Below are 72,089 nucleotides of genomic sequence, written 5' to 3'. Positions count from 1 at the left end.
GCTCCTCCGTACTAGCAGAAACCTTCTGCAATATATATACGTATGTATGTGTGTATGTGTCTCACCGATGCCATTGTGCAGCGTCAACTTAAAAAATGCACGATGTGAATGCACAATGCAAGTTAAGTTTTATTTGGGGGCAAAATGAGGACTATAAGCCCAGGAGACAGCATCTCAGATAACTCTAAGAAACTGCTCCAAAGAGGCAGAGGGGATGATTTTGGCAAAGGGAGTACATGCAATCAAGCATATATATATATATATATATATATATATATATATATATGATAAATATCATACATGATATATATCATATCAAATAGATATGATGTTCACCAAAATCACATATATACTGACCTACCCCTCTGCCTCGTTGGAGCGGTTTCTTAGAGTTATCTGAGATGCTGTCTCCTGGGTTTATAGTCCTCATTTTGCCCCCAAATAAAACTTAACTTGCACTGTGCATTCACATCGTGCATTTTTTAAGTTGACGCTGCACAATAGCATCTGTGAGTCTATACTGTCAACGCAGCCCATGACATACTAGTCAACTCTTTCCTGAACAAAGCTGAGCAGCAGGGTTGAGGCAAAATAATCTCTTTAGCTTGAAGTCAAGTGCATGAAAGGGACCTTAATAAACTATCTAAAAGGTTGACAGTTTGCTCTTTCCATTTTCTTTCTAATTTCCTCTTATTGCTCCAAAATAAATTATAACATCCTTCTGGCAGGGACCATATCTGAGGCATTTTTGTGTCTTCAACCTCCAGCTCTGTGCCTCATGCGAAAGAAAACATGTCAACTGGCTCATTCAGGATCTTTTTCTCGTCCTGCTTTGATTCATTGTCTCTGTCTCCTTCTAGATCCAATGCCTCCAAGTCTGATGTTAGGAAGTCCTTTTCTAAGCGTTTTTTCACAGATGTTTGCCACGTGTGTGGTGCTGATTGGCTGTGAAGTTAACCTTGGTTGATATTAGCTCATCAGTCATTTAAAATAAAATGGCAGCTGGGAAGTAGATCATTGAATGGGGAATAGGATCATAAAGAGAGCCAGGAATAGAAACTTTGGGGGCATCTGGGAGAGATGGGGCAGTATGAGAAGGGGAGAGACATAGATCTGGGTATATCTAGATTTAATGAATGAAGGTGACAAAGGACTGAAGTTAAGTTAAAGAGAGCTTAGTACCAGAATGGCTGAGCAGAGAGGAAGAGTGCAGGATGCCTGGGGCAGATAATGAGGTTGTGGGCATGTGGGGGGCACTCATTGATCAACAGTGTACGTGGGCAGGATCTAGACAGTTCTGTGCACAAACTTCAGGGAGGCACCCAGGGAGAACAGAACATGATCCAGCCACACTGGTCTTTCCCGAATACCACGTATTTTCTCCTCTAGACCTTTGTGCATGCTCTTCTCTCTGCCAACAATGGTTTTCTCCTCACTTCCCCCATTTTCTTGGCTGGTTCTAGTCTTCCTTTTCATCTTGCCTGATCTGTGACCTCCTTCTGGGAGCCTTTCCTACACATCACAGTGCCCCCTGGCTGCAATCTTATACCTTCACACCCTAGATGCTAGAGTGAAGCATTTACTCTGTGTCAGGGATCAGCTTCCCTAGGAGTATATTGAGCTTTTTCTTTTTAAAAAAATTACTTATTTATTTCTTTTTGGCTGCGCTGGGTCTTCATTGCTGCCGAGGCTTTTCTCGAATTGTGCTGAGCAGGGGCTCCTCTTTAGTTGCAGTGTACGGGCTTCTCACTGCAGTGGCTTCTCTTGTTGTGGCGCATGGGCTCTAAGGCATGTGGGCTTCCGTACTTGTGGCACATGGGCTCCGTAGTTGCAGCTCCTGGGCTCTAGAGCGCAGGCTCAGTAGTTGTGGCTCATGGCTTTGTTGTCCTGTGGCATGCGGGATCGTCCCAGACCAGGGATCGAACCCATGTCCCCCGCACTGGCAGGCAGATTCTTCACCACGGAGCCACCAGCAAAGCCCTTGAGCTTTAAAGTGTCTCCACTCAGTTGTCCCAACTTCCCAGCAGCCCTGAGAGATCAGTGGGTCATGTCTCATCCACCGCGTTCAACAAAAGATATAAATGGAAGCTCAAGAGAAGTTGAGAGATTCACACAAAGACCAGGGGGCATAATGATGATCATTATGACCAGGCATAATGATCCCTGGGGGCATAACTCTAATCCAAGTCACTTGGTACAAGTCCAAAGCCTTCCACCAACAGGCTGCCCATAGCATGAGCTGGAGGGAGATAGAGACTGCGGGGAGCTCTGTATGCACATGGGCATGGAATTCTGCGAGGTTCTCTGTCTTTTGAGAAGAAAATTGGGCTTCCTGTACCAAAGGTCATTCTGGATAGAAAAGTTACTATCTTTCTTTCACACGTGTGCCAACTTACAAAATGGACATAGCAGTGAAGGCAGAGAAAGACAAAGGTCTGCAGATAGGAGATCCTAGAATTGTTTCCTGCAGACCTCTTGTCAGGCCTACCTTGACTCACACTGAATAGAAAGAGGCAGGATCTAGATACATAACAGGTATTCTCAGCCATCCTCCTCCAAAGGCAGTGATGAGGAGACATCTGTTCATTCAGCAAATGTCCACAAAGTCTTACTGAGTCCTGGGTTCTGGGAGCACAGAGAGAATGAAATAAGATGAGACCTTTTTTCAAAGTGCTCCGATCTGGTGGGAAAAAAACAGAAAGTGTTGTTCATATATTATGATTCTCTTCTTTCTTGTTACTCCTTTATTTTTTCCTTGCTTATTACTTAAAACTTGTTTTACAGGGTTGGGCTTTTTTTTTTCATCTTATTCTATCATTTTTATCTCTTGGGGTACTCATTTTCGTCTGTTGTTTTAGCATTCTTCCCCTTAGTGGTTAGTTTCCTTGTGTGGCTTGTCTTTTTTATTATTGTTATTATTGTTATTGTTAGCTCATTTTCACGGAGAAGGCAATGGCACCCCACTCCAGTACTCTTGCCTGGAAAATCCCATGGATGGAGGAGCCTGGTAGGCTCCAGTCCATGGGGTCGCTAAGAGTCGAGCACGACTGAGCAACTTCATTTTCACTTTTCACTTTCATGTATTGGAGAAGGAAATGGCAACCCAGTCCAGTATCCTTGCCCGGGAAGTCCCATGGACAGAGGCGCCTGGCAGGCTCCAGTCCACAGGGTCACAAAGAGCTGGACCCGACTGAGCGACGGCACTTGCACTCTCACATTTTGTGTTACGGCACCTGGAGGCGCCCTTTCTTTTCTTTCAAGCACAGTCACTTTTTATCGTTTATTTTGTGCAGAATATCTGTCTTAGAGCAAACAAACTGGTACCATATTACTGGAAACTCCAAACAGAGACTGAGAAACCACAACAGATCATTTTGGATTTTTCTCAAAAGGAAAACAGGGAGCCTGGAAGTTTCCATGGGGCCTGTCTTCACTCAGAATGATGCTCAGTGGAAAATGTCTACTTTGAAACCAGCACCTGGAGCCCTGAAGACAGTCCTGGGTCTGTTCTGGAAAACACTTTGAAACCCTGAGGAGCTCACTGGAATTCTCTAGAGACCTATGTCCTCCATAATGAGTAAATCTCCTCCCCGCCAAGACATGAACAACAGGAAGGACTTGAGAGAAGTCTCTGGAAATAAGAAGAAAGGTCCAACAAAGACTTATGGACAGGGGCTGGACACTGGGTGCCAGAGAGTGGACCCCAACAGAATGAGGGGGTGAGCAGGGGAACTGTCCTGTCACAAGAGCTCCTGTCACAGGCTCTCAGAAGGTCATGCCCAGGACGTTTAATAGCCAGACAAAGCAGTGAGACTGCAAAGAAAAGAAAGAGCGGGAAAAGAAGGAGCAGGCATTTTCATGGGGCCTACTCCAAGAAGTGATGGACTTTATTTTTAGAGCAATTATAAGTTTACAGAAAAGTTGACCCCAAAGTACAGAGACTTCCCCCATACCCCATGTCTCACCCACCCCCTCAACAATTTCCTCCTTTATTAATATCTTGCTTTGATGTGCTACATTTGCACCGTTAATGGGCCAATATTGAGACATCAGTACTAACTAAAGCCCGTGGCTTACATGGGGCTTCCCAGGTGGCTCAGTGGTAAAGAATCCACCTGCCAGTGCAGGAAACAAGGGTTTGATCCCTGGGTTAAGAATAAACCCTGGGTGGGAAATTGCAACCCACTCCAGTATTCTTGCCTGTGAAATCCCATGGACAGAGGAGCCTGGTGGGCTACAGTCCATGGGGTCACAAAGAGTCAGGCAGGACTGAGCAACTGAGCACACACGCGGTTTGCATGAGGGTTCACTCTTCACAGCCCTTGTGTTGTACAGTTCTCTGGGTTTGAACCAAAATATAAAATCATATATCCACCATTATGGTATCATACAGAATAATTTCACTGCCCGCAATAGACTGTGTGTGTCCCCCTATCAAAATTCATATGTTGAAACCTAATCCCTAATGTGATGGTATTTGGAGATGAAGCCTCTGAGAAGTAATTAGGTCATGAGTGGGGCATCCTCATAAATGGGATTAGAGCCCTTATAAAAGAGACCCCAGAAAGGCTCCTTGCCCTTTCTACCATATGAGGACACAGCGCAAAGACAGCCACCTATGGAACCAGAAGCAAGCTCTCATCAGACACTGAACCTGGTGCCATCTTGACCTTGAACTTTCCAGCCTCCAGAACTTTGAAAAATAAACTTCTGTTTATAAGCCACCCAGCCTATGCTATTTTTGTTATAGCAGCCCAAACAACACACTGTCCTAACATCTCATTTTATAAACGTATGTATTTATTAAGCTGGAATCAAGATTGCCGGGAGAAATATCAATAACCTCAGATACGCAGATGACACCACCCTTATGGCAGAAAGTGAAGAGGAACTAAAAAGCCTCTTGATGAAAGTGAAAGTGGAGAGTGAAAAAGTTGGCTTAAAGCTCAACATTCAGAAAACAAAGATCATGGCATCCGGTCCCATCACTTCATGGCAAATAGATGGGGAAACAGTGGAAACAGTGTCAGACTTTATTTTTGGGGGCTCCAAATCACTGCAGATAGTGACTGCAGCCATGAAATTAAAAGACGCTTACTCCTTGGAAGGAAAGTTATGACCAACCTAGATAGCATATTCAAAAGCAGAGACATTACTTTGCCAACAAAGGTTCGTCTAGTCAAGGCTATGGTTTTTCCTGTGGTCATGTATGGATGTGAGAGTTGGACTGTGAAGAAGGCTGAGCGCCGAAGAATTGATGCTTTTGAACTGTGGTGTTGGAGAAGACTCTTGAGAGTCCCTTGGACTGCAAGGAGATCCAACCAGTCCATTCTGAAGGAGATCAGCCCTGGGATTTCTTTGGAAGGAATGATGCTAAAGCTGAAACTCCAGTATTTTGGCCACCTCATGCGAAGAGTTGACTCATTGGAAAAGACTGATGCTGGGAGGGATTGGGGGCAGGAGGAAAAGGGGACGACAGAGGATGAGATGGCTGGATGGCATCACTGACTCGATGGACATGAGTCTGGGTGAACTCTGGGAGTTGGTGATGGACAGGGAGGCCTGGCGTGCTGCAATTCACGGGGTCGCAAAGAGTCGGACATGACTGAGCAACTGGACTGAACTGAACTGAATTACCACATGGTTGAACCATTCTACTTCTTGGTATAAACCCCAAAGAATTGAGAATAGGAACTCAAAATAGAGATTTGTACACCCATGTTCGTAACAGCATTATTCACAGTAGCTAAAAGGTGGAAACGTCCATGTGTATATTGATGTATAAATGGAGAACAGAATGGGTATATATACATACAGTAGAATATTGTTCAGCCTTTAAAAAGGAAAGCGATTCTGATACACACTACAACATGGACAAACCTTGAAAACATCAAACTAAATGAAAGGAGCCGCGCAAAAGGACAAAGCTTATGTGATTTCATTTATGTGAAGTACATCAAGTAATCAAATACACAGAATATAAAATAAGAATTTTACCAGGGGCTGGGCAGTGTGGTAAGTGGGAGGGAATGGGGAACAGAGAGGGAATTAGCGTTTAATGGGTGCAGATTTCCAGTTTCGGATGATACAAAAAGTCCCGGGGATGGATGGTGGCAATGGCCGTATGACAATGTGAATGTACTGACCGCCACTGCGCTGCACACTTAGAAATGACTAAAGTGGTAAATCTTACATAGTGTATATTTTACTGCAATAAAAACAAACATAAAAAAATATAATGTATTTAGACCTTATTTCCAGAGGCTTTAAAGAAGCACAGTATCTTAACCTCACAGAGGCCGTATAGCGTGACCACCACCCTCAGCTCAAGAGACATTAGCTCACCTGCCCAGCCAGAGCCTCTAGAGGCACGCAGTCTGACCGACTGTAGCTGAGGCTCACACCACCAAAGCAAGGTCTAGCCGGACTGTCCCCACCCAGATTATGACATCGAACAGCAAGCACTCGCCACTCTCAACCAGAGAGCAGAGCACAGAAGGCCCAAGCTAAGTGTGTGACGTTCATGGCCTAGTCGTGTCCGACTCTTTGTGACACCATGGACTATAACCGGCCAGTCTCCTCTGTCCTTGGAATTTTTCAGACAAGAATACTGGAGTGGGTTGCCGTTTCCTCCTCCAGGGGATCTTTCCAACCCAGGGACTGAACTCTCATCTCCTACCTCTAATGCATTGGCAGGTGGATTCTTTACTGCTGAGCCATCTGGGAAGCCCTATTTTTTAGCCATTTGTTTTTGGTTGCGTCAGGTCTTTGTTCAGGCGTGCGGTCTTAGCTGCCCCACGGCATGTGGAATCTTAGTTCCCTGACCAGGGATTGAACCCACGTCCCCTATATTGGAAGGCTGATTCTTAACCACTAGGCCATCAGGGAAGTTCCAAATAGTCATTGCCAAAAAAAAAAGAAATTCCTTTTGTGAATCCTTGGGCCATCAGGGGATGGGAAGTCTGGTTTGGATGGCCCCTTTCCTCACTAAAAGCTCACAGTCCTACCCTTTTTTGGCTTAAATGCACCATCAGCTGCTGCTATGCTTCCCTGGTGGCAGAACCAAGGCAGTGCCAGGCTCCCACATGTTTAGTTTGGGTTTTCAGCTTCGACGATCAGAAGTGAGGGGAGGAATTGTCATCTCATGGCTCCTTCCTCCCTCCGCCACCGACCATATTCCCACTCTGTCCTGCCAGCTAGAATGACACTGCTGTCCCAGTCCTCCTGTTCTGCCCGCCTTTCCTCCCAGCCCTCCCCACCCACCCCCAAGGCACAGGTGGAAACAAAAAGTCAGATTAGGCAACGCTGGAAGTCATAAATTAAAGTTGGAAATAAACAGAAACCAGCAAGCTGCTGCACCAGGACAGGGCCCTGTGCCCAAGGCCTACAAGACGCCCACACCGGTTCTCTCTGCTCCTGACAATGTGTTATGATTGCATGGCTGAGCCACCTACACCAAATGATAGTGATTCAGCTCAATCATGGCCAAAAAAAAAATAAGCAGCCACCTGGGCGCAGGCTTACTCACTTATTAGGGCCACCATTGATATACTGTTGGCAGAAAGGTTATGGAAGGTGGGCGGGTCATGGGGCTTTAGACTATGTGTCTGTGACTTGGGCTATGTCCCATCTTTTTGAGATAAGCATGGAAGTCAAATGCAGATGGCCAGATAGAGATTCAGACAGAAACCCGTCGTTTTTTTCTATGTGCGTGAGTGCTAAGTTGCTTCAGTCATGTCAGACTCTATGAGCCCACCAGGCTCCTCTGTCCATGGGATTCTCCAGGCAAGGATACTGGAGTGGGTTTCTATGCCCTCCTCCAGGGGATCTTCCTGACTCAGGGATCGAACCCATGTCTCCTGTGGTTCCTGCATTACAGGCGGATTCTTTACCACTGAGCCACTAGGGAAGCCCCTTTTCTCTCTATGCATCATTGCAAATCTTTACATTGTGAAACGAACTTATTCTAATGCTACCATTTTCCTCCACTGCACCTGGAGAAAATAAAAATAAGATAAAAGGCAATATTCATTGGTGACAATTTTGCAGTGGAACCTACACTTTTGTATATTGCTTATTAGAGGCTTTGTTGTTGTTGTTCATTTGCTAAGTCATGTCAGACTCTGTGACCCCATGTCCTGCAGTACACCAGGCTCCTCTGTCCTCCACTTTATCCCAAGAGTTTGCTCAAACTCATGTCCATTGAGTCAGTCATGCTATCTAACCATCTCATCCTCTGTCACCTTCTTCTCCTCCTGCCCTCAATCTTTCCCAGCATCAGGGTCTTTTCCAATGAGTCAGCTCTTCACATCAGGTGACCAAAGTATTGGAACTTCAGCTTTAGCATCAGTCCTTCCAATGAATATTCAGCGCTGATTTCCCTTAGGATTGACTGGTTTGATCTCCTTCCAGTCCAAGGAACTCTCGAGAGTCTTAGAGGATAAATTAGCACAGTTTGGGTAAAGCCTTTTGGCATTAAAGTATTGAGATTTTTTTTAATTGCTCAAACCCTCTCCTAAATAATTCCTCTTCTAAGTTTGTATCCTAAGGAAATAATCAGAGATAAGCACAAAAATGAATATGGTTAAAAGAATGTTATATCAGTATTATTTATAATAGCAACAAAAAGAGAGAGAAGAAGGTGGGGAAGAGAAAAGAAGGAAGGAAGAGAAGGAAAGGAGTGAGGAAGGGAAGAGAAAAATTCAAGTATCCTACAATGAAATAAATGGTTAAAGAAAGTGTGGCCACACATCCAATTTACTAGAAGACAGCCATTAAAAACTATGCCTTCGAAGAAAATTTAATAACATGAGGAAATGTTTATGATATAACAGTATTTGCAGAATAGGCCATAAAATTTTATATACAATGTGTAATGTATTATGTTGAATTATATATGAGATTTCCTTTTTTACAGGTCAAAGCAGTTGACTGTCATCAATTTCACAACAGAAGTCAAAGGAGAAAAAAACACCATAAATGAAAAAACTACAATTTTAAGTTGTGGTTGACTTTGTTGACCTTTCTTTTTCTTGTTGTTCTTTTTTTATTTTCTTTCATTTCTCTTTATTTCAGTGTTCTTTCTGCCTCCCAAACATGACTCTTTAGCCCTCCTGAGAAATCTGGGTGCTACAGAACCTCTTTTAACACACTTTTAACTGTAAGAATCTGCCTGCAATGCAGGAGACTTGTGTTCGATCCCTGGGTTGGGAAGATCCCCTGGAGCAGGGCATGGCAACCCACTCCAGTATTCTGGCCTGGGAAATCCCATGGACAAAGGAGCCTGGAAGGCCATAGTCTACAGGGTCACAAAGAGTCCGACATGACTGAAACAACTTAGCAAGCACTCAGGCACCCTCTCCATCAGTAGTATCCCTTCTATTTACAGATACTTCCAAGCTTCTGAGAAGCTCAATCAATCATACTATCAAAGGTACACAAGCGGTGGGTGACTCGTGGAGACAGTATTCAATCCCAGGGCCACCCTCTCAGCCCATTCCTTTTTCCTTCAAGACCTGACTTAGAGCTTGACACCCATATTCTTTCAATCCCATGCCTCCCCAGCACTCAGCCGGACCAGTGCATCATATTCCTCCATGTGAGTGATGGCCTGGGCCTCCATCACCTCCTTCTTAAGCTTCTTCCCTGTCCCGGGATGCTCCCCTCCTGCCCACTTTTCATCCAAATTCTACCACCTTTTCAAGATCCACAAATGAAATGTCACTTCCTCCTCCCCGAGGGCTTTCCCACTGTGCCAACTGACATGGTGATCCAATTTCCTAAACTCCCATGTGTGCGAATTCTGTGTGACTCACCCACTGGAGGAAGTTACCCCACACTGCCCCGTATGCTCCTCATTTTGTCATCTTCCCTATCAGAAATGACAGCCCTTGGCAAGCAGAGTCACTTATTTAGCACCAAGCCCAGTGCTGTGCATACAGTAGGCACAGAAATATTGCTCAACAACTGAGTATGTTGGCAGTCAACTCACCCAGATCTGTGTTTTTCTCTTTTCTTTTAAAATTAATTTTTATTGGAGTATAGTTGCTTTACAATGCTGTGTTAGTTTCTACTGTAGAACAAAGTGAATCAGCCATACATATACATATATCCCCTCTTTTGGATTTCCTTCCCATTCAGGTCCCCGCAGAGCACCAAGCTGGGCTTCCCTTGTGGCTCAGCTGGTAAAGAATCTTCCTGCAATGCGGGAGACCTAGGTTGGGAACAGCCCCTGGAGAAGGGAAAGGCTACCCACTCCAGTATTCTGGCTTGGAGAATTCCATGGACTGTGTATAGTCCATGAGGTTGCAAAGAGTCAGACATGACTGAGCCTCTTTCACAGAGCACCGAGTGGAGTTCTCTGTGCTGTACAGCAGGTTCTCATTAGTTATCTATTTTATACATAGTAGTGTATATCTCTGGAGAAGGCAATGGCACCCCACTCCAGTACTCTTGCCTGGAAAATCCCATGGATGGAGGAGCCTGATGAGCTGCAGTCCATGGGGTCACGAAGAGTCGGACACGACTCAGTGACTTCCCTTTCACTTTTCCCTTTCCTGCATTGGAGAAGGAAATGGCAACCCACTCCAGTGTTCTTGCCTGGAGAATCCCAGGGACAGGGGAGCCTGGTGAGCTGCCGTCTATGGGGTCGCACAGAGTCGGACACGACTGAAGCGACTTAGCAGCAGCAGCAGCAGCAGTGTATATCTGTCAATCCCAATCTCCATACTCATCTCTCCCCTTCCTCACCCCCTTGGTGTCCATATGTTTGTTCTCTACATCTGTGTCTCTATTTTTGCTTTGCAAATAAGATCATCTGTACCATTTTTCTATATTCCACATATATGGGTTGCTGCTGCTGCTGCTAAGTTGCTTGTCGTGTCCAACTCTGTGCGACCCCATAGACAGCAGTCCAGCAGGCTCCCCCGTCCCTGGGATTCTCCAGGCAAGAATACTGGAGTGGGTTGCCACTTCCTTCTCCAATGCATGAAAGTGAAACGTGAAAGTGAAGTCGCTCAGTCGTGTCCGACTCCTAGCGACCCCATAGACTGCAGCCTACCAGGCTCCTCCATCCATAGGATTTTCCAGGCAAGAGTACTGGAGTGGGTTAATGTATGATATTTGTTTTTGTCTTTCTGACTTACTTCACTCTGTATGACAGACTCTAAGTCCATCCACATGTCTACAGATGACCCAATTTCTTTCCTTTTTATGGCTGTGTGAGTTATTCTCTTGATACTGTTCGTTTTGTTCTGCCCCATTTCTCTGGTAATAATGATATTTAAGATGCAAATTGGTGGGAGCTTTCTCTCTCTACAAGGTGTGATAATTGTGTGGAAATCCAGCTACCATGCACACAGGCTGGACAATCTCAGTCAATCTTTCCAGACAGATTTTAGACCACTGCCTGTGATCAAGTCAAGTCAGACCACGCCAGCACCCTCTGACCCAGCTCCATGGCCCATCTGCCCACATATCCCCTCCTGCCACTGAGAACACAGCAGAGAGCAGTCCCATTTCCTTTTCTAACCCAAAGGGCACTGCAGAGTCAGCTAGCTCCTGCTCTGCCATCTATTTCATCCCTAAGTCCGTCTACCGATCTCTTTTTAAACTATTCATCACATTTATTTCTATCTTCTCTTCTGCTCATCCGCCCCACCACCACACACACACACATCTGTCAGAATCTTTACCTGTACCATAACATCATTGTTTCCTCTGAGGTGCCTGGGCAGACGCCTCTGTTCCTCCCAGTCCTCGTCCATAGTCCTCCCCTCCTTGGATGCCTTCCAACTGAGGGTGGTCAATGACAGTTCCACCATGTTTGTGCCTTCAAAGGGCTGGTCAGTTAGACATAGTCACAAGTCTGCAGAGAAGGGCTTCTCTTCCAAAATTAAAAAGAAAAAAAAATTTAGAAGGAAAGGCCTTTTTCTCCTCTTTGCCCCTCCCATTTCCTTCCTATTGTTTAGAATGTGGACTTGAGGTCTGGAGACGCAGCAGCTATTTTGTGATCTTTAGCACAAAGGGTGGTTAAGTGGAAAAGGTAGAAAGAGCCAATGCCTGCCTGGACTGCCTACCCAAGACCTCTCGTGGCTTGAGATAACTCCAGCCTGTTCACTTAAGTCACCGTCATGGGGCTTGCTGGGTTTTGGAGCTAACAATCCCTGTTGAAAACAACTTTCAGGTCCGTCTGCCAGCCCTTTGCAAATGAGAGAATGGCAGAGTAGTGTTACTTACGCTTCTCCCTTATGACCTTATCATATGAGATGCAGTAACTGGTGCACCATTCTTATTCCACCTTCTAACAGCTTTCAAGTTTTCTGGGGACAGATCTATCTCCCTCAGCTTGGCCTCCCTCAGCACTCAGCCAAGGAGGTCAACCAAGTAGGACTTCTTCATGTACTGCTGACTTAAAGTGTATCTTTCTTTCTGGCTCAATCTTTCCACCAATGTCTCATAATTAATGGGAGGAACCTACCGACCCTTCAGCCTCCGTGTTCGGAAGGAAGCCACATATTCTGAGCAATCATCAGAATATCACATATATTTTTCCCTGCTGCAAATCAGTTTATTTACATATTAAAGTGGTTATTAGAGGAGAGAATTCACTGATGCAAATTTGACATTCAGATGTCAGCCACTCCATAAATAAGGTCAACCGTGATGAGGACACATGTGAGTCTCCAATTAGAATCTCTTAATGTCTAAATAATGCTAATGCGAGGCATCTGCCAGCCCCATCTAGACTCATAAACAAAGATACTGATGAGAGTCAACTTAGTCCAGCGTTTCTCCCATTGCCAGTTCACGGCTCTCAGCTCCCAGGAAACGAGCCCTCTCCATCTGGGAAAGGTTCTGGTCTGTTCATTGACACAATGGACAAGTCCTAGCAACCTAAATCCCCCAGCTCTGTGGACCTCCGGAGCCAACAGCTGCTAGGAGTCATTCTTCTGGCTCCCCCACCCCAACTCTTCCCATGAAATATAGAGTCACAAAGCTTCTGTGCATGCAGAGCATATTTATTCAATGATTTGTAAAGGAAAAAAAAAAAAAACAGCTTAGTTATATACCTTGTGTGCCCACGTGTGTTCAGTTGCTTCAGCCAGCCGTGTCCAGCTCTTTGTGACTTTGTGGACTGTAGCCCTCCCAGTCCATGGGATTCTCCAGGCAAGAATATGGGAGTGGGTTACCATGCCCTCCTCCAGGGGATCTTCCTGACCCAGGGATCAAACCCATGTCATCTGGGTCTCCTGCACTGCGGGAGAATTCTTTACTCACTGAGCCACTTGGGAAGCCCTCGTTATGTACCTTACCTGATGCAAATTTGAAGCATTACTTGATATCAAAAAAGACATGACTATAAAATGCAAAATTCAAGTAAAACAAAAGCATTCTAAGAAATTTTGCGCTTAGGGCAAACTGCATGGTGTTCTTCCCAGTAGATGGATGGTCCTTTTGATGGAAATGTCTGAGGAATGTTGATTTAGGGGAAATAATTCCAAGGCCAGGGCTGCCATCTTTCTGCCACAGTCCAGAAGAATTGTTTACAAATCAAGATAGGAGGATAGACTCTTTCTGGAGGAAATGCCCACTGCAGGTATAAGCAAGTCATTTCTAGGTTTATCCATGTTGCTGCAATGGCAGTATTTCATTCTTTTTTATGACTAGTACTCCATTGTCTGCATATGCCACATCTTCTTAATTCAACAAACCCACAAATATAGAATACAGGCTTGGGTTACCAAAGAGGAGAGGAAGGTGGGGAGGGACAAATTAGGGGTATGGGATTAACAGATACACACTACTATATATGAAATAGATAAGCAACAGGATTTACTGTATAGCATGAGAAATTATACCCATTATCTTATAATAACCTACAATGGAGTATAACCTGCAAAAATACTGAATCACTATTCTGTATACCTGAAACCAACTCATATTGTAAGCCAATCATATTGCAATTTAAAAGAAAAAAAAAGAAAGAAGAACTGCTCTGGGAGTCCAGTGATTAAGACTCTGTGCTTCTAATGGTATGCAGGTTTGATCCCTGGTCGGGGAACTAAGATTCTCCATGCCATGCAGTGTGGCTAAAAAAAAATTAATAAAATAATAAAAAAAGAAAGAAAGCCTGCTCCCCTCCCAGGGAATTGTGGGCCTTTCTTTCGCATAACCAGCACATGTTCCACAGACAATAGAGTTTTCCACTTGTCCCATGACCCACAGGAATAATCTGGTCTCCTCGTCACAGCAGATCTTGACTTTAGCTCCTATTAACTAAACTCTAGATGCCCTCTCCCTGGTTTGGAGGACCAGGACAAACTTGGGTGCCCTCCCTGGAGTGTGGCTTTCAGTGCTTGGGTTTTGGCCTGGGCACCATAAGCAGCATAACATTCCACCACACGTAGCCTGTCTCGTGGGAACCAGACGAGGTCTGGCCTCCTCTTTGCCCTGCTTTTTCCATCAAGAGAAGGCCATTGTGCAGGATCCATGAAAATGTCTTTTTAGAAAAGCAAAACTGTCCTTCCAATCAAGATTCATGCCGCATTTTTTGAATATTTATTTACTTGGCTGTGCCAGGTCTTAGTCGCGGTGCATGGGCTCTTTAGCTAAGGCAGGCAAACTCTTAGTTGTGGCATGTGGGTGCTAGTTCCCTGACCAGGGATCGAACCTGTGACCCCTGTGTTGGGAGCACAGAGTCTTAGCCACTAGACAACCAAGGAATCCCGTCATAACATATTTTTTAAACACTGGTAGCAGTTATCCCCATGCCTAAATGCTGTAAACCTATTCTTCCGGGTTTAATTTCCTTGCCCAAGTGGCTCTTTAGTGAATCAAGTTCTAACTCTTGAACCTGACATTAGAAGCTGAGGCTTAGAGAGCAATACGATGACCCCCTGTTTCAACGGTACTTTTCAAGCTCTGCTGCTGTATTTCAGCAGATTTGATCCTCCCTGTAAATTCTCTCTGTGTCTGTCCCTACTTACCATCCCCCTGACCCCTTCTTTCTGCTCTTAAATGCCCTCCCCATCCAACTCTCGGACTTAATACTATTTTTCCACTCAACAGGCATCTATTGAGAGCTGACCATGAGCTGGGACTGTCCTAAGTATGATGTATAAGACAAACCATGTGCTGCCCTCATGGGGCAGTGATTCCTAGCAGGAGATAGTGGGAGAAGATATCCACAGATACTAGGTGCTAGGAAGAAAACAAAACACGATCTAGACAACAGAGCATGACTGGGAAGCTCAGGTGGTCCCGATAGTCCTCTCTGAGAGGGGGCTTTCAGCTGAGACCTACAAGGAGACACCCCCTGCTCTTCAGAAGAAAAAGCATTTCAAGGAAAGACAAGCAACAAAGGCTTAGGAAATAGGTGAGTTTAGAGAGCCTGAGAAACTGGAAGGAAGTGAGGGTGGCTGGAGCATATCAAGCTAGAGACAGGGCAGGTGAGGCTTGAGAGGGGCCTGGCCACGTAGGACCTTGTAGACAGGGGGTGGGTGGGGGCATTTCAATTCTATTTTGAGTGTGTAGGGACACAACTGGAGGATTTTTGGAAGAGAAGGAACATGACCCTGGGCATGAATTCATCAGTACGGTACAAGTGATATGTGCTTGGGGCAAGTTCTTAAGCTCACTAAGCCTTAGTTTTAGGACCTATCTCCTTGGGCTACTGTGGTAAACAAAGGGATAATAAATGCAACAACAATTGCCCAACCTCTAGCCCAACAAGCCTATGGCAGGTATTAATATCAGACACAGCTACCTGATTATCTTTAGCTGCAGGGGATGGCTTTTGCCTCATGAATCCCTTAGCAACATATGTGTACATTTCAAAGCCTCCTATCTATCATCCATCAATCGGTCTATCATCACTTTCTTTCTGTGTATTTCTTATCTCCCCCCATTAATCAGTGAATACCTTGAGAGTCAAGATCATGCCTTACTTATTTTGGGGTCTTCACAAAACTAACTACAGTATATTTCACAGGGCAAAAATTCAGCATTTATTAAATGAATTGGGCTTCCCCAGGTGGTGCTAGTGGTAAAGAAACCACCTGCCAGTGAAGGAGTTGCAAGAGATGCCAGTTTGATCTCTGGGTCAGAAAGATCCCATTTGGAGTAGGAAATGGCACCCCACTCCAGTGTTCTTTCCTGAAAAATTCCATGTGCAGAGGAGCCTGGCAGGCTACGGTCCATTGGATCACAAAAAGTCAGACACTACTGAGTGACTGAACACATTAAATAAATACATGCATTTTAAAAAAAGAAAGAAAACTAAAATTGGTACCTGAGATCTTTAACATTCTGCATGGGAGAAAAAAAAAAAACATGCAATTTCACACGTCTCTTGTGAGGTTTATATTCTTAAAAGAGAGAGATGATGAGAAAATTGTTTGCCAGGATCTTCAAGGAATAAAAACTTTGGAGAAGATGATGATCAGTGTCATGATTTCAAAATGAAGAGCCAAAAATGAAGAGTCAATTCCAACTCTTCTCTCTGCTCTGTGGTGAGGCTCAATTAGGGTGCTTTCGGAGGAATGGGCCATTGTGAGACCCTGCTGACCCTTCCCCAAATCCTTCCTATGTGACCTGAACCTCAAATGCAGGCCTGAGTCAGCCCCAACCTGAATGAAGGATAAGGAGGCATCCTAGCCCACGGGTTGAGCTATAGAAACAGCTTTGTCACTAAGAAGTGGGCGGGGTGGGAGGGGTGGGGAGGAGGAAGAGGGAGGAGAGGAGGAGAAGAAACAAATACTGTTAATAAATGGATACCATTTGTTGAGTCCTTGCTGTGTATCTATAACTGCACTACAACTTTGATTTATTTATGTGTGCTAAGTTGCTTTAGTCATGTCTGACTCTTTGTGACCCCATGGACTGCAGCCCACCAGGCTCCTCTGTCCATGGGATTTCCCAGGCAAAAATACTGGAGTAGGTTGCCATGCCCTCCTCCAGGGGATCTTCCCAACAAAGGGATTGAACCTGCGTCTCCTGCATTGGAAGGCAGATTCTTTAGCACTGAGCCTCCAGGGAAGCCCCGAGACCCCCTTTGGGCCACAAAAGCACAAGACCACTAGCCACACCTGTGGTTCTGAGTGTTGCCTATGGACCTCATAGACTATTGTCAGTAGAATTTTAGGACATTCTAGTTCTCCTTTCTTGAGCATTAATTTTCTAGGATGGACAGGTGTTAAGACAGAAATATGGATAAAACACCATCTTTACCGTTGAGAACTTGCAAGCTTGTCAAGGAAACATGGAAAGTTAACAACCAATGGCTTAAAATAATCAATAGTGAAGTCGCTCAGTCGTGTCCAACTCTTAGCCTATCAGGCTCCTCCATCCATGGGATTTTCCAGGCAAGAGTGCTGGAGTGGATTGCCATTTCCAGGAATAGAAAATAGAAAATATCTGAGAAATGGTCTTTGGGCTGAATGCCTGGATCCATTAGCTTGGGGAATTTTTCTTTATCCTTGGAATTTATCTTTATCCGTGGAATTTATCTTTACCAGGAAATTCCCTAGATTATGCATAAGTCTGTTTCAGTTCCACAATCTTGTTTGGAGTTCAGTGAAACCTCTCAATTTGAAGAGTCAAAGAATTTGCTTTCACTTAAGATGTGTTTTTGTTTCTTTTCAGTCTGATGAGCTGCCCATGCTTTTTTTTTTCATGTTTTCATTTCTTTTTCTTCCATCCATGTAAGCAGTGCTTTATTTTTGTATTATTTATTCTCTTTCTAACTTTTTATCTTATATTGGAGTATAACCAGTTAAAAACGTTGTGATCGTTTCAGGTGGACAGCAAAGAGACTCAGCCATACATATACATGTATCAATTTTCCCCAAAACTCCCCTCCCATCCAGGCTGCCACCATCACATTAACCAGAGTTCCATGTGCTATACAGTAGGTCCTGTTGGTTATCCATTTTATTTTTTTTAATTTTATTTTTAAACTTTACAAAATTGTATTAGTTTTGCCAAATATCAAAATGAATCCGCCACAGGTATACATGTGTTCCCTATCCTGAACCCTCCTCCCTCCTCCCTCCCCATACCATCCCTCTGGGTCGTCCCAGTGCACTAGCCCCAAGCATCCAGTATCGTGCATCAAACTTGGACTGGGGTGGCTCAGATGGTAAAGCGTCTGCCTGCAATGCGGGAGACTCAGGTTCGTTCCTGGGTCAGGAAGATCCCCTGGAGAAGGAAATGGCAATCCACTCCAACACTCTTGCCTGGATAATCCCATGGACAGAGGAGCCTGATAGGTTACAGTCCATGGGGTCGCAAAGAGTTGGACACGAGTGAGCGACTTCACTTTCACTGTCACATGTCCATCCCAAATTTCCTAACTATCCTTCCCCTCACCCTTCCCTCCTGATAAGCATAAGTTCGTTCTCTAAGTCTGTGCGTCTGCTTCCGTATTGTAAATAAGTTCCTTTATATCATTTCCTTCTAGATTACAACACAAAGGATATCATATGATATTTCTCCTCCTAGAGTCGACAGACTCTAGGTCCATCCATGGAAGTAGTAGTTTGTTTTTGCACCATTTGTTCTCTTTCACATTCTCCTCCTTCTGTTGTTGTTCAGTTGCCAAGTCGTGTCTGGCTCTTTGTGACCCTATGGACTGCAGCACTCCAGGCTCCTCTGTCCTCCACCGTCTCCCAGAGTTTGCTCAAATTCATGTCCATTGAGTCAGTGATGCCATCCAACCAGCTCATCCTCTGTCACCCCACTTCTCCTGCCCTCAATCTTTCCCAGCATCAGAGTCTTTTCCAATGAGTTGGATTTTTGCATCAGGTGGCCAAAGTACTGGAGCTTCAGCTTCAGCATCAGTCCTTCCTATGAATATTCAGGGTTGATTTCCTTTAGGATTGACTGGTTGGACCTCCTTGCAGTCCAAGAGACTCTCAAGAGTCTTCTCCAGCACCACAGTTCAAAAACATCAATTCTTCACTGCTCAGTCTTCTTTGTGGTCCAACTCTCACATCCACACATGACAACTGGAAAAACCATAGCTTTGACTATGGGCTTCCCTGGTGGCTCGGATGGTAAAGCATCTGTCTGCAGTGCGGGAGACCCGGGTTCAATCCCTGGGTTGGGAAGATCCCCTGGAGAAGGAAATGGCAACCCACTCCAGTACTCTTGCCTGGAAAATTCCATAGACTGAGGAGCCTGGTAGGCTACAGTTTATGGGGTCGCAAAGAGTCGGACACGACTGAGCTACTTCACTTTCACTTTCACTTTGACTATACGGACCTTTGTTGGCAAAGTAATGTCTCTGCTTTTTAGTATACTGTCTAGGCTTGTCATAGCTTTTCTTTGTGGCTGCAGTCACCATCCACAGTGATTTTGGAGACCAGGAAAATAAAATCTGTCACTGTTTCCACTTTTGCCCCATCTATTTGCCTTGAAGTGATGGAACTGGATGCCATGATCTTAGTTTTTTGAATGTTGAGTTCTAAGCCAGCTTTTTCACTCTCCTCTTTCACCTTCATCAAGAGGCTCTTTAATTCCTCTTTGCTTTTTGCCATTAAAGCAATATCATCTGCTTATCTGAGGTTGTTGATATTTCTCCCAGCAAACTTGATCCCAGGTTGTGCTTCACCCAGTCCAGCATTTCACGTGATGTACTCTGCATATAAAGCTAAATAAGCAGGGTGACAATACACAGCCTTGATGTACTTCTTTCCCAATTTTGAACTAGTCTGTTGTTCCATGTCCAGTTCTAATTGCTGCTTCTTGACCTGCATATGTTTCTCAGGATGCAGGTAAGGTGGTCTGATATTCTCATCTCTTTAAGAATTTTCCACAGTTTGTTGTTATGCAAAATCCTAAAAGATGATGCTGTGGAAGTGCTGCACTCAATATGCCAGTAAATTTGGAAATCTCGGCAGTGGCCACAGGACTGGAAAAGGTCAGTTTTCATCCCAATCCCAAAGGAAGGCAATGCCAAAGAATGTTCAAACTACCATAAATTAGCACTCATTTCACATTCTAGCAAGTTAATGCTCAAAATCCTTCAAGCTAGGCTTCAACAGTACATGAACCAAGAACTTCCAGATGTTCAAGCTGGATTTAGAAAAGGCAGAGGAACCAGAGATCAAATTGCCGACATCCACTGGATCCAAAAAACAGCAAGGGAATTCCAGAAAAACACTTACTTCTGCTTCACTGACTATGCTAAATCCTCCTTCTGTTACTCTTTCACATTGTGGAACTAATACCATCCTGAGTCCATTCTCCAAGGCTTGTATCTTGTCCCATGAGAATGCCTTCTCTTTGCATTTTCACTCTGTTCAAGTTATTTCTTCCTCTCCGTCTCCCAGGCCACTAATCTTCTCATTCAGTTTATCTTTTCAATTTCTTCATTGGCAAACTCTACTTTTTTTAGTGCCAAGAAGTCTTTTCCTGCTATACCTAAATCTCCTTTAGTGGGTTGAACAGTGTTCCCCAAATTTATACCCTCCCAGAACCTCGGAATGTGACCTGATTGGGAAATAGGGTCTTTGCAGATATAATTAGTTTGGATGAGTCATGCTGGATTAGGATGGGCCCTACTCCAAGAACTAGTGTCCTCATTAAAAGAGAGAGAGGGGACACAGAACAGAAAGCCATGTGACCGTGAAGGGAGAGAGCAGAATTATACATCCCAAACCCCAAAAGCCCCAAGATTGCCCGGAGCCACCAGAAGCTGAAGGGGCAAAGATGAATCCTCCTATATGGTCCTTCATAGAGAACACAGCCCTGCTGACACCTTGATTTTATTTTTTAATTACTTTTCAGTGGAGTATAGTTGCTTTACAATGTTGTGCTACTTTCTGCTGTACAGCAAAGTGAATCAGTTATACGTATACATACATCCCCTCTTTTTTTTATTTCCTTCCCATTTAGGTCACCACAGAGCACTGAGTTCAGTTCCCTGTGCTATACAGTAGGTTCTCATTAGTTATCTATTTTATACACGGTATCAATAGTTTATATATGTCCATCTCAGTCTTCCAATTCATCCCACCCCTCCTTTCCCCCTTGGTAGCCATACATTTTATTCTCTACATTGGTGTCTCTACCTCTGTTTTGCAAATAAGATCATTTATACCATTTTTCTGGGCTTCCCAGGTGGTGCTAAAGAGCTTGCCTGCCAATGCGGGAGCAAAGATGCAGGTTCAATCCCTGGGTTGGGAAGATCCCCTGGAGGAGGGCGTGGCAACCCACTCCAGTATTCTTTCCTGGAGAATCCCATGGATAGAGGAACCTGGTGGGCTACAGTTCATAGGGATGCAGAGAGTCAGACATGAATGAAGAGACTTAACATGCATACACACCATTTTTCTAGATTCTGCATATATGCATTAACATACAGCATTTGTTTTTCTCTTTCTAATTTACTTTTTGCCATGAAATGATGGGACCAGATGCCATGATCTTAGTTTTCTGAATGTTGAGCTTTAAGCCAACTTTTACACTTCATGGCAAATAGATGGGGAAACAGTGGAAACAGTGGCTGACTTTATTTTTCTGGGCTCCAAAATCACTGCAGATGGTGACTGCAGCCGTGAAATTAAAAGACGCTTACTCCTTGGAAGGGTATGACCAACCTAGACAGCATATTCAAAAGCAGAGACATTACTTTGCCAACAAAGGTCCATCTAGTCATGGCTATGGTTTTTCCAGTGGTCATGTATGGATGTGAGAGTTGGACTATAAAGAAAGCTGAGCACCGAAGAATGGATGCTTTTGAACTGTGGTGTTGGAGAAGACTCTTGAGAGTCCCCTGGACTGCAAGGAGATCCAACCAGTCCATCCTAAAGGAGATCAGTCTTGAGTGTTCATTGGTAGGACTGATGTTGAAGCTGAAACTCCAATACTTTGGCCACCTGATGCAAAAAGCCGACTCATTTGAAAAGACCCTGATGTTGGGAAAGATTGAGGGCAGGAGGAGAAGGGGATGACCGAGGATGAGATGGTTGGATAGCATCACCAACTCAGTGGTCATGGGTTTGGGTGGACTCTGGGAGTTGGTGATAGACAGGGAGGCCTGGTGTGCTGTGGTTCATGGGGTCACAGAGAATCGGACACAACTGAGTGACTGAACTCAATTTACTTTACTGTGTATGACAGTCTCTAGGTCCATCCATATCTCTACAAAAGACCCAATTTCATTCCTTATTATGACTGAGTAATATTCTATTGTACATATGTACCACATCTTTATCCATTCCTCTGTTGATGGACAGTTAGGTTGCTTCCATGTCTTGAGTATTGTAAATAGTGCTGCAGTGAACATTGGGGTGCATGTGTCTTTTTGAATTATGGTTTTCTCTGGGTATATGCCCAGGAGTTGTGATGTGAGCATGCATGTGAGTGCTAAGTCACTTCAGTCATGTCCAGTTCTTTGCAACCACATGGACTGTAGCCCACCAGGCTTCTCTGTCCATGGGATTTCCCAGGCAATAATACTGGAGCCATGCACTTCTCCAGGGAATCTTTCCAACACAGGGATCGAACCTGCATGTCTTACATCTCCTGCAATGTCAGGTAGATTCTTTACCTCTACACCTTGATTTTAAACTTCTGGCTTCCAGAGCTCTGAGAACAAATTTCTATTATTTCAAGCCACCATATTTATGTTCATTTCTTAGTTCAGCCATCACAAACTACTACACTTGGTCGTCATTTTTGCTGAAATTGTCTTTCCCAGTCTCTTCTGTTTCAAAAGCCTCTACTGTTTGTTTTGCAGAGCCCTTCCTCCCAGTTCCTGGGTTCCTTTGCCTATGCTTTTATTTTCCTCCACTGCTCACAGGGTCTAAGTCAGAGCTGCGGCAGAGCCCTGAACAGAGGCACCCCTGAGAGATGGGTGCATATGTCGGCCAGTGTCTGACAAGGCAGGCCAGGTTGGCACTCATTCAACATCAAGGTCAGAGAGAACTCTGTGCCCATGACCTTACCAGGAACAGAAATATCAGAGGACTTCCCTGGTGGTTCAGTGGATAAGACTCTTCAGTCCCAGTGCAGTGGGCCCAGGTTCTATCCCTGATCAGGGAACTAAGATCCCACATGTTGCAACTAAGCCCACACACTGCAACTACTGAGACCCTGAGCTCTAGAACCCATGAACCTCAACATAGAGGGCTGAAACGAAGACCCAGTGCAGACTGTGTTCAGTCTCTGTGGACCTGCCTATTTTGGACATGTCATAGAAATGGAATCACAGAATGTGATCTTTTGTATCTGGCTGCTTTGACTTAGCATGATATGTTTGAGGTTCGTCCACACTGTGGCATGTATTAGTATTTCATTCCTTTTTGTGGCTGTGTAACATTCCCTGGCATAGACAGATCACGTGTTTAGCCATTCGTCCACTGATGGGCATTTGGGCTGCCTCCGCCTTTTGACTCTTGTGAGTAGTGCTGCTATGAACCTGGGGGTACATGTATGTGTTTGAGTTCCAGTTTCCTTGTTTTCCCAGGTGACACCAGTTGTGATGAACCCACCTGCCAGTGCAGGAGATCCATCTGAGTTGGGAAGATCCTGTGGAGGAGGGAACCCACTCCAGTATTCTTGCCTGGAGAACCCCATGGACAGAGGAGCCTGGACACCACTGAGTGGCTGAGCACACATCCCATGTTTTCAGGTGTAGACCCAGGAGTGGAACTGCAGGACTTTCCATTTTAAAACCAGAAAAGTGGGACTTCCCTGGTGGTTCAATGGTCAAGACTCCAAGCTCCCAATGCAGAGGTGGTGGTGGTTTAGTCGCTAAGTCCTGTCCGACTCTTGAGACCCCATGGGCTGCACCCTGCCACGCTCCTCTGTCCATGGGATTCTCCAGGCAAAAATACTGGTGTGGGTAGCCCTTTCCTTCTCCAGGGAAACTTCCAGACCCAGGGTTCAAATCCCAGTCTCCTGCATCACAGGTGGATTTTTTACCAACTGAGCTACCAGGGAAGCCCTCCAGTGCAGAAGGCCTGGGTTCAACCCCTGGTCAGGGAACTAGATCCCACACCCACATTGCAAGCAGATTCTTTACAGTCTGAGCCACCAGGGAAGTCCCATGCTAGAACTAAGACCCAGCAATGACAAATTAAAAAAAAAAAAGATTTAAATAAATAAAACCAGGAAAGTCTCAGGCAAACCAGGATAAGCCAGTCACCTAGCAGTGTTGAGCATCAGAATACTAGGTACTCAGATACAAAGGTGCTTCTCCGGTGGCTCAGACGGTAAAGAATCTGCCTGTAATGCAGGAGACCCAGATTCAGTCCCTGAGCTGGTAAGATCCCCTAAAGAAGGGCATGGCAACCCACTCCAGTATTCTTGCCTGGAGAATCCCCATGGACAGAGGAGCCTGGTGGGCTACAGTCCATGGGGTCACAAAGAGTTGGACATGAATGTGCAACTAACATTTTTGCTTTCAGATGCAAAGAGAAAAAAGGAAGTGCAGTCTGGAAGGAGACACCTGAACAGATTATCCCGATCCAGGGTCAGTAGAGTTGAGAGAAAACCCAGAGAAGAGGCATCTGGCCCAGCAAAGAGTGAGTGCAGAAGAGAAGGATCTGATCTGGAAAATCCTTCTCGAAAGAACAAGATCTAGCCCAGCCCTCAGGGACTAACAAGTAGGTTGGGGAGATGCTCAGACAGAGATTAACAAATGCTAAAATAGAGATCTGCCTGATTATTTTGCAACCCCATGGACTGTAGCCCACCAGGCTCCTCTGTCCATGGGATTTTCCAGGCAGGAATACTGGACTGGGTAGCCATGCCCTCCTCCAGGGGATCTTCCCAACCCAGGGATTGAACACTTGTCTCCTGCATTGGCAGACGGATTCTTTACCTCTGAGCCACCAGGGAAGCTCTCTAGAGGGGCACAGGGGTGAAAAGAGGGGAACATTGGAGGGTCAAGAAGCTTTACAGAGCAGAGGCACCTTGGCTGACTTTGGAAGCACAAACAGGAGTCAACCTGATGCAGAATGGAGGGAATTGTAGATGGCATGAAGGATGTGCTCAGAGACACAGAAGCAGGGCAGAAAAGGCCTTCCGTTACGCATTTCAGGGAAATGAATGTCCCACTCCCGAGGATTTAAGCAAAAGACCTTGCAGCTGTAATGTGATGCCAAAAACCACGATTTCTCCCACAAATTACACGGTGCCATCGAGACTCGAAGGTTCCATGGCAAGGAGCCGTGAAAACTGTGCTCATCAGAGGATGGGCTGCAAAGTTGGATTTTAGCCTAATTTAAACAGGTTCCAAAAGGACCACTGGCCTGAGCCAAGATATCGTTTTCTGCTAGCAAAGTCCTATCCGTTAATATTTCGTCTAATTGGTAAGATAAAAAAAAGCCCATTGCTGGACTCCCTGGTGGTCCAGTTGTTTAGACTCCATGCTTCCAGTGCAGGGGGCAGGGGTTCAATCCTTGGTTAGGGAACTAAGATCCCTCACAGAATGGCCAAAATTTAAAAAAAAAAAAAAAAAAACCATTGCTTTTTCTAATATTATAATTACTTTGGTCACTAATTTCTAAGATGGGGCCCTATAAGTATCATGAAGGACTCAAGGTAATAATGAAAATTGTCCTCGTGTGTGGGCTGCTCTTGAGCTGACTGGTTGGTCATGGGCTTGTCCCTCATAGAAACAAACCCGACGTTTATCTCCATCTGCGGCATCTTCAAAAACTGTGCCTCTGGCCTCTCAGGATGTAATCACCATTGGGGATCTGAGGGAACAAAATAAAACTTTTGATACTGAGCAGGACCCTGTGGGGCTCCCAGGCACAATGGCTTTCTGTGTCCCCCATCCCTTTGATTTCAGGAAACAACCTTCATTCAGCCTCCGTGACCTTCCCTGGGTTCCAACAGGCAGATTCAAGCAGTTGTTAATGAGGAAAGGGAGGGGATGTGAGACCAGGGAGAAACAGTCAAGAGGAGCCTTGGGGCAGGATCCTGGTTCCTCATCAATGGATACACATAACAATATCTTTGAGTTGTTCTTCAGATACTGAAACCCCCTCCAGGTGGGAGAAGTTGATGATTAATGATGATAGGCTGCCCACCAGCCTGTAGACCTCAGACCAATTGTATATGAAGGTTGATAATGATGACTCCTCACCACCAATTCATCAGAAGAATATCCATGAGCTGATCACATCCTCTTTAGACAATTGCTATAAATATTCTCATTATCGTCACAGTTTTGAGGATATTAGCCCGCCATGGCTCCCTTTTCCTGGCAAAGCAATAAAGCTATCCTCTTCTTCACCCAAAAGTCTGTCTCCAAGGTCCAATTCAGTACTGATTTATAAAGTAGCTGAGTATGCTAGCCAATATACCACTGGTTTAGTTTTTGCATGTTTGAGTTTATTGATACATTATAAATTTTATAAAGCATACACAAAAAGTAAAAATGTTAAAGTATGAAATGGGACAGAGATCTAATTCAAAGTTCTATGATTTCCTTCTTTCCCTCTAAAGACTTGTTTTACAAACATGGCTCTAGATGCATTCAAACCAGATGCTATCCTCCAAGATTCCATTTTCTCTCCCTTTAAAAGCTGGGGTGATCTCTGACATGCCAATAATCAGCTGAAATCAGGTGCCAGGATTTCAGAAGTTGGTTTCTTTTGCTTTCTTTCTCTGGTCCTGTCCTTTCCTCTTCCGAGGACCCCTCCTGAACTGAGTTCTGCCTCTCAACAAGCAGCCCAGTTTAGGGCCCCTCATTCTTTCTGCATTCCTGGGGGGATGCCTGCAGGCAACAACTTCCTCTGAAGTCAGACCACATCCTCCCGTTGCCGAAGAAATGCGAAAACCTGCAGCTGTTTCCTTCCACTGGCAACCCTGTAAAGAGTAATAGAACAGCCTTGCAGTCCCGAGGCTCACTGGTGAAGGGCACAGCGTCCCCTTGATAGACTGGCAGTGGGAATCAGCAGGCCATTCGTCGCTCTCATACCACATTAGCAAGGCCTGGATTAGGTCTGAAAACCCTGATGTCCTCACATAGCAGGTGGATTTGTTTATTATGAGTCCTGTCCTGCCCAAGAAGAAATTTGACACAGAGTAGCTTCCCACTGTCCTGGAGCCTGCACAAAATATGCCTGCCATGAACTGAGGAGCCACCAAATGGCCAGAATGGGGCCCTGGTTTCCAGTCACTTCACCCACTTCTGAGTCACGGAGTTCCAAAGGGCACAGCTGGGAGGAAGGTATTGACCTCCAAGTCCACTGACGTTTCATGAGCAGGAATCACCGAGTGACAGGCTTGAGTGAGCTTGGGGTTTGAATACAGACTGGCTTAGGTTGGATTCCTGGCTTGGCCACTTACTGTAATTGTTATTGTTGCTCAGTCACTAAGGCATGTCCGACTCTTTGTGACCCCGTGGACTGCAGCACACCAGGCTCCCCTGTCCTTCATTATTTCCCAGAGTTTGCTCAAACTCATGTCCACTGAGTTGGTAATGCCATCCAAACATCTCATTCTCTGTTGTCCACTTCTCCTCCTGCCCTCAATCTTTCCCAGCATCAGGGTCTTTTCCAATGAGTTGGCTTTTTGCATCAGGTGGCCAAAGTACTGGAGCTTCAGCTTCAGCATCAGTCCTTCCTATGAATATTCAGGGTCGATTTCCTTTAGGGTTGACTAGATTGATCTCCTTGCTGTCCAAGGGACTCTCAATAGTCTTCTCCAGAACCATAGTTCAAAAACATCAATTCTTTGGTGTTCAGTCTTCTTTATGGTCCAACTCTCACATCCACACATGAGTACCTACTATGATAGTTCTACTAGTTTTCTAGGGCAGTCACGACAAAGTCCCAGAAACAACAGAAATGGATTCTCTCACAGTTCTGGAGACTGGAGGTCTGCTATGAAGGTGCTGGTGGACAATGCTCCCTTCAAAACTCTGGGCCAGGGTGGACTCCTTCTACCCTCTTCAAGTTCCTGGTAGCTCAGGAGGCCTTTGGCCCAGGGAGGCAAAAGTCCAGACTGTCTCCATCTGCACACGAATGTCTTCTCTCTGTGTCTGTGTCCAGGACAACTATGACCTTGAATTTAGAGCTCACTCTACTTCAGGACTTCCCCAATGGCTCAAGTAGTAGAGAATCTGCCTGCAATGCAGGAGACGCAGAAGATGTGTGTTCGATCCCTGAATTGGGAAGATCTCCTGGAGGAAGAAATAGCAACCCACTCCAGTATTCTTACCTGGAGAATCCCATGGATAGAGGAGCCTGAGGGGCTACAGTCCACAGGGTCACAAGAGAGATAAACACAACTGAGCACGCACACCTCACACCTTCTACTTCAGGGGAGCCCCGTCTTAACTAATTATATCTGCATGACCCTATTTCCAAACAGTGTAACACTTGAGGTACTGGGGGAGGTAGGGGCGCATATCTAGGGCGTCAGCATGTGCTTTTGAGGGGGTGAAATTCAACCCCCAATGCTGAGTGACTTCAATTAACTTGATTAACCTCTCTGAGCCTCAGTTTTCTTAGCTTAAGGAAACGGTGCTGTGACCCACTTCCCACAGCTGCTGTAACGCTCTGCTAGGATTCATGGGGAAGCTTCTGGTGGACACTCAGTGAGCCTAGTTCCTCTTTCCTCTTCCTTCATGCCTGGCAACCTCCCCCTCTTGACTCATCTCTTCCCCATATTGGGGAAATGTTTGTCCTCTATTCAGAGATCACCTGTCTGCCTGCTGAGCCATGGAATCAGCTATAGGCATAATGTAATCACAGCCAAAAAAGAGGCAGGGGATTTCCATGGTGGTCCAGTGGTTAAGAATCTGCCTTCCAGCGCAGGGAACATGGGTTCAATCCCTGATTGCGGAACTAATCAGTGCCCCATGTGGCACTGGGCAACTAAGCCCATGAACAGCCGCTACTGAGCCCGCACACAGAGAGAAACCTGCACGCTGCAACCAAGATCCGACGTAGCCAAATACATAAATAAGTATTTAAAAGGAAAAAGAAAAGACACAATGAAATGACTTGCATGTCAATCTAGTCTGGGAATGGGTGGGCTTGGTGTGCTCAGCATTGAAAAATCGTAAGGTTCAGAGGACAATTTGGCAATATTCTAATTAAAAGTTAAAATGCCTATGCTCTTTGGACAGTCATTCTATTTCTTGATATTCACCCTAAACAGCTGGTCTATGTGAAAAGGGTATTCATGACAGCATTGTTTATCAAAGCAATAGACTGAAAGCAGCCTATATTTTATGGTCCTTCCATGCCATAAAATACTATGTAGTCATTAAAAACAAACGAGGCAACTCTCTGTATGCTGATATAGAATGACCCCCAAGATAAAATTTTAAGTGAAAAGCATGGTTTGAGGAAAGAAGAATGAATAAGCAGAACACAGAGGGTTTTAAAGGCACTGAAATACTTTGTATGATACTATAATGATGGATATATGTCATTTATACATTTGTGCAGACCCACTGTTGTGTTGTAAGAACTTATGGAAAAACCTGAATGAACTTTTTGGCCAACACAATACTTAGGTAGTTGAGACGAGAGCAGAAGGAGGGATGGGGGACAGGTGAGAGAAGGGACCACAGACCCGGCTCACAGCCAGGGCACAGAGGGCAGACACGGCAGGGACAGCTGAGGCTCCTGGGCATGGTGGCATCGTCAGCCTCCACGGGCGCATATACCTTAGTGCCTACTGGAGAGGGCAAGGCTATAGAGAGAGTGTATTCCCCCAAAAGGCCAGGAAGAAAAGAAAGCCAAGGAGCTGACAACTAAAACACCCTCCAGTCCATGCACATGGAATGTCCCATTCCCTCAGGTTCTTGCCAGGTGACTGGTTAATTTGATAAACTAATTGAGACGCACAATTGGACATTATTTCATGAACACCTCATGGGGACACAGAGAAGGTTTCCTCTTGAATCGACTTGACATTGCAGTATTAATAGCTCTTAATTGTTTAATTTATTCATCCTTCCCAGGGGTGACTGCCTGTTAACCGGCACTTCAGACACTCAAAGGAATGCGTGTCTATGGGAAGTTATTTCAGGACTGTGACAGGATGAGAGAGGAGAGCTATTTGGGACGGAAGACCTTCTCCATACCCTTCAAATCCCATGACAAAAGGGATTATGCATTTCACCCATCTTTCATCTCAGGTCGTCCCCGGAATAAGACTGAGGACCATTTCAAGGAAATAAAAGCAACTTGGAATGGAATCTGCCAGTGTCTGTTCTCTGCCTACTCAAGCTCAGTCTCTTCAGTCTTGTCCAGCCCTTCACAACCCCATGGACTATAGCCCTCCAGGTTCCTCTGGCCATGGGATTATCCTGGCAAGAATACTGGAGTGGGTTGACATTTTCTACTGCAGAGGATCTTCCAGACCCAGAGATCAAACTCATGTCTCCTGCTTTGGCAGGCAGATTCTTTACCACTGAGCCACACTAGGGTTAAACAAAACCCCAGTGTCACCAAAAAGGCTCAACAGAGCACCGTCGACTTGGGATCTGTCCATCAGACATATCCCACTGGCATCATTCACCAGCCGTAACATGTCAGGTCTGTAAAGAAATAGTTGCTGAGTCCTGAGAGAATCAACATTTAACACATGGCATTGCAAGGACCCAGGAGCACCTCTTTTTCTCCCTTGAGTATGAATTTGTAAGAACTTCTCCAACCCAAGACACAAAAAGAACTATTAGCCGCTTTTCAAGGACAAAGAACATTCCTCGATGTTGCCCCAGACAATGAAGATCTCAGCCAGTCTAGTGTTATTTTCCATGATCACCCACCATTCAGTAAAGCTTACCAACCCTCTTAGTGACTGGCTTCTTTTAGTATTCAAGGTACAGAAACTCTGCGTGCCTCTCAATTGCCCTGGTGCAATTATTGTATTGATTTGATGCAACATTAGTTCCACATTGAAAGTGGTGTATGTTTTTAAATTTGCAATTAAATCAAATGACGCCTCTTTGCTAAGAATGGTTGACACTTGTTCATATGCTGCTGCGAGCAGTGAAGGTAACTTTTATTTAGCATCAGAAAGCATGCGGGGAGGGAGAGCTTGAAATTTTCAAGCAACTCCATTTCTTGCCTGGCTCTTCAGCCTAGTTAAAACAAAAAAAATCAAGCTACTTACCCATTTGTTGTAAAAATGGTACATGTGAGAACTACTGTGTTATAGGGATAATCTGCAGAAGTCACTGAGCAAGCAACATTGAAAGGATAATGTCAGGGGATGAATGTTTGTGCCTTCCCCCCAAATTCACATGGTGAAGCCCTAACTCTTTGGAGTATTTGGAGGTGACGCCTTTGGGAGATAATCAAGAATAGACGAGGTCATGAGAATGGGCCGCTCATGATGGGCTTGATGTTCATGTAAAGCAAGAAAGAGAGAGCGATCTCTCCACATCCACAGTACAAGAACGCAGCTGTCTTCAAGACAGGAAGAGAGTCCTCACCAAGGATGGAATCTGCCAGCACCTTGGTCTTGGGCTTCCCAGCCTCCATGACTGTGAGAAAATGTCTTTTATTTAAGCCATCCAATCCACAGTATTTTGCTGTATCATCCCAAGCTGTTGAAGAAAGATTAAAAACTGGGAGCCTCAAGAACAATTGGTGATTTTTGTCTCATCTTCCTTTCTGGATGATCTCTACGTACTTGACCCACTCAATTTCTTTCCAATCTCTAATATGGCTCTGATATGTGTACAGTTAATTATTAATTATTCAGGCCATAGGGGACCAGGAAAAGTCAGGGCAATTAAATTTGTTTAAATTTTAAAATGATATTAACACCCAACAGTCTCTTCCTACCAAGTGACCACTAGGAAAATGGTCAAGAAAAGAGCAAGAAAACATGAAAGGGAAAGGGAACAGTATGCTATGACTTAAACTGTTAAATGTTAGGGCTTCCCTGGTGCCTCAGGTGGTAAAGAATCTGCCTGCAATGCAGGAGACCCAGGTTTTATCCCTGGGTTGAGCAGATCCCCTGAAGAAGGAAATGGCTACCCACTCCAGTTGTGCTCCCTCAAAAAAAGATACGTAGAAGTTCTAATCCTCAGCAACTCAGAACATGACCTTATTTGGAAACTGGGTCTTTACAGCAGTAATCAAAATGAGATCATGGCAATAGATCATCATAATACAAAATGACTGATGTGCCTATAAAAAGGGGAAACTGGACTCACATGGGGGAGACAATTGAAGACACAGGGAGAACAGCCATATGACTGAAGAGATACATCTCTCAGCCAAAAATGCTAAGGATTTCCAGAAAATGCCAGAAGCACCTAGGAAGGATTCTTCTTCTAGAGCCATCAGAGAGAATGGCCCTGCCAGCACCTTGATTTTGGACTTCTAACCTCCAGAACTGTGAGACAATACATTTCTGTCTTTTTTAAAAGTTTATTTATTTATGGCTAGCTGGGTCTTCGTTGCTGTGCAAGAGCCTTCTCTAGCTGTAGTGTGTCGGGGACACTCTCCAGTTGTGGCATGCAGGCTTCTCATTGTGGGAACTTCTCTTGTTGCGGAGCATGGGCTCTAGAGCTCAAGGGCTTCAGGACTTGCAGCTCAGGGGCTTAGTTGCCCCACGGCATGTGGAATCTTAGTTCCGGGACCAAGGATTGAACCCATGTCCCCTGCACTGGCAGGTGGATTCTTAACCTCTAGACTACCAGAGAAGTCTCAATTTCTGTCTTTTCAAGTCACCTAGTTTTGGGTACTTTCTATTGGCAGCCCTGGGAAATGAATATACTATCATATAAAATATGTGCATTAATTGTAGGGCCTACCCTAATTTCTGAAAAGCAAAAATGCAAAAGGAAGCTCCATTTAATGAGTGAACAAACGCAGACTATAGATTATATATATATAAACAAAAGTGCAAAAGGAAGCTCCATTTAGTGAGTGAACAAATACAGACTATATATATACAGTGAGGCAACATGGGGATTTTAAGAAAGAAAGAAAAACACAGGGGGAAAAAAGAATCCAGAAGTAAAGTTAGAAATAAAACATATAAAATTCTTTATGGTTTGCTAAAGGGATGTAAATTTTGTTCTGGGATTCCTAGTGACCAATTTAAAGAAAGAAGCTCCATCAGTTACACAGCACAATTTCCACATGCACAGAAGGAAGAATAGTTATCAGGAGAAGCAATGCTATTTCTGATACTAAAGCCTAAGAGAAAGTTAATTAAGAGACTTGTCTGATTACTGAATTTATGTCCTTAGCAAAATCCTTCATCCCATAAACACACTGTCTAGTTCTAAATTATACAGGGCTGTAGTTTACAACGTCTTTGATTTTTAACCAATGACTATGTAGGATGGTAAAAGCTGTGATTTTCAAAGCTAAATAGATGTCAATTGGTTTACAGCTTCCAATGATGAAACGTAATCCAGAGATAAAATCTGCAATATTTTATCTCTTGTAGATTTATTAAATCTACAATGCTAACCCACAGATTAGATACATCAGAATCACCTGGGAATCACCTTCAAAAAGATACACCTGGGGGACTTCCCTGGTGGTCCAGTAGTTAGAACTCCACGCCCCGCAGCAGGGGACAAAGATTCTATCCCTGCTGGGGGAACTAAGATCCCACATGCCGTGCAGTGTGGCAAAAAAAAGACAGATGACTGGGCCCCACCCCTGGGAATCTGAGTCACTGGACATTTCTGGTGTTGAGCCAGTTTTAAAAACCACTCTCATCTAGATGATGATAACAGGCATATCCTCAGGCAAGCCTCCTGACATGTTTCCCTTAATACAGATTTTGATAACTCTTGGATGGAAGAGTAACCAAGGTGAAACTCCCAGCCTTTTCTGGGCTCCTTCAGTGTGCAAATATAGGGGACCACTTAACCCATCACCCCAAAAAGATGGTGCTCCGGAGCTAAACTGACTCATCACCCACCCCTGCATATGTGCCCAGTGGACTGGAATAGTACTGGACTCAGGGTTTGGACTGCAAGGGGATCAAACCAGTCAATCCTAAAGGAAATAAACCCTGAATATTCATCAAAGGACTGTTGCTGAAGCGGAAGCTCCAATGCTTTGGCGACCTGATTCGAAGAGTCGACTCATTGGAAAAGACCCTGATGCTGGGAAAGATTGAAAGCAAAAGGAGAAGAGGGTAGCAGAGGATGAAATGGTTAGATAGCATCACCAACTCAATGGACATTAATTTGAGGAAACTCCGGGGGATAGTGGAGGGCAGGGGAGCCGGGCGTGCTACAGTCCATGGGGTCACAAAGACTTGGACACAACTTAGCAACTGAACAACAACCACAGGGTTTGGTCTGCATCCCTACCCTCCCTTTCTTAGCCATGAGGCTCCTAATTGAGTCAGGGGACCGCTCTAGGTTTCAGGTGGCCTAGAGAAATGGGGATGACAAGGCCAGCCTCATAAATGCACTGTGATGATTAAACAAGAAAGTTTGTTGAAAGTCTTAGCAAATGCCTGTGCGGTAGAGAAAAAAAAAAAAAACAATAAAGGAAGCTTTCCATTGCTTATTTTTATCTTAGGAAATACTCTTTTTCTGTGACTGTACCCCAGAGCATTACCATCCCTGATAGCAAGATAAACCATTGAGATGCTACACCACACATCAGAATTGTCCGCCAAGGTGCCATGGACAGTCAGCTCCTGGGGACCACTAGCCCTTAGTAATGGCGTCTTCCACATAGTCCAGTTGGGAGACAGAAGGGCAAGTATGCAGAACACCACAGGTAACCAAGCAGACAGGGTTGTTACATGAATGAGAAGGGTTATGGGAGCAAATGACTCAAAATCTATAAAAATAAACCTGACCTCACTTGCAGCATGTAAATGCAATGAGGACTCAGGAGGTCTCCTGGAGAATGGTTTGTTATTTTTACTTAGGGAGGGTTTTTTAAATCTTTATCGGTTAATCCTCCTATTGGCTGGATAGTTCTGTCTTGTAGGATCATAAATCTAGATGCAATCTCAGATGAGCTGTTTGGCGGCCTGATTCTCTGCCTCCAACCACTTGTTTGTTTACACTTGAGAGCCCGAGGTATCCAAAGTGTGGAGGCAGGGTCACTGATTGCTATGCCTTCCAAAATCGTAGGTTCATGGCACGGTGCAGGGCTTCCCTGGTGGCTCAGAGGTTAAAGCGTCTGCCTGCAATGTGGGAGACCTGGGTTCGATCTCTGGGTTGGGAAGATCCCCTGGAGAAGGAAATGGCAACCCACTCCAGTATTCTTGCCTGGAGAATCCCATGTACGGAGGAGCCTGGTGGGCTACAGTCCACGGGGTTGCAGAGAGTCGGACACGACTGAGCGACTTCACTCATGGAGTGCAGGTAGCCAGTGCAATTAGCAAGAAGCTCATTAAGAGACCCTGGGCAGGCACCGCAGCTGGCAACAGCAGTTTTGTTTCTGCCACGTCTATTTGATGGTCTATGATGCAGTCATTTCCAAACGTCTATGGAATGTTCACAGTAACACGGGAATTGCTTATCCCGCACTGCCCTGCATATTCCCTGAGAAATAAGAGCTGCACTTCACTGAGCACGAACTCCCACTTCTTATTTTATGCATATACCATCTCAGCAAACCAATACCCTGCAGTGTAAGTTTTATCATCACAACCTCAAAGACAGGGAAAGTGAGACTTAGAAAGCTTAAGTCACCTGCTCATTGAACGAGTGGTACCACCAGAATGTACTGACCCCATGGACTGACCCCATGGACTGACCCCAAAGCTTGTACTTTCATTCTCCCCACTGTGCAGCACCACCAGCTATGACCAACACAGAGGCCCCGGAAGTGCACATTGGATTTATATCTTCTGATGTCATTGGTCCCAAGTTTCAGCACCAAGTGTTGAATCGCCCACCTCAAATGAAGAAAATTCTGCTGCCAATTAGAAACGGGTAGAATTTTAAGCACCCTTCCCTCCATCTCCTTTCTAATCAAGCAACATCTCTTGTACAGCAGACAATGATTGATTTTAAGTGATTCAGTGTCTCTTTAAGTTCCTGGGACCCCAGAATCTCTGTTTAATTGTATGGTAACCATTAGGAGCTTTGTCAGCAAGGATGACAGGAGTAATCACCCAAGAACAGATTTCTAGGTAATTTATACTTAGTCAATCCAAACCTAATTCCTGAGTGACCTATACTGTGCCTAAGGAGCCTGAAATAATCATGTATTTACCCTTTACCCTGAAATTAGATGGTACTTACCATGCAATTACCCAGCCACTAAGTGACAATTACCATGTAATTAAATGGTCAGCGGTTACCATGTTATTAAATAGCATTGACATGATATTCGTTCCGCAGAACCTTGCTCTGTCACCATACAATTCAACTACCCACCAAGAAATTACAGCCATTCCTGGGAAGTTCTGCCCTTTGCTTCAGTGGATTATGAGTTGGCAGAAACTCCCGGCACCATGTGCTTCCAAGGAAGCCGAGAAACAGCCAAAGTTGTGCACGGATGTAACATGGCCTCCTGGGCCTGGGCTTCTAGCCAGACTAGGCTGGTGCCTCGGCAGCCCAGCCTCAGTGCAGCCCTAGGGAATCAGGGTGAATTCCTCCACCCTTCTGTGATAGTGTACTTCAGAGGAAAAGTGGACATCACGCTTTTTCTCTCCCGGATGTGGTACCTACCCCAGGGCAGAGCATGCTGGGAGAATTTGAAGCCCTAAGTAAGGCATGAGTTCTGTTTCAGCCTGGGAGAGACCATCCCCAAATCATCAAGATAAGCCTCGTAAGTTCCATGAGGACAGGATCTTCTTCTATCTGGCTTATTTATTGCCTTATCACCAACACCATTCCAGGCCTGTTGTAGATGCTCAGTAAATATTATTTGGATTGTATTTATTCATTCAATCATTATTTATTCATTTATTGGTTATGGATCTACTGCATGCCAGCCACTATGCACTGAAACTTTTTATGGACACTGTGAAGTTCAATGACGTCTCAGGCTGAGTCACTTGCTCAAGGTCATTATACAAGTATTTGGTGGCAGATGCAAGACTGAACTCAGGTCTATCTGAGGCTCAAAAAGCTGTGCTTTTGCTATAGCACCATGTCTTGGCCAGCATCCAGGTGGCCTGAGAGACTTGGAAAAGCTAATGACTTCCTGGGATGGGTCACTTTTGAATCTAAGCCTTCTACACCAGCCATAATAGTTTCTATAAACTGTTATTCAGGCTTCTCTGGTGGCTCAGCAGTAAAGAATGTGCCTGCAATGCAGGAGATGCAGGTTTGATCCCTGAGTGGGGAAGATCCCCTGGAAGAGGGCATGGCAACCCCTCCAGTATTCATGCATGGAGAATCCCATGAACAGAGGAGCCTGTTGGGCTACAGTCCATAGAGTCACAAAGAGTTGGATATGACGTAGCACAACACAGAAACTGTCATTCACATTTAGTAGATGAAGAAAGTGGAGCTCAGAGAGATGGAGTGACTCATCCAAAGTCACCCTGCTGGTGAGTTGCATTGAACTTGGACTCAGAGGCCATACGTCTGCCTGATGTAACTGGAGAGAGAACATCTGTCTCAGGACTTCACACTTCTACCACTAAAATGCTATATCTTTGGGTCAGCATTGTTTCCAAATATTGCTGCTAAAATGTAACGTCTCACTAGAACTTTTCTAACACGTTAAATTACCTAGCATCCAAAGACAAATCCAGGGTGAAACACAAGACCAGACACTAATGGATTGTGTTTGAAATCAAAGAAAGGAAAAGATTCACGCAATGAATAACAAGTAGGTCTCATCTTCAAAGTCAGCTCCAATCAGTTGATAGCAGCCGCCTAGAGCAACATATCGCAAAGGCTTCTGAGGCTGTATCAGGGCTCAACAGGATAAAGTATCGTGATTGATTAATGATGTCTGCTTTGGACCCTGCTGAGGAAATGACTGCACATGATGGTTATCATCTCTGATCTAGACTGCAGGATTCTACACAGTAAGGTCAAGTTTGGAAATTGGCGGGGCTGTGAGTGAGGACAGAAAGACAGAAAACTGTGAGTGAGGACAAAAGACACCTAAACAAGTAAGCAGTCAAAGATCATGGTTTCTCTCACTGCAGGTGCTCAACAGAGAAAGTGAAAAATACAATGTCAGTAAAATGAAAACTTGTTGCTGTTGTTGCTTAGTCGCTAAGTCATAAAACAAGCCAGAAAACCTTGTTTCCAGTCTCAGCTCTTAAATTAACTGTAGGACGTTGACCCCATCAGTGCCCCTCTCTGGGTCTCAGTTTCCTCATCTGTAAAATAAAGGCATTAAAGTAGCAAATCTCTATGTCACTTCCAGGATTCTGAAGTTTAGAGTGCACAGCCCTCGACTGAATGAGCAAAAGGGGGTCTTCCCTGGAGGTCCAGTGGTTAGGGCTCTGTGCTTCCAGTGCTGGGGCACAAGTTCAATTCCAGGTTGGGGAAGTTATGCATACTGCACACAGTGTGGGGGAAAATAGACAGTGTGAGCAGCAGGGAAGAAGATAAGCAGGAAAGAAGTGGTGAAAGCTGATCAAACACTTTCCTTACTCCCTGTTGGAGGGGTATCAGAAACAATGTGGAAACCAATACTTTGTTCTGGCCATGTTGAGTTTTAGACATCAATTCAACGTCCAGGAAGAAATGTCAAGTAGCAATTGAATATGTAAGTCTATATCTCAAGGGAGATGCCTGGGTAGAAGAAATAAACTTAGCAGTCATCAATAAACAGATGGGGCTGGATAAGATCCCTTGGGGAGAGAATGATACTGGAGAGGGTGTTTCCAATATTTAGAATTTAGGGACAAAGGGAGGAGCCAGCAAAGGCTGAGAAGAAATGTCCAGTGAGATAGTGAGAAGCATACGAAGAAGGGATTTCAAAAAGGAAGTTGTTGCCTGGGTCCAATGCAGCTGAGAAATGGAGTTACATAAAGCAGGGGCATTAGCTTGCTAAGTTTCATCATTGGTGACTTTAATAAAAACTGAATAAGAAAGCCATGGAGGGCAAAACCTGATTAGAAGGAGCAAAGGAAATACTAGGAGGTGAGAAAGTGGGGACAGTAAGTATGGACAAAATGCCTGAGGTTAGGAGCTGGTCGCACAGCTCATAGCTTATTGCTGGCTTATAACGTTTTTGTGAGAATGTATGTGAAGAGTCTGTCATAGCACTCAAGATGACAGGTGCTCAAAAATCCAAATTCTTGTCCCTTTAATTCACCTATATTTAATCAGTTTGCCATTTTCCACAGAGATGACTTTCTGACAACCGCATCAGGGCCCCGTGTCAGATTCTAATATTAAAAGTCTTCTATCCTGACCTTGGCCCTGGGGGAAACTGATAGACCCATTAAACTCGCCTGCTCATCCTCTCACCCTCTATGGTCCTGTGGGATCGATGTCTCTTCAGGTAGGCCAGCGCTAAGGCCAGATGATGCCTTATTCAAGGAGAGGAAATTAATCATGTACATATGACTTCTATGGAAACCCAGCCAGGGAGGGTATGTGAGAGTCCCATAAATACTGCAATGAGGGCTGTCATCTCAGCCACAAATTCTACCAACCCTTCTGTAGGAACCTGATAGTCAATATCCTAGTGCTACCAAGGAAGTGTGGTTCCTGATCCACCTTATCTTCCTGCAGCAGAGACACCAGTCTATCCATGGTAACTGGTGATGTTCATACTGAACAGTTCATCCATCCATCCATCCATCCATTACTTTGTTAGACACACATGTTCTAAGCACCCATCTGCCAAGCATTATGCTTCTTGCTGTGAGACATGCAATGAACTGTATGACATTTATGCAAAACTCATAAATATTTATTGAGTATGTACTATGTGCTGGTGTTCTTGGGTTCTGAGGTTCAGCAGTGAATAAGATAAACAATTCCACCCTTAATAGAACTTCTATATTCTAATAGCCTGCCAGGATCCTCTGTCCATGGGATTCTCCAGTAAAGAATACTGGAGTGGGTTGCCATTCCCTTCTCCAGGGAATCTTCCTGACCCAGGGATCAAACTCAGGTCTCCCACATTGCAGGTGGATTCTTTACCATATGAGCCATCAGGGAAGCCCAAAATCTTCAAAGACCAACGCAAATAGTTAAATGTCTGTCAAAAGGTTCAAGTGGTCAGAGTATTAGAACCCACTCAGGGTGTGATTGGGGCTTCCCTGATAGCTCAGTTGGTAAAGAATCCTCCTACAATGCAGGAGACCCTGGTTTGATTCCTGGGTCGGAAAGATCCACTGGAGAACAGATAGGCTGCCTACTCCAGTATTCTTGGGTTTTCCCGGTGGCTCAGCTGGTAAAGAATCTGTGTGCAATGCAGGAGAGAGACCTGGGTTTGATCCCTGGGTTGGGAAGGTCTCCTGGAGAAGGGAAAGGCTACCCACTCCAGTATTCTGGCCTAGAGAATTCCATGGACTGTATAGGCCATTGGGTCACAAAGAATCAGACATGACTGAGCAACTTTCACTTCCAGGGTGTGATTATCCAGATCTGAAAGTCATCCCTGAGGAGGTGACCCTGGAACACAACCTTAGAGGATAGAAGCTTTTGACCAATGAGGATGAGTGGCGAGGGCTTCCCAGGAGGGCAGGGTTAGGAGCAGAAATAGAGAGATGGATGGGACTTCCCTGGTGGTCCAGTGGCTAAGATTCTGTGCTTCCAATGCAGGAGGCTTGGGTTCTATCCCTGGTTGGGGATCTAAGACCCCACATGAGGCCAAAAAAAAAAAAAATAGCAAGATGGAGATGAGCAAGGATGTCCAAGATACATGGGGGAAAAAAGACTGGAAAAATAGATTGAGGAATGATGATGCAGAACTGTCAAAGTCAGACTAGGGAATGTGGGCTTTGTTTGCTGGGATGAGAGTGTAAATAAGGAAGGGAAATGAGGAAGTTGTGCATGAGGACGTGCTAAGGCGCTACAGTCCTGTCCAACTCTGTGCAACCCCACGGACTGCAGCCTGCCAGGCTCCTCTGTCCATGGGATTCTCCAGGCAAGAATACTGGAGTGGGTGGTCGTGGCCTCCTCCAGGGGATCTTTCCAACCCGCATCTCTTATATCTAACCTGCATTGGCAGGCAGGTTCTTTAACACTAGTACCAACTGGGAAGCCCCAAAGTACAGACGGATGAAACTGAAGTGACTGTGTGTCTGCAGTTCTAACTCAGTGTCAGATGTCTTATATACAGGGCCTCATGCTTTCTTCTTTGTAATTTTTTTTTTGTAAATTTTTTAAATAATGTTTTATCTGGAAAAAAATCACAGACTTACAGAAAAGTTGCAAGTACAGTTTTTTCCTAAACCATTCAAGGATAAGTTGCTGATCAAAAGCCCCATCCTCTCCAAATTCTTTTGTGTTGAGTTTCCTAGACAAAAGTACACTCTCCCACATAGCCATAATAGAATTTTCAAAATCAGGAAGTTAAGATCGCTCATTACCGTTACTTGATCTTCAGACCAAATTCAAGTTTCATCAATTATCCTTATAATATCCTTTAAAGTAAAACCATCCAGTTCAGAATCCCCCACTGCATTTAGTAGTCAAGAGACACAAATTATTTTTTTCAAATAATTATAGTTTTTATTAATATTCCCAGAATAAGGCAAGTGGATTTTTTTACCACAGCACCACCTGACTTGGGGGGAGGTGTCCTGATCAGACAGTAAATCAGAGACAAGGCAGAGCTTTCAAGAGGCTTTCTTGAATCTTTGCTATTTTCTGGGATTGGTAAAATTCAATATTGTCACTACAATGAAAGCATGTCTAAGCTCTGTGAGCCTCAGTTTCCTCCACTGTAAAATGGGATTAATAACAATTACTTCCAAAGACCACTGAGCAGATTAGAGACAAGTGATGCCATATGCCATGGCAACCACAAGTCCTGCTATGTGGTGAGCACTAAATATGGTCCTTTTTTCCTCTAACATTGCAGAATCACTGGGCGATCCTGTGCTCAGCACCTTAGTAATGAAAACTGTCAGATTCTGAGGCACTGAGGCAGAAAAGGGTGGAAATCGTTGAGCATCTAAGATTAGCTCCCAAGAAGTCATCATCAAGATGGGAATCAACGTCAGGGTCTTCCCTCCTTGATGGTGTCAGACCAACACATTAACTGAAAACTTGTCATCCTCACCAAACCCAGTCAAAGGAGCCGTCCCTGGGGGCCCTTATTCCACTGCCCCCATCCCCAGATGAAGATATCTCTGCAGCACTTGCAGACTGAGAACACAGAGAACTGCACCTTCTTTGTTGCCCTTTTCCTAGGCAGTAAGAGAAGACAAATTTGAACACCTCCTTCATCCCTGGGCTGTGCCATTCTAAGTCACACACTGTCTGAATTTAACATAGCATTGCATTCAGGAAGATCCCAACAGTGTCATCAGCTTTCTTAAACCCAGAATATTGGCACTGCATTGATTTCCATTCTTGAACCTGCAGGCTGGACACAGGCTCCGTGTCCCTCTTTCCTGCAGATGGTTGATGCTAAGCAGAAGGCACAAGCGCTCCTTCCTGTGAACCCAGCTAAGGACCAGTGACCTCAGACACCCCCCACAGTTTGTCCTGTGGCACTGCAGAGCTTGCCTGATGGAGGCTGGTGTAAATATAGTTCCCTCGAGGCAGCCAGCCAGAGCCTGGCCAGCCAACATCCCATTACCAGCCTGCTCTTCACACGCTACTTGGTTTCACCACTTGGAGCTGATCCACACTCTGGGCTCAGTACTTAAGGGCTCTGGAAGCAGGACCAGCTTGTATTTTTATGGTTTTCTTCCTGCTGCCTTGGCACTGTGGACACCACCTCTAAGTATCTCCTTCTTTGTGAGGAGTGTTACAAAATGCTACAGAAATGTGAACCCTTCGACAGCAAGAAGATCAAACCAGTAAATCTTAAAGGAAGTCAACCCTGAATATTCATTGGAAGAATTGGTGCTCAAGCTGAAGCTCCAACACTTTAACCACCTGATGCAAAGAGCCAACTTACTGGAAAAGACCCTGATGCTGGGAAAGAATGAATGCAGGAGGAGAAGGGGGCAACAGAGGATGAGATGGTTGGATGGCATCAACAACTCAATGGACATGAGTTTGAGCAAACTCCGGGAAATAGTGAAGGACAGGGAGGCCTGGTTTGCTACAGTCCATGGGGTCACAAAGAGTCAGACACGACTTAGCAACTGAACAACAACAACAGGAACATATCTGGACGTGACCTGAGCCTGGCAGCGGCTGCTCAGGGCAGAGACACATAAGCCTGCCGCTGAAATCATAAGAAAATGCATTTTTTGAATGCTTCTTTGGTGTCTTTTGCCTTGAAAATGGGGCTTAAAGTAGAAAAAAGGCAAAAAAAAAAAAAAAACCCACAAATAATACAAAAAGATCCATTTTTCTTGTGGGTGGTCTCTGACCCAGATATGATCTTGGCTTCTCTCAATCCTGATCAAGGCTCCCCACCCCAAGTTGGTGTGGGGACTCCTATTCTTACCTCTCTTGCTGGTGCTTTAGTTGCAGAGGTATCTCTGCAGAGCCTGGAAATAGTCTGCAAGCTACATCTGGCCTCCAGATAAATTTCTTTGTCCCATCCCCTCTGTATGGCTTGCGTATTTTAATTTTGTCAATATTTTTTAACCTGGAGATTTCACCTAAGAAAGAAAAATCAAGATCTCTGGCTTTTCTTGGAGGAAAAAAAAAAATCAGAAAATCTGCTAACACTGGGCCCACATTCCTACCTTACAAAATGGACTGGAGCTGAGTTGCAGTTGATCCCTTTAAACAGGGCACTTGCTCTCCAGTTCACCACCATCCAACACTTGGTCATTTATCAGTCAAAGTTACTGAGTGCCTCCGATAAGCTAGCCTGCCCTGGATCCTGCTGATCGAGTGAAGAAATGAACTTCTGACTTTTCAGAAGCTGCGAGTCAGCACCCTCATTGTCTCCTAACACGGAGGAGGGCAGGCAGCTGGCATTCATCACCATACTCATACTGTTGTTTTCCTTCTCAGTTAAGAGAACAGTATTGCTAACACTGGCCCCAGCTCCTTCTCCTGTTATTAATAGGCCCCTGTGGACACTGAAGGGCTTCCCTGGCGTGCTGCAGTCCATGGGGTCGCAAGGAGTCGGACACAACTGGGCGACCAAACAACAACTGATGGCTCAGATGGTAAAGAATCTGCCTGCGCCCTTTTGAACCTCGCTCCCATCTCCCTCCCCACCCCAGCCCTCTAGGTTGATACAGAGCCCCTTTTTGAGTTTCCTGAGCTAAACAGCAAATTCCTGTTAGCTATCTATATTACATATGGTAATGTAAGTTTCCATGTTACTCTTTCCATACATCTCACCCTCTCCTCCCCTCTCCTACCTATGGCTGATTCATGTTGAGTTATTTTTTTTAATTAATTTATTTATTTTAGTTGGAGGCTAATTACTTTACAATATCGTAGTGGTTTTTGCCATACATTGACATGAATCAGCCATGGGTGTACATGTGTCCCCCAAAACAGCAAAATTCTGTAAACCAATTATCCTTCAATTAAAAATTAAAAAAAAAAAAAAGAATCTGCCTGCAATTCAGTAGACCCAGGTTTGATCCCTGGGTGGAGAAGATCCCCTGGAGAAGGGAATGGCTTCCCACTCCAGTATTCTTGCCTGGAGAATTCCATGGACAGAGGAGAGCCTGGCAGACTATGGTCCATGGGGTCGAAAAGAGCTGGACACAACTGAAGCGACTTAGCAGCACACACGTAGATATTTGAATAGGAACACCTACTCCAAACTTCCTTCATCTGCTCATCCCACTAGAGTAAGAACACTGGAAGAGCAGGAATGTGACATACATTTTTGTATTTTCAGTGATTACACTGACATCTGTCGAGTTTCATGTATTTGTTTATTTTGGGCTGTGCTAGGTCTTCCTTGCTGTGCTTTGCTGTCCACGGGTTTTCTCTAGTTGTGGCGAGCAGGGGCTATTCTCAAGTTGCAGTGCGCGGGCTTCTCATTGCAGCGGCTTCTCTTGCTGCTGAGCACTGGTTCTAGGGCACGCGGTAGCTAGTTGCAGCACACGGGCTGAGTAGTTGCAGATCAGTTGCTCCATGGCATGTGTAATCTTCCCAGACCAGGGATCAAACCCAAGTCCCCTGCACTGGAAGGCATATTCTTACCCATAAGACCACCAGGGAATTCCCTATAAGGTGTATTCTTAGCAAGGAGAAATAGAGACATAGAAAGATGTATAGTAGGAGTTGGTACAATCAAAAATTTAAAGGATAACTTGGAGATGGTATAGGGGATCATGGTTCAACTGTGGGGAATGTGATCCCAGGTGAACTTGAATTTCAGTTACCTTCACACCCTCCACTGTCTGACCAAACATGGCTACTCAGCCAGTGCTTCCTTGATGTTTTCTCAATGATCAGTCCACCCCTTCATATGCCAGCCAGGATCAGGGCAACCACAGGACTTAGGTCTTGGAAATAGAGTGCAAGAACGTACCTGTTGCAGAACAATGACCAGCAGGAAATGCAGAGTAAAAGACTTTGAATCAGACACACCCTAAAATGCACAGCTGGTGATCCCAAGGTGCCAGGACAAAAGACCACTGTGGCACCAAGAATTTAACTGGTACAGGTCTCTCCAACCCCTGCTGAACAGAAGTCTAGTTACCCTCTGTGGCAAAGTTTTAGTGGTAATGACTCAGAGCGGAGGACTACATGCTGAGTATGAGGCAGGCCTCAGTAGCACAGTTCTAACAATGGGCAGGAGCCAGGACTTAAAGGGTCTGCATCAGCCTGCCAACTCTGCAAAACAGAGCAAGGTAGGGAGCAGCAGGGGCTGTCTCACCTTATCTGTTGTGTCCCTGGAAAGCAATGCAGCTCTTCAGGATAGTGTGTGTGTATGTGTGTGTGTGTGTGTGTGTGTGTGTGTGAGTTGCTCAGTTGTGTCTGACTCTTTGCGACCCCCTGAGACTCCTGTCATGGAATTCTCCAGGCAAGACTACTGGAGTGGGTTGCCATTCCCTTCTCTAGGGGATCTTCGCAACTCAAGGGTTGAACCCAGGTCTCCCACATTGCAGGCAGATTCTTTTACGGTCTGAGCCACCAGGGAAAACCTTCAGGACACTAGGGGCTCCCAGATGTTCTAGATGGAAGAACCTCATTTGGCTCCAGAGAGATCTGGTTTTCTTCTTCAATAAGTCATTTAGAGGTGAGTCTGGGAACTCTTGGCTGAAGGAATGATGAGGAAGATTCAAGACCAATAAAAGCAGCCACTAATAAAGCCATCTGATCACCTGCATGAGTTACTGCTTCCTGTCTTCAGTCCATCTTGATGCTTGACATCAAGTCCACCAGAGAGAGGGGCAAGGACAGAGTCAAGGGGGGAAACAAACGGATGTTAGTCACCCATCTGCTGTGTGCTAAATCCTTTGAATGTATTGTCTCAATAGTCCCCCATCCAAACCAATGAAGAACGTGCTTTTTTTTAGCTCTCCATTTTTTTTTTTTTTTTTTTTTGGTATTCTTTCTTTTAATTATTACTCTCCATTTCGGACTTGAAGAAATTAGAACTTAGAAGATGTTAACAATATGCCCCAGCACACACAACCAGGAAGAGAAGAAGCAGGGATTTAAATCCAGGTTGATGGAATTAACTTCTTGACCACCAGACTAGCCTCAGACATGACAACTTCTAAACTCTGGACAGTCCAGCAAATATTTTGGTGGGTGGAGTTTACAAACATTCATCATAATTAGCCTTAGGGATTTGCCCAGTGGTCCAGTGGTTAGGAATCCTCCTCTCCTGCCAATGCAGGGGACATGAGTTCAAACCCTGGTCTGGGAACTAAGATCCCACAGGTCAAGGGGCAACTAAGCCCTCACATCCCAACTTCTGAGTTCACATGCCGCAGAGCCTGTGCTCGGCAACAAGAGAAGCCACTGAAATGAGGAGCCCATGCAACGCAACGAAGAGTAGCCTCCACTCACCACAACTAGAGAAAGCCTGGGCGCAGCCATAAATAAACAACTAAACCCTAAAAAAAAATTAGGCTTAAAGAGTCTTTGTGAATTTACACTTTCTTGTGATCCCTGCCCCTCCTGATAACTCCCAGCATCACAGATGGAGAGAGGGTGAGGTCATCCTAGAGCTTTTCAAGGAAATCCAGAAGCTCCCTTCTTCTCCTCTGCCTTCCTAATGCCCCCTAATCCCAGGAGATAATCACAGCACCAAAGGATAAGGATGAATTGCAAGAAGGCAGTGCCAAGAGTCCAGAGCAGAGGAGGCCGTAGGCAGGCTCTGAGTTGATGGGATTTAGCCCTTCAGTTGCCTGGAAAATCCCATGGACAAGGAGCCTGGTGGGCTGCAGTCCACGGGGTCGCTGGGAGTCGGACACGACTGAGCGACTCCACTTTCACTTTTCACTTTCATGCATTGGAGAAGGAAATGGCAACCCATTCCAGTGTTCTTGCCTGGAGAATCCCAGGGACGGGGGAGCTTGGTGGGCTGCCGTCTATGGGGTCGCACAGAGTTGGACATGACTGAAGCGACTTAGCAGCAGCAGCAGCCCTTCAGTGCCAAATTTATCCCAATCAGTGCATTGAAGGAGGCTGCTCAACTGGGTTTTCCCCTCTCCCCACACTCTCGCCCTGTAGGCCAGTGCCCTGCCTTTAAAAAAAAACTACATGCTGGCGATTTCATGCTTCAGATCCACAAATCTAAAGTGAATATTTCACTGGCATCTCAAATGTTATATGTCCTAAACAGAACTCTCAAATTACCCCATCCGAACTTGTCCTTGTTCCCTGAGTCTTCCTCATTAATAAACAGCCTTACTGTCCACTCAGATGCTATAAGAAGAGTCCTAGGATTCAATCATTTTCATCTCAGCTTCTCATCATGGAAAAGTTCACATGAATACAAAAGCAGGCAGATTAGCATAATGAACCTTTGTATACCCATGACCCAACTTTCACACTGATCAGCTCAAGGTCACTCGTATTTCATCATCCCTTTCCTTCCTCCTGTATTATTATTTTGAAGCATGGACCAGACCTCAACGTGTGTTCTATGGACTCTTGGGGATCCTTAAGACCCTTTCAGGAAATCTGAGGGTACAAACCTATTTTTATTATAATACTGAAACATTATTTGCCATTTCTACTGTATTGACATTCATGCTAATGGTACAAATCAATGGTGGGTCAACTGCTGGTGCCTTAGCAGGAACCAAGTCAGTATGACAATATCATATTCTTCACTTTATTCACCCACATTAAGACAAACACCAGTGGCCCTTAAGATGTCCTCGATGGAATAGTAATAATTATTACTTTTATTAAGCCTCAGCTTCTGAGTTCACATCTTTTTAATACTGCAGGCAGCAAAATGGAAGCATCCATCAACTGCTTATGCTGAACACTAGAGTATAATAGTGGCCTCAGAAAAAGCACTTGGGCAAATATTCAAGTGCGTAGCTAAACTGGCCACTTTTTCAAGGAACACCATTTTTACTTGAAAGTTTGACTAACAGACAAATTCTGGTGATTCAGATTCAGGTATTTGACACACATTCTCTAAAAATTAAAATGAGCCTGTCTTTTCAAGGCGAAATAACTGACAGCATTTGTTGCCAAAGTTGAATTCAAACCTTAATGTGAAGATTAGAATTTTGGAAAAAATTATTATCTGCTGCCAATATTCACTAAATACTGAATTTTTTAGGTTTTAATTTTCAATATAGTGAATGTCAACAGCCATAACCCACATTTTTAAAAGGCCCTTTGGTTTCTTCAGTAGCTTTTTTAAAACATTTTTATTTATTTCTGTGCTGGGTCTTGGTTGAGGCATGCAGGGTCTTGTTTCCTGACAATGGGTCAAATCCAAGCCCCCTGTGTTGGGAGCACAGATCCTGAGCCACTGGACCACCAGGGACGTCCTCCTCAGTAACTTCTCAGTATATAGATATTCTGAGAACAAAACATTTGAGAACTGCTAATTTTCACTGTCAATATTTCCCTTTGTAGATCTCTTAAGGATCAGGAGTCTCTTTTTTAAAACATAATCACAATTTCACTCTGAAAATGAACAGCTGGCCACGAAGCTGTTGAGGAGCATTTGGAACTGAAACAGAAATCACAACTTGCCAAATGTACCCTGACTTACAAATCAGAATCTGTGCTAGACCCAGCCATGATGTGCATCTCAGACTGTGTGAACCACAAGCCCTTCTAACACCAGCCCATTCAGATCCATATGCTCCAAGACCAGATACTGACCTTAGAGACAAACTAACACTTTCTGTGTACAGATTCATGAGTTCTAAAGATAAAAACACTCACTGCTGCAGCAACTTCCAAGATAATAAAATTCTGGTCAATTCCTGCCAAGACCATCTACAACTAATCCTAGCCCCCAAAACCTTCTAAGTACCTTTGTTGTTGTTCAGTCGTAAGTCATATCCAACTCTTTGTTACCCCACGGACCATAGCACGCCAAGCTCCTCTGTTCTCCACTATCTCCTGGAGTTTGTTCAAATTCATGTCTGTTGAGCTGGTGATGCTATCTAACCATCTCATCTTCTGCTATCCACTTCTCCTTTTGCCCTCAATCTTTCCCAGTATCAGGGGCTTTTCCCATGAATCAGTTCTTCATACCAGGTGACCAAAGTATTGGAATTTCAGCTTCGGCAACAATCCTTCCAATGAGTATTCAGGGTTGATTTACTTTGGGATTGACTGTTCTGACCTCCTTGCAGCCCAAGGTACCTTCAGTCCAGTTCAGTCACTCAGTCATGTCCAACTCTTTGTGACCCCATGAATCGCAGCATGCCAGGCCTCCCTGTCCATCACCATCTCCTGGAGTTCACTCAAACTCACGTCCATCGAGTCAGTGATGCCATCCAGCCATCTCATCCTCTGTTGTCCCCTTCTCCTCCTGCCCCTAATCCCTCCCAGCATCAGGGTCTTTTCCAATGAGTCAACTCTTCCCATGAGGTGGCCAAGGTACTGGAATTTCAGCTTTAGCATCACTCCTTCCAAAGAACACCCAGGGCTGATCTCCTTTAGAATGGACTGGTTGGATCTCCTTGCAGTCCAGGGGACTCTCAAGAGTCTTCTCCAACACCACAGTTCAAAAGCATCCATTCTTCAGCGCTCAGCTTTCTTCACAGTCCAACTCTCACATCCATACATGACCACTGGAAAAACCATAGCCTTGACTAGACGGACCTTTGGCAAGGTACCTTACCTGCTCTATTTCGAGATTGTTCATGATTCTCCATGGTGGGCAAACTCCCATGCTGCAGCAAGTAATAAATCTACATTTTTAAGTCAACAGCTGTGTTCCTGCGGTGAGCTGCAGCTGATGGGAATTGACAATCCTTGATTCAAGACAGCATCTTCCCCCCGCCCAGGCCACTACAACAGCCTCCTCCCTACGTCCCCTGTTCCGCTTACTACTGCTATATAACAAATTATCCCAACACTAATCAGCTTAAAGCAACCACTTTCACTTCCTCATGATTTTCTTGATCAGGAATTTGGAAAGGGCACAGCAAGGACACTTATCTCTGCTCCCTGATGTCAGGGGCTCAGCTGGGAGGATGCAACGGCCAATGATATCTTGGCAGCAGGAAGCAAAATCATCTAAAACCTTGTTCATTCATATGTCTGGCACTTGGACTGAGAGAAGAAGACTGGGGCTGCCAAGTGGAGCACCTACATGGAGCTTCTCACGTGTGTTGGCTTCCTCACAGTATGGCTGCCTGGGAGGGAAGAGGAGTCGGACTTCTGCTGATGCCGTCTATTGAACACAAACAAGTCAAACCCTGCTTAGGTTCTTGGGAGAAGACAATTAGACTTCATCTCCTGATGGAACTTGTGAAGATTCTAGGAGAGTATGTAAGATTGAAGTTACTGTTTGCAGCCAGATTTGAAAAACATGATCGGTCCCACTCCCTTTCAGTTTTGTTTCTCTATAAACCATCTTCGGTGGAATAGACAAAATTGTATTTCTAAAACGGACCAAGCCATGTCAGATTCTTGCTGGAAATCCTTCAGTGGTTTCTCATCACGCGAGCAGGGGTGGAGAGGGAATTCAGACATTTGACTAGAGCCCAGAAGGCCCTGCATATTCCAGTTTCTGCCTGCATATCTGCCATTCTCCTGCTCACTCCATTCCTCCAGCTGCAGGGCTCCTCCACAGCTCTTTATCAGGCTGTTCTCATTCTTCAAGGTTCAGCTTAAGTGCAACCTCCTCAGAAAATGAAGTCACCTCCCTTAATGATGACCTCTAAAGGAGCCCCAGAACCCAGAATTAACTTAAGTGATTGATGGTTGATTGACCGAACACAATATAAGTTGCAGGCATTGCTTGTTTTAGGATTCTCTAAGCAGCTCCCAAAAATTGTTCCATAAAACACTAGTTTAGCCAGATGTTCAATAGACATTATTTTAAAATATGAATCCATAGCACACATCCTCATAAAGATTTGAGTAAAACAAAGCTGCAGAGTTTTCTTTATACCGTGACCACTGCAAGTCTGTAATATGCTAATTGCTTGCTAGGTCTCCATGAAAAGGATGTAATAGGTGACAGTCTTCAACTTCTGCCACCGCAAAATACTTTGTCCAAGTAGTATTGCCTGGCTCTACTTTGCAGAGCCCTTTTCCAAACAGTTATGGGCCTGGATTTATAATGCAAAAGAAACTGGAGTCCCCAGCAGGTGGTTCTACCTATGTCCCTGACCCATGTCCTCTGAGTGAGTTACAAATAACAGGAAACCTGTGGAAGGGCCAGGTCTTTGGGGAGCAGCCTGATTGGCTGGAATTGAGGTCATACTTTTGACTAATGATCCTGATTGGTTCTCAGTAACACTCCACTCATTGCAACAGTGTCCAGCAAATATATGAGCCTCTCATCTAGATATATGAGTTATACTCTTTAGAGCAGTGAGTCATTGAGGCCGGGCTCTGCTGAGGATTGAGTTCTCTTTATTGGGCCAAGAACCTCAAGGCTGGCTCCTGGCCTGCTCCCATATAGTAGAAGCATGTCTGCAGCTTCCCAGAAGCTGGCTGGCCCTGGGGATGGGGAAATGGGTTCACCAGGGGGCTGTAACCTGAAGAACCCACAGGAAGTGATTTGTCTCTGATGTCCTAATACCCAGGTCCCAGAACATCTCTGAAACTAGCAAAGAAAAATAAAAAAGGTTACATCTTATTCACTGCCAGTCTCGGATAATTAAAATAACTGCCAGCTGGAAATCCAGAAATGATCATAAAATCAAAACAAAATATTACTATAGCTTAATTAAAGTGGACCCTCTCTCCCATCCACTCACTGTATAATTCCCCAAGAAACTTAAGTTTGATAATAAAAAAAATATCCTCAGTTCTAAAAAATCAGCACATCTTCATAGTAACAATGACAGCTAGTAAAGATACAGCGCTTGCTCTGTGCCAGGCAGTGTGGAAAGCACCTTATGGGTAGCTTCTCGTCACAGCCATCCCAGGTGATGGGTGTACAAGTTGTCCCCATTTTACAGGTGAGGAGACTGAGGTACCAAGTGATCATTGACTTGCCCAATAGCTCACAGCTACTAAACAGAAGAATCCAAGTGTGTGAGTGTTCAGTTGCTTAGTTGTGTCTGACTTATTGTGACCCCAGGGACTGTAGCCCTCGGGGCTTCTCTATCCATAGAATTTTCCAGGCAAGAATACTAGAGTGCATTTCCATTTCCTACTCCAGGGGATCTTCCCAATGCAGGGACTGAACTTGCCTCTTCTGCATCAGCAGACGGATTCTTTACCACTGAGCAAACTAGGAAGCCTGGTATGTGAAGTGAAGTTGCTCAGTCATGTCCGACTCTTTGCAACCCCATAGACTGTAGCCTACCAGGCTCCTCTGTCCGTCCATGGGATTTTCCAGGCAAGAGTACTAGAGTGGGTTGCCATTTCTTTCTCCAAGGGGATCTTCCCGACCCAGAGATCGAACCTGGGTCTCCCACATTGTAGGCAGACGCTTTTACCATCTGAGCCACCAGGGAAGTCCATAAGCAAACTAGGAAGCCTGGTATAGCTGACCTCAAAAACCTTGCTTTTAACCATTCTATAGCTTGTAAATAACATCTCAGCAAACCTGTTGGCCAGTCCCACCTGCCTAGAGACCCAGAATCCCACACATTCCCCCACATTTACTGGGCACAAGTATCACCTGGAGATTGTATTAAAATGCAGATTTTAATTCAGTCTGGGGTGGGACCTGGGACCTTCCATTTCTAACTAGTTCCCAGGTGATGCTGGATCCTGGCTGAGGAGCCACACTTTGAGACTCTAAGACAAGAGTTCTCAAATTCTGCTGCACATTACAGCCACCTGGGGAGCTTTTAAGAATTCTGATGCTCTGCCCTCACCCCACACCAAATAAATCAGAACCTTCAGGGATGGACCCCAGGCATCAGTAGTTATTTAAGCTCCCAGGTGATTCCAAGCAGGCAGCCAAGGCTGAGAACAATGCTCTGAGGGTCAGGAGAGGCCCTGAGAACAGTGAGGAGGAGAAAATCAGATTTCCATTTGCTGCTGAGATGGGTGAGTCTCATAACGACGTTATCCTTGTTGCAGTTTTCCCCCAAATCATTACCCTCCCTCACCACCTATTCCCGCCTACAGAATCGCGGTGGCCTGGCCTCCTTTGAAGGTAGCCAACTGGCATGGTGTCAGGAATCAAATTATTTCACTCATCTGCTATCCCCATGTCCTCCTCCCAATTTTTTCCTTTCAGATGAGTTCTGTGCTCTTTGTAAAGCATAATTCAATGCAAAGACATTGGCTACTCCTTGCTTTTACTATATGAACAAACACATAGAAAACAACTGCAAAGATTTTATTTAGTGGCTTTCTGTGCTTGGCACTTAGAGGTCTGGTGTGGTTTAGTTGCCAACTACGTCATATCCAACTCTTTTGCCACCCCATAAAATGTAGCCCGCCTGGCCCTTCTGGGATTTTCCAGGCAAGAATCCTGGAGTGGGTCGCCATTTCTTTCTTCAGGGGATCTTCCGGATCCAGGGACTGAATCCAAGTCTCCTGCGTCTCCTACACTGGCAGGCAGATTCTTTACCACTGAGCCTCCAGGGAAGTTCTGTGTATAAGGGCACATTTTTTATACCTTTTCTTCATACTTCTTTTACATACCTTTTTCAATGCTCCTTTTTTTATATGTATTCATAATATTGGATTCCCCATTAGCAACATAAATACATTTATCTACAACACACTCTTTTCACCACTGGCACGCAGGGCTCACCAATTTGAGGACTCACCAATTTGACCTTGAACTCAGAGAAGTTCATTTCCACCATGGCCCAGGCCCCAAAGCACAAAGACTGAGAACATGAAGCTGCTTTCCTAAACACCAACTCCCCTCGCCGGAGGGAAAGTGTGAACATAAACAGCCTGGTGTTATTGAAGCAATGAGGGCTCCACCAGCTGTCTGTTTCTCTTGAGTCAAACCAAAATACTCACAGCTGACAAATGAAGGGAAAAGGAAGGGAGAGGAAGTTAAAGGCTCTTAAAAAAAAGAAAAAGGAAAAGAAACTTTTAGGGCAGAAAAACGATGCCTGAACAGCCTTCTGATATCTCCTTCCATGTGGATTTGACCCTCCAGGCTCCCTGTGCATGCTCATCTCTCATCAGAAAAACTTGACCTCGCTTTTCTCTCTCCCCTCCCTTCCCCCAGCTGTTTTTCTCTCAATACCCCCTTTTCATCTGGAAGACAAGGAAAATAAATTAAGGACATTCTTTTTATCTGCAGGGCTTCCCAGGTGACGCCAGTGGTAAAGAACCCGCCTGCCAATGCAGGAGACATAAGGGATGTGCGTTCCTTCCCTGGGTCGGGAAGATCCCCTGGAGGAGGAAATGGCAACCCACTCCAGTGTTCTCGGCTGGAGAATCCCGTGGACAGAGGAGCCTGGCGGGCTATGGTCCATGGGGGTCACAAAGAATTGAACATGACTGAAGCAACTTAGCACAGCACAGCAAGGCTTAAATAGATGTTCTTCTCCGTAAAGGCCTGGAGATCAGGGGAGATAATGTCAGAAATATTCTGCCTGAAAGAGAGCAACACCACGGGGAGCGACAGTCTGTCCAGATAGGGAGAGACGATGGGGATTCTTGTTTAGGGATGCCCGACCAGGCATCATCAGCTGAACCCATCCTACCAGAGGAAGAAATCCAAAAACAACGCATTTCATAAGCCGATAAGAACCATTTCAAGGATGAGACATAAACTACTTTCTCTGGAAAATGGGGCTGAATCCACCGTGCTCTGCAGCCAACCAATTCCCACATCCACAAAGGAAGGCCTCCCCGTTTGGCCAAGGGTCATGTCCCTCCACCTAGGCTCTATGCGTCCCTGAGGGTGACAACTTGTATCAGTTGGCCTGGGACTCCCCTGGTGTAACCCAGAAAGTCCTGCCCACTGAGAACCCCGTCAGTCCCAGACAAACCAGGACAGTTAATCAGCCTGGTCCCTTCCTCAGCCTAGGTTCTGGCCAACCACCTCTCATCCTAGAACTGGACTCCTCAATCCTCATTCCCAGCCTCAGCCCTTACAGATAAAAGCATGAGAAGGCCAAACTTTCCCTGAGCTCTCTTAGCACCAAGACTGACCCTTTTAAAATGAATGACTTGGGAACTTCCCTGGTGTCCCAGTGGTTATTGTGTTCCAATGAAGAGGGTGTGGGCTCGATCCCTGGTGGGGGAACTAAGATCCCACATACCTCTTGGCCAAAGAACCAAAACATTAAACAGAAGTAACGTTGTAAAAAATTCAATAAAGACTTTAAAAAGATCCATATCAAAAATAAATAAATAAATAAAATGAATATCTTGCATGCGGAGTTCATCAATAAAAGACAAGACCACATTTTCTCCTGGTGCTGGTTGAATAGTTACCTCTGTCCCCATTTCAAATATTTAGCTTGGCTTCCCAGGTGGCAATGTTCACAGCAGCACTATTTACAATAGCCAAGACATGGTAACAACTCAAATGTCTATCGACAGAGGAATGGATAAAGAAAATGTGTTACATATATACAATGGCATACTTTGGCCACAAAAAGAATGAAATCATGCCATTTGCAGCAACATGGATGGACCTGGAGATGATAATACTAAGTGAAGTCAGACAGAGAAAGACAAATATCATGATATCACTTATATGTGAAATCAAAAAAAATTGTTCAAATTAACTTCACTTATATTTGGAATCTTAAAAAAAAAATTGTTCAAATGAACTTATTTACAAAACAGAAATAGACTCACAAACATGGAAAACAAAACTTAAAGTTACCAGAGGGATAAAGGAGAGGGAGGGATGGATTAGGAGTTTGGGGATAGCAGATACACACTACTATATATAAAATAAACAACAACCTACTGTATAGCACAGGAAACTATATTCAATATTTTATAATAACCTAAATGGAAAAGAATCTGAAATAAATAGATGATAGATAGATGAAAGGAAGAACTGAATCACTCTGCTGTACACCTGAAACTAATCCTACGTTGTAAATTAAGTAAACTTCAATTTAAAGAAATGAATAAGATCAAAAGCTACTTTCAAGGACTTTACGACTGGAGGATAACACAAGACACGTAACTAATAACTCTGACATGAAAATAGGTTCATTGGCAGGAGGACAGAGCGTTATGGAGGGGACAGAGAAGCATGACAGACAACTCTGGGGCACAGACGCACTTTGGTGACAGAAGCTGTTGCACGGGGCCGCCTGCTGAATGAGGAGGACTTTGACAGACAGCGGGGGGAAGGCATTCGTTCCACCAGGGAAGAACAGCAGGGTAATGATACAGGGAAGGGGGCGGGGGCGCGGGACTCGTTTGCAGATACTGTGTGTGCAGAGGGCGGGTGAGCCAAGCCTTGCAGAACGGGAGGCCGGGCTGGAGAGTGGATCCCCCCATGGACCGTAGCCTGCCAGGTTCCTCTGTCCATAGAATTCTCCAGACAAGAATACTGGAATGGACTGCCATTCCCTTCTCCAGGGGATCTTTCTGACCCAGGGATAGAACCCACATCTCCCACATTGGCAGGCAGATTCTTCACCACTGAGCCACCAGGAAAGCCAACAAAGTCGGGAAATATCTTACCTTTTTCCTGCTGTGAGTCACCAAGCTCAGTGACACCCCTGAGATAAGCAAGGCTCTCTTGTCACTTCCCCGGGTTCCTGTGTGCCTGGCCTGGAGGACCGACGGAATTCAAGACTGTGCTACTCAGCAGTGAGCACGCAGAGTGGACTTGAAGTGCCTGAAAGCCTTTTAAATTTTATGTAAAAACCCTTTTTTCCTTTCTCCACTTTCCTTCTTGCTCTTTGTGGTCTTCCCAACCCAACACTCAAGCATCACTGAAGAGGAAACACTATGTTCGATCCTGACCTCGTTTGCCCTTCAGATCAGCTCCAAAGTTGGCCCGAGAACATATAAGCTCCAGTTCAGGTGACCACGGCTGCTGTCTGCCCATTCAATCCCTGCATTATGGCTCTTTGCTCAGTAAAGCTTTTGAGGACGCTTAGAAAGAATGAAATGGAAAAACAAATGTTACTGTGAGGGGGTCCTGAACTTGAACAGAAGCGGTGTTTACTTGGGCTTCAAATGAACTCAAGAGTTCCAAAGAACCATGGAGGAAGCATCTCCAGGGTTTATAAGGAGCTGGGGAACCTCCTAGGATGACGTCATACTCAGAGAAGAGCTTGAGCATGAACACAGGCTTGAAAGAGGCAAAGCAAGGGAAATGATTTGAAATATGTCTTGAACTTGGTCACCAGAAGGTACAGTCATCCAGCTCCCTTATGGTGGCGTGAGTCCTAGAACACAAACACTGCCATAAAGGAGTGTGTAAGGCAGGGAGAGGGGGTTCCTTTCCATCTCCAGGAGAATCAGCAACAGAGAAGCCTCTTTGGTGGGGAGAGGTGACAAGCCCCTTTGAGGTTCGATGGCTGAGTCACTTTGTAAGGTCCTTATATGACTAGTCAGTAGCAGATTCAAGACTGAACTCAGGTCTATCTACTTGAAAAACTGTGTTCTTCCTACAACATCATGTCTTGGCCACATGCATTCTTAGTCACTTCAATCTTGTCTGACTCTTTGTGACCCCAAGGACTGTAGCCCACCAGGTTCCTCTGTCCATGGGATTCTCCAGGGAAGAAAACTGGAGTGGGTTGCCATGCCCTTCTCCAGGGATCTTCCCAACCAAGGATCGAACCCATGAGTCTCTTGCATCATCTGCATTGGCAGGCAGATTCTTTACTGCTGAGCCACCGAGGATGCCCAACCACCCTGAAGGCTTAGAAAGACTTGAGAAAGCTAATGGCTTCCCCTGGATAGATCGGTTTGGGGTCTCAGCCTTCTTTACGTGTAGCAACCATAAGCATAACCTCAGCAGAAGAGGAGGAAAATACTAGATGCCCCCCCCCCCCCACAGAATCAAGCAAACAACTCCCCAGGGCACATGTGAATACCTCAGGTAGCCATTTGACCACTTGGAAAAAATCCATAAGGGGTTGGATTTCCTATCTAGCAGCAGAAGGCAGATCCAGGGAAATACTGTCTGATAATGAAATAGTGACCCCATTTTTAACTCTAGACTGAGGTTCTCTGGGGAAATCTTTGTTGGGTTGATAGGAAAAAACCTGGGCTGATATTTAATCCCAATTTTTTCAGCAAGCACACCTCTCTCTCCCATCTTTCTAACCAAACCCCTCCTCTCCTTGACCCCATTCATCCTGAATGACACCCCCCAAAAAATCTAAAAGGAAGCTTAGCTCTTATATAATTTTAAAGAATGTGCTTAACATCTTGCTTTACCTTGATAAGCTCCAGCAGAAATAAGAATATCTGAAGCTGCGGGTTCAATTAAAATCATTTGCTGTAACACTCAAAGTCTTTTTCTCCCTGATGCCTCTGAACATTACCCTTCCTTTTCTCTAAGCAATGGTATTATTTGGTGTCCTTCTGGCTTTTCTGATCTCTTGTCCCTGAAACTTTCCATCAGTTTTATTTGCCTTGTGATTAGTGATGATTAAAGAGGTGAGTTTAATAAACATGAAGAGACTGGTGCATTTGGACTTGAGGCCTTGAGTCCTGTACAAAGGGTTTTCTGCTGATTACCACCAGGATCATGCAGACAAGCACAAATATTTGTGATTTCTGCCAGTCCCCAAAGATGACAAATATCCTCTTAGTAATTCACTACAATAATAGCAGAGGGAGAGCCCCCAGTATATACAATGGGAGAACAGATGACTGTGTTACAGGGCTTCACAGATCTCTTCCATATGGTATCTGAGAATATCTGTAGCATCAGTGCAGTAAATATTTCAGCTTCTCAGATGCTATTATGCCAGGGGAGTCGAGGAGATTAAAAAGTGAAGATCCTTCTTTACTTGAGTGACTCATCCCTTCCTTGGGATTTGCTTAATTCTGTAGAATATATGTTGTTATGTGCCTGCCATACACTTAGAGGGCTTCCCTGGTGGTTCAGTGGTAAAGAATCCACCTGCAATGCAGGAGACCCAGGTTCAATCCCTCTCTTGGGAAGATTCCCTGGAGAAGGGACTGGCAACCTCCAATATTCTTGCCTGGAGAATTCCAAGGACAGACAAGCCTGGAGGGCTGCAGTCCATGGGATTGCAAAGAGTCAGACACAGCTGAGCTGAGCGACTAACACTTCACTTCTTACACTTAGATATGTAAAAAGCCCAGAAAAAGGAAGTACTTTGCCCAAGGTCACACAGACCTACAGCACAGAGCCTGGAGGAAGAGACACCTCCTGCCAAACCCTCTCCTGCCTCCCCATCACTGCCCCTACTTGCAAACTCCTAAAAATGTGTGAGCACCTGCTCTGGGCCAGACACTCAGGATTCCAGGAACACAAGAAGGGGCAGCACAGACACAGCCCTGCCCTCAAGGAGATGACACTGTAATGGAGGATTTGGACCCCCAAAATGTATAAAGCATTACAAAGCACAGTGTTGTGATGGAAATAATCTAGGTGGTTAGAAGGAGGACCATGAAGGGTAGGATCCTTTTTGGAAAGAGAGGCACAGTGGTGAGAGTTAAGCTGAGACTTGCACTATGAGAAACAACCTTATTTGAAAAATTGATGCAATAGCCTTCCAGAAGAGGGAGAGCATGAGAAAATCTGAGCTGGAAAAAGATTCAAATATTGCGGTCCCAAGATGGAAATGCAGCTAATGCAGCCAGAGCATTAGGAGCAGTGGCATGGATAACAGGGAGAGACAGATTAGGATTTGGCTTCTCTGGGGGCTCAGACGGCAAAGAACCCACCTGCAATGCAGGAGACCTAGGTTCAGTCCCTGGGTCGGGAAGATCCCCTGGAGGAGGGAATGGCAGCCCACTCCATTATTCTTGCCTGGAGAATCCCATGGACAGAGGAGCCTCGTGGGCTATAGTCCACAGGGTCGCAGAGTCAGACACGACTGAGTGACTTACACTTATGCAGTCTATGCTCAGTGATTGAAAGTTTATTATCAATAGAGTGGGAAGCCATTGAAAAGTTTTAGCAGAAGAGTGACATGACCATATACACAAAATTAAAACTACATCATTGCTGTGTTAAATATGGATTATAAGAGTCGGGGAGGGGACACAAACTGAGTGGTGGCTTTGCAGGCTCCTCTGAAGAGGCTTTTCCTGGACTAAGGTAGGGGGGTTTGGAAGTGTGGCAACATGAATGGAACTGAGCCATGTGATAAACTTAGGAGATAGACTGTAATGGGGGAAAAGAGGAATCAGTATCCCACATGATTGTGACTCCAATTACTGGGTGGTTGGTAGTGCCATTGACAGGTGGGGCCAGAGGGCATGGGGACAGGCTTTAAAGAAGCCAAGATACAGATGTGTAGGGTTTGAAATATGAGATATGAGATATTTGAGTGACAGTTCAGTCAGTTCAGGATGTGAGTCTAGGGCTCAGAGGAAAGGTCTGGTTGGAAATATACTTTGGGAATCTTCAACTGAAAGGTGACCTTTGGTTCTAGTGAGAAGATGTGATTGATTTGTTTGAAGAACTCCTTGGGTTGGTAGGGAAGTAAGGACCCTGGTGGCTCAGACAGTAAAGAATATGCCTGCAATGCAGGAGAGGCAAGAGATGTTGAATTCAATCCCTGGGTCAGGAAGATCCCCTAGAGAAGGGCATGGCAACCCACTCCAGTATCCTTGCCTGGAGAATCCCATGGACAGAGGAGCCTGATGGGCTACAGTCCATGGTGTCGCAAAGACTCAGATATGACTGAGCAACTTTCAAGGACCCTATAAGGCACAACTGATCAGCTGGTAGAGGAACTAACTGGGTGGGATCCTTCCCTGCTGTGTTACGGGCACATCCGGTGAGGTATTTGAGGCCCTGTGAGGCTCAAAGATGTCACGGCAGTGGCAGCACTTGAAATGTTACATCTTAAGATACAGAACTGTGCATTCATATTTTTTAATGTTGTACTGATCTTTTTACAGCATATTTATAATCAAATGTTTTGGTGTGTGTCAAAGGAATTAATATGAGAAATGTAAATATTTGAAGTATTCCATAATTTCTTTTTTTAAGAAATTCGATCCACATGTCTTCATCAGCTCAAGTTGCCATAACAGAATTCATACATTGGATGGCTTAAAAGACAGAAATTTATTTTCTCACAGTTCTGGAAGCAAGGAGTCTGAGATCAGGGTGTCAGCATGACTGGGTCCTGGTTAGAGCTTGCTTACCGCCTGGCATACAGCCATGCATGCTCAGTTGCTCAGTACTTCCTGTTTTGCAACCTCATGGACTGTAGCCTGCCAGGCTCCTCTGTCCATGGGATCTCCTAGGCACAAATACTGGAGTGGGTAGCCAATCCCTTCTCCAGGAGATCCTCCCAATCCAGGGACTGAACCCAGGTGTCCTGCATTGCAGGCAAAGTTTTTATAATTTGAGCCACCAGGGAAGCCCATACAATGACATAGCACTCAATAACAAAAAGATCCAAGAGAGAAAGGGTATATGTAAACATATAGCTGATTCACTTCATTGTACAGCAGAAACTAACACAACATTATAAAGCAACTGTACTCCAATAAAAATATTAATAATAATTTTAAATTTGTAATTATTTAGTAATAATAATAAAATTCATTGGAAGGACTGATGCTGAAGCCCAAGCTCCAATACTTTGGCCATCTGATGCAAATAACTGACTCACTAGAAAAGACCCTGATGCTGGGAAAGATTGAAGGCAGGAGGAGAAGGGAACGACAGAGGATGAGATGGTTGGATGGCATCACTGACACAATGAACACGAGTTTGAGCAAGCTCTGGAAGTTGGTGATACACAGGGAGGCCTGGCGTGCTGCAGTCCATGGGGTCACAAAGAGTCAGACACGACTGAGTGACTGAACTGAACTGAATAAAAAGAATGTACTAGTGATGCACACATCCATGCAGGGGAATCTTAAAATCACTGTGCTAAATAAAAGAAGCCAGACAGAAGACCGTACACTCTGGCTGATTCCACTTACTTAACATTCAGCTACAAAAGGCAAAACTACAAGAACAGAAAGCTGCTCAGTAATTGCCAAGGGGTTGGTATTGGAGAAGGGGATTTACTGCCAAGAGAATGTTTTGTTTTGCTTTGTTTTTTGGAGCAATGGAATGGTTCAATATCTTGACCATAGTCATGGCTACACCACAGAAGGCATTTATTAAAACTTATCTAACTGCACAGTTTAAAAGGGGTGGATTTTACTGCATGTGAATTACTCCTTAATAATCCTGATTCCCCCCAAAATCACCTCCCACTTGGATAATACTTTACAGTTAACCATGCCTTTCTCATCCATTACTTTGCTGTAGTTTACAACAACTTGGTAACGGAGGCAAAGTGACATTATCTCCACAGGGCCTGGGGAGGCTGGAGACTTCTCTGCACATTCAACCTGCAGGGAAACTGTATGTTCTGAGTCCTAAACAAGAACATTTCCCTCTCTGCCCCAAAAATCTGATCAGTCGGTGATGCCAATGACAAGCTCCATCACCTACTCTGGGCTGTGCTCCATGATGCATGCTTTCCAGTCATTCATTTATTTTCTTCTCCCAAATAAGCCCTAAGGAAAGTGTCATGATCTCACTTTACAGGTCAGAAGACAGAAGGGTAAACTAATTGCTCTGAGGTGAGAGAGTAATAACATCATGATTTAGTCCACATCTGAAAGGATAGATAAACCTGTGCTTTTCAACAGTAAGCCCCACAATTCTCAAAACAAATTTAGTTTCAAATAAGAACCCCCCAAAACAAAAATCTAGAACAAGCACAGGGAAATAATTATGATCACCTTCAAATAGGGAAGGCTAGCAAGACAGTGCTAAGCAGTCTTTCAGGTATCTTTTTCAGTCCATCTGTCTAGTATTTTTCAAACTCTCCAGACACTTCTTGAAAGACTCTGCATCCAGGAAATTAACCCCCTTGCTTTTTTTTTTTGGCCGCTCCCTGTGGCATGCAGGATCTTAGTTCCCTGACCTGGGGATCGAACCCCTTGCATTGGGAGTGCAGAGTCTTGACCACTGGACCACCAGGGATGTCGTAACCACCTTTGTTAATGCCCATCCACTTTGCCTAGACTTCCTCTTCTGCCCAAAGCACATTCCTGAGCTAACTGCCTGCCAGATGATCAGTAGAAGGTAAGAATGCAGGACTAAGAGATGCTTAGCCTCAGCAGAGTATCCTGACAGTGCACGCTGGTCGTCCTTCTACAACTGTGGCAAATAACCCTAGGGCCCAGGCTGCAGCCTCTCACAGCCCCTCCCGACGAGGCCATCTGTAAGTACCTTTCCCCTGGAAGAAGTAGGTCCTAATTTGACAGCAGACCAGATCTTTTCTTTGTCTTTGTCTTTGTCTTCTGGGCAACTGCAAGCTTTACAGTCATCTCCATGGCTCCCGGAGAACTTGAACATGAGGCTAGCAGATGCTGCTTTGCAGCCAGAGGATCTGGGGCAGAAGGAAGAGAACATTCTGCCTGGTTTCTTGCGGCAGAAGGAAAGGAAAACTTTGAGTGCCTTTTGTGTGTCAGGAACTGTGGTGTGATTTCATGCACCACACTATTAATAGTTCACATCTATGGAACAATTCCTGTATGTCAGGAACACTTTCTATGCATCCCTTTGTCTATGGAACACTTTCTGTGTGTCAGCTTGATATATGTCATCTCATTTAATCCACTCAACATCCCTGTTTGATCAGTACCATTACCACCGCCCCAAATGAAGTTTGTGTCACTGAAACAACTTGCTGAAGGTCACGCAGCTACCACAAGAGAGAGGAATTTCAAACGCAGGGATGCCAGCCCCAAAGTCCCAGTTCTTTACATTATACCACCTCACCTACACCACCTTGACCCCTTAGTCCAGTGTTTCTGTCTTCTGAACCCCATCTAATGCAAAAGCAGATGCAGGCTATTTTAGAAGAATTCATATTCTTTGCTACTCTTCTCCCTAGAAACAACTCTATCAACTAAATTTCACACTTTCTGAGCTTCAGCTTCATCCCTGACACTGCTAGATGCAGCCACATTATGTTACCTAAGAGATGATATAGATGTTCAAGGGGAACTTCTCTGGTGGCCCAGTGGTTAAGACTTCACCTTCCAATGCAGGGAGAGCCAATTCGATCCCTAGTCAGGGAGATAAGATCCCACATGCCTTGAGCCAAAAAAATTTAAAAACAGAAGCAATATTGTAACAAAAAATCAATAAAGACTTTTAAAATTGGTCTACATCAGAAAGAAAAAAAATCTTTTAAAAATTAAGTTAAAAAAAAATTCCAGAATAACCAATACATGACCCCACACTTAGCAGACAACTCTTAACTAATCAGGATGCTCATTACAGGTGAGTCTAAATGCAACCGCAGAGCCCTTCCCAACGCAAAGCTGCAAGAAACTGCTGAAATCGGCCAGCATTAAGCACACACTTTTGGCCCCTCCTGCTGCAGAATTCCACAGGCAGAAAAAACAGTGACATGACCCACGAGGAATAATGGGATGGAATTTTTTTGAGCAGAAGTTCTGGGACCAAAGCTTTGTTCTACTTATCACTAACTGGGAACCAGAAAGTAAATGAAACTCTCTGAGCCTGATTGTATTCTTCATCTGAAATGGTGATGATGATAAGAGCTCATCGATGTCACAGAACTGTTAGATGCAGAATTACTGATGACAGTGAGAAGGAAGAGACTGTAAGACCAAAAGCCTGGAATACAGATACTGAGAAGAGACAAGAAAATGAACGAACACAGAATATAGATTTTTGCCTGGGAAATAGCCTAAGATTTTCTACAAAAGGGTTGTGTTGGGTATGGGGTGCCCTTCAAGGTCTTGATGCCCTGTGTTATTCCATGGGGTTTATAATGGTGGTGGTTTCATGAGTAAGTGATGGGGCTAAGCCATGGCCCTAGAGCTACCCAGGCAGGACAACATGGCAGAAACAGGCTGAGGAGCCTGGCTGCCTGGTTCGACTCCTGGTGTGATCACATCCCAGCTGTGTGATCTCGGGCAGTTCTGTAACCTCTCTAAGGATCAATTCTATCTGCTGACAAAGGGAGAAAATGATGTGCTTTGTGGTAAAGATTAAACAAGATAGTTCCAGACACATGGTGGGTGACTTTACATCACTGTGCATGGAGGAGCTGATGGCAGGCTCTGCACATATCTTTTGCACTGACATCATCCATCGTGGCAGCCAGTGCCAAGTAGGTGCTCATCAGCATTTACGGGTTAATTGGTTGGTTGGTTGGTTACCACTTAGGGAAATCACTGAACAGCTTTAAACAGAGGAAGAACGTGGTAGAATTAAAATTTGAGGACATCACTGTACCTGCTTTGGAGAGAAGAGGGTAGGGGTACAGGCATGGGAGCAGAAAGTCTGCTTTATTGCCATCTTCCAGGGCAAAGACCATGCTGATGGGAGGTCTAGATTCAGTAGAGGAACCACAGCAGTGAAGACGCTGAGCAAGTGGAAGCATTGGAGACTGCGACGTTCAGAACTGAGATTCTGATGTGTTGCTTTTTCTGGTGGTGACAAGATGCAGGGCACGAGTAAGTAAGGCAGGGGTGGCTAAGACGCCATGTGATAAGAGGCCGGTGGTGGTTGGAAAGTGGAGAAATTGAGAAGCCGGGTTGAGGACATGTTACCCTCCATGGACAGTGTCTTATTTCCACCGAGAAGCAAAGCTGCTGCATCGGCATGATCGGCCTCCTTTAACAGATGATTAAGGAGAGACTCAGAGGCTAAATGACAGGCCAAGGACAGGAAAGTCACAGAACCGGGCTTTGACCCAGAGAGGTCTGACTTCACAGTGCCCCTGGCCTTCCTCCCGTCTGCCTGCTGCCCACTGACACAGCTGTGATCAAGCCTCATGCTGCCCAGATAACATCTTGCTCTCCTCTAGTTTTCTGCTGCTGTGGTTGCGCTAAGGATGCCTCATGGGCTGGAGGGAGAGGAGGGGACGCTGCAAAATTACAAAGGTGCCAAGTCACAAGAAAAACAAGTGACAGACACAGCCCCGGGAGGCTTTGCACTTGGCCACCCAGAGAGGAAAGTTATCCTGGCCCCTCCCAAAGGCAAAGGATGTGCCCCTTCTACACATCACCAACTCCTACAAAGCGAAGTACTGGGCGTTAGTCCACGTGTTGCTAGGCCATCAATCGCTCTCCAAACACAGCACTAAGTGGCGTATCTGGGCCATAAATACTGCACAAGCACTTTGCAAACAGGTCTGTTTTTGTCACCATTTCATTCCTTTTATACATCATTACCTATTCTGACCATTTTAGAGCAAACTGTTTGAGAAATAGAAGCACAGCTCACAGCTAGCAGCAGGCCCCTTGCCCCGTCTATTTCTTGGAAGATTTAACAGGTGACAGTGGAATGATGAGGCAGATATTTATCATCCACAGATCTTCTCACACTCCTGCCTGGTCGACTTGTGCCCAAGTGGACTTAATGGACTTCATATGAGCCTTGCTGTGGCCACTGGGTACCTGCCGATGAACCAGGGATGTAGCGCTTTGGATCACGGCCTTGTCGTGGCGAAGAGGCTTATGTAACTCAATGAAACTATGAGCCCTGCTGTGCAGGGTCACCCAAAACAAATGGGTCATAGTGGGGAGTTCTGATAAAACGTGCTCCACAGGAGGAGGGAATGGCAAACCACTCCAGTATTCTAGCCAAGAGACCCCATGAACAGTGTGAAAGGGCAAAAAGATATGGCACCAGAAGATGAGCCCCCCAGGTCAGAAGGTGTCCAATATGCTACTGGGGAAGAGTGGAGGGCAACTATGAATAGCTCCAGAAAGAATGAAAAGGCTGAGCCAAAGTGGAAACAGCACTCAACTGCAGATGTATCTGGTCGTGAAAGTAAAGTCCGATGCTGTAAGAACAATATTGCATAGGAACCTGGAATGTTAGGTCCGTGAATCAAGGTAAATTGAAAGTGGTCAAAAAGGAGATGGCAAGACATTTTAGGAATCAGTGAACTAAAATGGATGGGAATGGGTGAATTTAATTCAAGTGACCATTACATCTACTGCTGTGGGCAAGAATCCCTTAGAAGAAATGGAGTAGCCCTCATAGTCAACAAGAGTCCAAAATGCAGTACTTGGGTACAGTCTCAAAAATGACAGCATGATCTCAGTTTATTTCCAAGACAAACCATTCAACATCCCAGTAATCCAAGTCTATGTCCCAACCACTGATGCTGAAGAAGCTCAGTTGATTGGTTCTTTGAAGACCTATCAGACATTCTAGAACTAACACCAAAAAAAGATGTCCTTTTCATCATAGGGGACTGGAACGTAAAAGTAGGAAGTCAAGAGATACCTGGAGTAACAGGCAAGTTTGGCCTTGGAGTACAAAATGAAGCAGGGCAAAGGCTAACAGAATTTTGTCAAGAGAACACACTGGACATGATAGAAGGGGATGCGATTACTCTCTTAGATAGCCAGCTCTGCCTGGAGTCTGCCTTGTATAACTCACCCAGCATTACTGGCTAGAGGCCCCAATACCAGAGAAACTGTGCCCCTTGTCCTTCACATAAAGAGAATGCTGTCTGTCCCGGGCTCCATCACTGAATTGTCCTGGTAACCCAGCTGAAAGGTAGAGAGCTTTCAGAGTTACAGCTGCATTCAGGGAAGGGTCGCTGGGAGGAGGCCAATTTCCCAAATGACTCAGCATCAAAATTCCAGATCTGGGGGACTTCCCTGGTGGTCCAGTGGTTTAGAATCTGCTTTCCAATGCAGGGGCCCTGAGTTTGATCCCTAGTCAGGGAACTATGATCCCACATGCTGGGGACAACTAAGTCTACTCGCTACAACTACTGAACCCAAGTGTCACAACTAGAGAGAAGCCTGAACACTGCGACTAAAGATCCCATGTGCAGGAACTAAGAGTTGACAGGGCCAAGTTGATTAATTTTTTTTTTTAATTCCAGTTTTGGTTTCTCTACATCCTAAACGAGGAAAGGTCTGGTAAAGGTGGATTAGCATGTAGCCGGCCAACTTTCCTGCTAAAACAACTGGAGGAATAGAAGATATTTAAAATACCTGTTTGAAGACATCAGAGAGCTGCCAAATAAGCAGGGACTTGAGGGACCAAGAGCCCAGAGTTAAGAGAAGTACAGGGTGAACCACCACTTGAGACCCCCGCAGCATTTGCCAGTCCAGTACAGTGACTGGTGGCTGAAAGGCTGAACAAAGTGTAGGCATCTTAATGGCTTCAAAGGAGTAAAGTTGGAGTCTAGGGCCCAACAAGCAGCAAGGCCTGGGGAAAGCAGCCTTTTGGTTGAGAATTCCAAAGGGCTCCCTGCTGGGAGTGGGGCGAACAGGATACAGACGAGTGCCCCGGAGACTAAAGGCCACCTTTGAATCAGCCCAACCCCCGAGCACTCCATGCAGCCACCACCAGTCAGTGGGAACTGGCATGCAAGGTAGAGGCTCGTGTGTCCTGTGAAGCACTCAGACTTAGGAATTAGAAAGACCTGGAAGCTCTATCGTGGACCATTGTATGACTAAGTCCCCCAACCATTCTGCCCCTCGGTATCCTCCCCTTAACACAGAGGATGATTCATTAAAAAAAAAAAACAAATCATGCCATTTATAGCAACATGGATGGACCTGGAGGTTATCATACTAAGGGAAATAAATCAGAGAAAGACATATATCACATGATATTCCTTATGTATGGAATCTTAATGAACTTATTTACAAAACACCAACAGACTCACAGACTTAGAAAGTGAATGGATGATTAATACAGGGAAGAGGGGGAGGGGTAGACTGGGAGTTTGGGATGGACATGTACACACTGCTGCTTCTTTCAAAATAGATAACCAACAAGGACCTACTGTACAGCACAAGGAACTCTGCTCGGTATTCTATATTAACCTAAATAAGAAAAGAATTTGAAAAAGAAGAGACACATGTATATGTATAACTGAATCTCTTTGTTGTATGCCTGAAACTAACACAACACTGTTAATCAACTGTACTCCAATATAAAATTTAAAACATTTTAAAAAATAAACAGGAATAATTAAAAAAAAAAAAAAAAAAAAGAAGAAGAGGCTGGCTGAGGCAGCACTGGAGAAGTGCCCAGTATCTCTAGCACATACTGAGAGCTTGGGGAACAGAAGCAGCTGGTGAGGGGGGAAGAGCCATGTGCTGGGAACAGACAGGACACCTAGACAAGTTTGAGCCCTGATAGTGCCCGTCGAATCACTTGGCATCTCTGGGTCTGTTTTCTCACACATTCATCAGGAGGTTGGATTACAATTCCAAGGACCACTTGTAACTTTTTTTTTTTCTTTTACCTTTTTATTTTGTAGGGGTATAGCTGATTAACAAACAATGTGAGAGTTTCAGGTGGACAGCGAAGGGGCTCAGTCATACACGTACATGTATCCATCCTTCCCCAAACTCCCCTCCCATCCAGGCTACCACAGAACATTGAGCAGAGTTCCCTGTGCTATATGACAGGTCCTTAATGGCTATCCAGTTTAAACATAGCAGTGTACGTGCCCATCCCAAACTCCCTAACTATCCTTTTCCCCCATCCTTCCCCCAGCAATAAGTTCCTTTCCTAAGTCAGTGAGTCTCTATTTTGTAAGTAAGCTCATTTGTATCATCTCTTTCTAGATTCCATATATAAGGGATGTCAAAAGACATGCTTCCCTCTCTGTCTGAATTACTTCACTTGTTGTCTGACACCCTCTAGGAAGGACCACTTATAACTTTTTAAATTTTCTGTTTCATCTTGCAAAGTCTGAGGGGTGGTGGAGGGAGAGAGAAAGAAGATTTAGAGACAGTTATATGAATGTATATACACATATAGACATATATGTACTCATAGACATATATATAAATGAATACAAATCTGTACACAAATGCAAATTTTTGTATATATATTATATATTACATATATGCTTTTTTTTTTTTTAAGATTTCTGTCTTTTCAAAAACACCTTCATTAAGGACTTCTCTTGTCCAAGGGCCTCCAGCAGGCATCACATTGCATGGGGGCCGTGGTGCCAGGAGACACAGCTGCCTGCACCTGAGTACCAGGTACAGAGCTCAGATCATCCTCTCCAGGGACAGCATCTTCCCTCCAAGCAGAGCTGTCTCTTGCCTCAGGCTCCTGAGGGCTCAGAGCCAGTGGAGGAGGAAGAGAAAGTGTTTGTAGAAAGATGCTAAGAGTTTCCCCTGACTTAAGCACCAAAAAGCATTACATTTGATCCTGTGGCTTCTGTGTTAGGAAGCTAGATTTCCCAGGGGCTTTTTGCGAGACTGGACTTGAGTAGGTGGAGGGGCTCAGAGGAAGGTCTGGGGCATGTGCTGAGTTCTGCACACACCTGAGCTTAGAGCTGGTCAGGGACCAGGAGGAGGGATAATAACAGCATCCTTGGTGCTGCCCCTCAGGGAAACGCTCTGAGAGAAGGTGCGGGGGTGCAGTTGAAGAACGAGTCAGGGACTCTGGGAGCAGAGGGCAACCAGGATAAGCTCACCTTCATGGAGTTCTGGTCAAGAAACGGAACCCTTTCCTCCAGCAGAACTGTGTAACGGCTTCATTGCTACTAGAAGATTCGGCATCCATGTATTGATTAAAAGAGAGAATTCTTGGGCTTCCCTGGTGGCTCACGGGTAAAGAATCCACCTGTCAATGCAGGAGACACAGGTGTTATCCCTGGTCCAGGAAGATCCCACGTGCCGCGGAGCAACTAAACCCTGTGTGCCACAACTAGGGAAGCCTGTGCTCTAGAGCCCGGGAACCGCAACTGCTGAGCTCGGGAACCCTGGGGACTGTGCTCCCCAACAAGAGAAGCCACTGCAATGAGAAGCCTGGGCACCGCAGTTAGAGAGTAACCTGTGCTGGCCTCGACTGGAGGACAGCCAGTGCACCAATGAAGAGCCAGCACAGCCAGAAATTGATTGATTCATTCATTCCTTTTTTTGAGCTAGACTGCCTGCATTTGAATCCTAGCTCTGCCACTTTTACCTGCATGACCTCGGGCAAGTCACTTGACCTCTCTGTGCTTCAGCTTCTTCAACTGTAAAATAGAGATGCAAAGAGTATCTACTTCATAGTGTTACTAAAGATTAAGCCAGTGCTTAGAACACTTGGCCCTTAGTAACCTCTATACACGTATGAATTATTGTTATTATAAGGATCCTGTTTAAAGTTGCTACCGTGCTCTTGCTGTGGGCAAATGCATCTCTTGTGGCCGATCACTTAACAATTTCTCCCTTGACTCCTGGGTATCCCGTGGTACATCTTCGGCCTTTTCCTTCTGAGGTCATTTCACTCCTCTGGGTGACAGCCCCTTATCAGTTTTTTTTCTCTCTCCCTGATCTGCAGCCGTTTGCTCTGTAGATTCCCCAATTTGAAACAGATGACAGTCCACTGTGGCTTTCAAGAACCAGGGGATATGTGTCAAGATCTTAGAGAATTCCCACTAGCATCCTTCTCAAAAGATGTGGGATCAGAAAGACAGTGTCCCCTGCACCTGTGCCATCAAGGGTAAGATTCACTGCACAGGGACTTCCC

At 45.0% G+C, this 72,089-nt stretch overlaps 2 long non-coding RNA genes across 3 annotated transcripts; one reads left to right on the top strand and one right to left on the bottom strand.

The window, feature by feature from the left end:
* Positions 1 to 25,515: 25,515 nt before the first annotated feature.
* Positions 25,516 to 54,732, bottom strand: LOC129634096 (uncharacterized). 2 transcript variants are annotated; one of them, XR_008705419.1, is made up of 3 exons: positions 54,253 to 54,732; positions 45,435 to 45,582; positions 25,516 to 25,712 (listed from the first exon to the last, which is right to left on the bottom strand). It is a non-coding gene; the product is annotated as an uncharacterized LOC129634096 (long non-coding RNA). The 2 variants fall into 2 exon arrangements; XR_008705418.1 differs by lacking the exon at positions 25,516 to 25,712 and adding an exon at positions 44,837 to 45,084.
* On the top strand, positions 53,363 to 57,058 carry LOC129634095 (uncharacterized). Its single transcript, XR_008705417.1, has 3 exons — positions 53,363 to 53,521; positions 54,744 to 56,794; positions 57,044 to 57,058. It is a non-coding gene; the product is annotated as an uncharacterized LOC129634095 (long non-coding RNA).
* Positions 57,059 to 72,089: the final 15,031 nt, after the last annotated feature.

Source organism: Bubalus kerabau, chromosome 19 (genome assembly GCF_029407905.1).
Source record: "Bubalus kerabau isolate K-KA32 ecotype Philippines breed swamp buffalo chromosome 19, PCC_UOA_SB_1v2, whole genome shotgun sequence".
Classification (NCBI taxonomy): Eukaryota; Metazoa; Chordata; class Mammalia; order Artiodactyla; family Bovidae; genus Bubalus; species Bubalus kerabau.
Note: the sequence above shows the minus strand (reverse complement) of the source record. Positions and strands in the feature narration are given on the sequence as shown.